The sequence below is a fragment of the Phalangium opilio genome, unplaced genomic scaffold (genome assembly GCF_054372755.1).
Source record: "Phalangium opilio isolate 3A_F unplaced genomic scaffold, DU_Popi_V2 ptg000106l_1, whole genome shotgun sequence".
Taxonomy (NCBI): Eukaryota; Metazoa; Arthropoda; class Arachnida; order Opiliones; family Phalangiidae; genus Phalangium; species Phalangium opilio.
The window spans coordinates 671,483-742,580 of record NW_028324208.1 but is presented as its reverse complement, the minus strand read 5'-3'; the positions used below and the strand labels follow the sequence as shown (position 1 = coordinate 742,580).

Below are 71,098 nucleotides of genomic sequence, written 5' to 3'. Positions count from 1 at the left end.
GCCTTGAAAGGAATGAAAGTGAGCGTTTTAATTAGTATCACGAAACATTTACTTTTAATATTATTAACCTACCTTTCGGAGATTCGAACCAACAACCTATCGCTTCGCAGTCCAACATCGTATCCACTACACCACCGAATCACTGACGGCTACAGTGTTTCAAGTTATATTCATGTATTTTTTAGGGGCATATTCGGACGATTGGGATTTCGGTCCATCGGGAATATAGCCATTGGGCTGGAAATCTAAAATCATTGCGGGATATTCGATCGAATGGGATTTCGGTCCATTGGGAATTCGGTTGAAAGGAACGATACCGATTGGCCTGTTTTAGAGCTTGCCTTTTTTTGGGAGTTGTATTACTTTTTTCAAAAATAGTTGAGAGGTTCTTTCTCTTCGGTCGGTTGGCCTGTTTTAGAGCTTGCCATTTTTGGGAGTTGTATCAGTTGATCCATAGTTGATGCTTTTTACTATAATCGGATCAGAGATTCGCTCACACGATGAAGACTTTGGGCTATCACAATTAACTTTGGTGACTTTATTTTCATATTTATTAGTAATTTTTTTAGTAGAAACTGCAGCATAGAGGCCATCTCTTAAAGTATGACCTTCTTTGCCGATTTTCCGAGCTTCTTTAGAGTAGCGATCCATATGACTAGATACATATTCCTGAATCCTAGCGTTAACAATTTATAATAGTTTAAAGAAAGATATAACAGTTTCATCATTCTGATCATGCTCAACTGGAAGGCACTGGGTAAAAAGGAACCATAATTTTGGAATTTTTTCATTAATATTTTTATGACATTCCTTAAGCATGCTCTTTCCAAACATCTGCCTCTAATGCTAAAGGAGGTTTTTTTATTGACCGTAGCATTTTTGAATTGTGTTTGCAGCTTTGAAATTTTGCAAGTGAACTAAAATTCGGGCTCTAATTTTGTGGTTAAAATTTCAAAGAGATCCGACTAATAGTTAATTCTAAAAGGGAAAAAGTTGTTAAGGGTGGTTTTAGAATCCATAAAATGAATCAGACATTTGGTGTAAATACTATATTCTTCCATAGAGGTAACGTGCGATTTTTTTGAAAAATTACCTTAATTGGGATAGTGTTTAAAGAAAACTGTTCATTCGTTACGTTTGTAAACCATCTTAAATGAAAGATAACAGTCCATAGATGTGCCTTCCCTTAGTTCCATTACGAAAAATTAAGTATAAGTATTGATTTTTATCATTAAAAACACTTACTATGACTTACGTTGTTTTGGGTTTTGGAGTTACGGCGTTTTGCCACTGTTAGAGACACGCATTTTAGCCCTAATTTTTTTTATATTGGACTTACGACGGTTTTGTCGTTATTCACGCCATAACTTCCCGTAAGAGGGACTTTAGCTAGATAAACTTGGCTATTGAGCTCTCTCGGTGAAAACCAAAATTTTGGAATTAGAATTAGGTCGTGGCCAATTAGGTATGATTTTTATTATTTTCATAACAAAAAACGTCTTTGAAATTTACTAAAATCAATTTTAAATTTAAAAGTCAACGGAATATTTTATTATTAAACAAATAAAACAATTTCGCTTAGCCTCGGTCAAGGTAGCGTTATGTAATGTTGATTTTCTACTTGTCTAATTTGTCTTCTCATCATTAACTTCGGTTATTTGGGATAAAAGAATACTGTCGGTAGGTTCAAATAAATTATAAAAAAATTAATTATTAATCAATTACTACATTGTTATCTGCGAGATAATAATAATCAAAAATGTCTTGATTAGAACGATTGTCTACCATTGGGTCGAATCCCATTGGATCGAATGTCTCGTTCGACCGAATCCCATTAGACCGAATACCGCAATTTGGGCGGTTTTCCAATCATGAATTTTCCTTTCAATCCTATTTTTCTATTGATTTTCCTATTAAACTTCTTGTTATTGCAGAAAATACTAAACCAAACGTAACCTAATATAACAGTAATGTTTTTGAAAAGGCATATTTTTGGAGAAGTCAATGAAACTAAATTTCAATATTTTGGAAAAGGCGTAACATTGTTAAATGATTTATAAATTATTACTAACCTAATTTAACCAAACCTAGCCTAACATAGAAGTAATGTTTTGGAAAAGGCATATTATTTGAGAAGTCAATGAAGCTAAACATCAATATTTTGGAAAGGCGTAACATTGTTAAATGATTTATAAAATATTACTAACCTAACCTAACCTAACCTAACCAAACCTAACCAAACCAAACCTAACCAAACCTAACCAAACCTAACCTAACCAAACCTAACCAAACCAAACCAAACCAAACCTAACCTAACCTAACCTAACCTAACCTAACCAAACCTAACCAAACCTAACCAAACAAAACCAAACCAAACCAAACCAAACCAAACCAAACCTAACCAAACCTAACCTAACCTAACCAAACCTAACCAAACCTAACCTAACCTAAACTAACCTAACCAAACCAGACCAAACCTAACCTAACCTAACCTAACCTAACCTAAACTAACCTAACCTAACCTAACCTGACCTAACCAAACCTAACCTAACCTAACCTAACCTAACCAAACCTAAACTAAACTAAACTAACCTAACCTAACCTGACCTAACCTAACCTAACCTAACCTAAAAATAAAATTGATTTTCTTATTAAACTTCTTGATACTGCAGCAAATAATATGTGTTCACCAATAACATTCTTCAATAAATTTCAGAAAATAACATCCATTTTTGGAAATTGTCTAACCCTAACCTAACCATACCTAACGTAATCTAACCTTACCATTAAGAGATCTCCCTCCCAAGTACTGACGGCGCTCGATGCTGCTTAACTTCTTCGATCATCCAAATCACTTTATCCATTGCACTACTGGAGCCCGGCAAGACAAGGAAAACGCTATGATTTTATATGTGTAAACCCATCCCATTCAGTCGAAAGCTCTTCCATTTAAATATTCCCATTCAGTAGAAAATCGCTCTTTGGGCTATAAATTGTTTTAAATTTGGCTACAATTTTAGAAATTTGAATTCGATCCAACGGGATTCTATCCAATAGGATATTACCGATTAGAACCAAGCTTAATGATCAAACCTCCGCTCATTAAACGTTAGTGATAACTTTAAAGGGAAATAATGACGAACAGAACTGTACAGATTCTTTCATTTAACAAATTTTTATATTTATATTATTAAATTCAAATTCTGTATTAAAGGTGAAAACGATTGGTGATTATTGGGTCTTTAACATGCATTCCCAATTTTTGACATATGAACGTAGCTTTTGTGGTTTTAGGTTGCGTTTTTTAAAGACGTTAGTAACACTATTTTGATTTATTAAATGATATTAATTTTGGTTAATGTTAAATATGTAACACACTGTTCAGTGTTGCAGTGGTTTTGCTACTAAGCCTATTGAAAGAAGTAAAAATTTCTGATATTATCGTTGGTAAATATCATTTTCCATCCTGGTTGCCATCCTCCTTGCTCATATCCTCTGTTTTTGAAGTCTGCTTTGTATTATGCTATGACTTTATGCTACCTTATTGGTCTCGTAATCATAGGTAACAGTAGCGCTAGTTAATTTAGGATACCGTTATCCAATTTACTCAAATCAGGGTAACTATAGTTATAGAGTATAACACTGTCACTTAAAGTTACAGTTTTTACAATGTAGTAGTGTTCTTTAGTACATATGTGCTTTTATCCGTTACCGCTATTTCGATCTCTTCATTGCACTAATTAAACAAGTTGGGAAAACCAAAATATTACCTCTCCGTGTCGAGAAGATTATATAAACTTAAGTATCCAATGAAAACGTCGATCTTTCTGCCCTCATCCTTTCCCGAGCTTTGCGCTTCCGCATGTCATCCTTACTCTCAACATTATCTTCCTCCATTTTACATACAAAAATCAAATACTCACAAAAAGAAGCGGAAAAAACCTGCTGGCTCTTTACAACCACTTAATTTGACTTAAAATCCAACTTCCAAACACAAATATTTACTGGTAGATAAATTGACAACCTACAAGCAAAGAAAAATTCTCAAGAATGGCTCCCGCAAATTTAAAAGGTTTATATTCAACTGATTAGATTTAAAATATATATTTTTGAAATTTTTGGACTGGCTGTTATCTACACCTAGATGGTTTTCAGTCAAACAAACAAGGAGCATAGACACAATAGTGGAAGCTTCAGTCTTATTTAAACATGTAAAACAATTATCATCTCAGCAAATAGCTTACACATGTCTTTTTACCAATGCCTAACCGTTTGGATTTTTCTAAAGCAATTCCAGCACCAAAAAATATTTTTTGATACAAAATAAATGTTTTATATTCTTATTAAGAATAAAACAAGAGGATAAAAAAGGTCTGTCCTCTCGTAATTTTTTAAGCTCTTATCATGATTACTCTATACAACAGTAACATCGAGTATAAACCCATTAGTGGAAGCAGTATTTTTCCCGAAACAATCTCGCTTATGTTTATCCTCTCTAGACTTCGCTAAAAACGTATTACTCCTACGTAAAATATTAAGAGACAGGCAAGGATTCATACCATTAAAGAAGAAGCGCAATATTATCCATATTTTCATTTCATATACAGAGAAAAGAAATTATTATGTTTCTGAGAGGAGCTTCCCATTTTGGTTGTTGTTTTGAAAAATATATCACAATGCACGGGCCTTGGTAGATATAGGAGGCGATGATAATCTCTCTCTTTGCACGAGAGGTTTATCTTTAATATTTAAATAAATATAATTATTTTTAATTATTTTAATCTTCAATAATTAACATAAAAAATATTTAAATCGTTTAAAATAAAGTTATACCTATTATCATCTCAAACTTTGCTAATATAGACGTTTAAAGTGAAGGGTACCCATCTTGCCCGCTTTCTTCAAATTTAGGGGTATATATACGATTCGTTTCCATTATAATAGTAAGGAACAAGCGCAATTGCGAAAACCTTTGGTGGCGATCCCACCTTAAGGAGGCTAGACGTTTCTCGAAACCCTAGCTGATCGCCGCGTATATCCTAAAACCAAACGATGATAATGGAGTAGAAGCCAATGATACATATTGGTGTCTATGTGGAATAGACGGAAGACCAGTGGATGGTGGTGATAGAAGCCAGTGTAAGTGCAGACTAGTGTCAATGTGGGATTGACAAAGAACAGGAAATGGTGGTGATTAGAAGACAGTATGTACAGACTGGTGTCCATGTGGAATGGACGAAGACCAAAAGATGGTGGTAATTAGAAGCCAGTAAGAACAGACCGGTGTCCGTGTGGGATGGACAACGACCAGAAGATGGTGGTGTGAGATTTCAAGTAGAGGAGCCATTTCCGTGACTGTGAAAGCAGTTCGGAAATGGCTGCTGTTAACGGTGATTTTCCAAGGAAAGTAATGACCTTATTTTACACTCCACATTCATTATAATTTTAACTCAAAGGCCTATAATTGACACACTTTTAACAAGTTATATTAGTATCAAGTTGTGGTTATATGAATGTAACGCTTGATGGATGAAGCTAAGTTTGGTACGATGCCACTTAACGCGAGCCAACCAACAAAAAATGGTTTCTAACTAAATAGACTATTGTGAGTAAATCAAAAATAGTAGATAATTTCCTAGAATGCTGCAAGTATTTCTCTATTAATTCAAAATAAAATTAATCAAAAATGTCTTGATTAGAATCAAGTCCTAAAAAGTATCGATAAGACTGAGGTTATCACTTGACTGAAGGATCAGATATTAATTTTTCTTTTTAATTGAAACTTAAAGGCATGCTTAAGAAAAAACAACGTTCCATTACCGTTTTCCGTTGAAATAACTTATTTTACAGGTAATCAATTTCCAAAATTTACTTATCTCGGGTTTTCGGGCACAATTCCATTCCCCAAAACATTTTATCATTACATTAATTATTTTGAGAGAGTACGTGTATGATATAGAGTTTTAAAAGGTTCCCTCATTTGTGCCCAGCATGCTTCGCAGTGGATACGTTTTAAAACAATGGCGGAAAATTAAGTAGGGACAGTTAGATTTTTACTCGTGGTTATGCAAAATGATGTAATGTCTAGTGTACTTCAGTCAACAGTCATACATACTGTTCATTCTCATAGCTCAGGACATGATTAATGCTGCTCACTATTTCTCTCTCTAGTTTCAAACAATGGTTAGAGACCATTCAGTGCCGCAGGTCGCACATGAATATATTTCAACTACAGTTTACATCAATTCTCCGTGGTCGTACTATTAGCGGGTTAAGCACTAATTTGTTTAGAACATGTCTCGAAAGTGTGCTTGTTGTAGGTTTTTAAAGCAGTGTTGCCAATGTGTGGGTAATTTCCCACATCGTGGGAGATTTAGGTTTGGTTTTAGGCTTTGTGGGGAAAAAGTAACATTTTTCCGAAATCAATCAAATGTCGGAATTTTCCTGTTCAAGGGTTAATAGTGCAAAATTTTCAAAAATGCACTAATTTTAACTGCACAGTTAAATTTAGTGCATTTTCGAAAATTTTATCCGGTTTAATAATTTCAAGCGACATTTTGAAATAAATTCGGTGATTTTAAGTTTAGCACTGAAAAAAAAAGAAAGCATATTTTGAGAATTTTAAAGCTTTATAGCATTTGTACATAGTGTCTACCATTGTTTGAAACTAGAGAGAGAAATAGTGAGCAGCATTAATCATGTCCTGAGCTATGAGAATGAACAGTATGACTGTTGACTGAAGTACACTAGACATTACATCATTTTGCATAACCACGAGTAAAAATCTAACTGTCCCTACTTAATTTTCCGCCATTGTTTTAAAACGTATCCACTGCGAAGCATGCCGGGCACAAATGAGGGAACCTTTTAAAACTCAATGTCATACACGTACTCTCTTAAAAGTAATTAATGTAATGATAAAATGTTTTGGGGGAATGGAATTGTGCCCGAAAACCCGAGATAAGTAAATTTTTGAAATTGATTACCTGTAAAATAAGTTATTTCAACGGAAAACGGTAATGGAAAGTTGTTTTTTCTTAAGCATGCCTTTAAGTTTCAATTAAAAAGAAAAATTAATATCTGATCCTTCAGACAAGTGATAACCTCAGTCTTATCGATACTTTTTAGGACTTGATTCTAATCAAGACATTTTTCATTAATATCTGCTCCTTCAGTCTTCATTTTAATTAAGATTGATAAGAAACTGTTTTACATTTTCAAAATCTACACTAAGCAGAAACATATAACAAGTTGGGAAAACCAAAATATTACCTCTCCGAGTCAAGAGGTGTACTACTACAAACTTATTTACCTAGATATGGAATTATTTCACTTTTTTGAGGTAAAACTTTACGAAATATTGAAGCAGTATTCCAAACATAGCGAATGTACAGTAAAGCAGACGACATTTTACATCCAATAAGGATAAATCTTGGACACAAGGAAATCAGTCAATGGGGAAAAGAACAGGAAATGAAGTCTACGCTTCAGCTGTTTACCCTATATTCTGAAACCTACATTCACAACTAGTTTGCAGTGTAAACACTATCGTCTCGTCTCACCTCAACAATATTCTTAGTTTGCCAACATGAATGTTAACGTTAAATAACACCAAAGCTAAATTGTAGCTAGACGCACTAATAGTCAATGCGCACCATAAAGAGAATAATAAGTCTGTCTGTAGCTTCTACCCGTTTACCATTAACTCCTTTACTAATCTAATTGCCAACATGATCTTTTCTTCCATTATAAAATCTTCACCTGATTATTTAAGAGTGTATTTAACTTTCGGCTCACTCTGAACCGTTGATGTCTCAGCATTTCAGACACGAAAATCAAAGCCAAAAGTTCAATTCACCTCAGGCCTCAATTATTTACTCTTTGTTTCACTAAACCTATTGCGGATAATACTTGTTATACCCGCCGGAGTCTAGGTCTTAGTTTTCTTCATGAAACCACTAAACCAACGATTATTCTATATACAGATGTAGTATAGCTTAAGCAATATATAAACAGCCATTTCAAATAACAATATTAAAAAAAAATCTTTGGAATATCAAAATGAAACAGAGCTTTAAAGCTACAAAATTACTAAATGCATCATAATTACGAAAAATACTTCCACATATTCACTTTATATTATGGTAAAAGGGAATATTAAGGTTCTGTATGATTTCTTAACACATCAACACAAGGCTAACTGCTAACGCGACGCACTAGTGTAACAACGGACGGACACACATAGACAAAAACATAGACTGCTTTTTAACAATTTCCGTATTAATTTTGAGTTGAGAAACAAGATTATCTTAAATATTAAAATAAATATAATTAATATTAAATATTTTCTACGTCAGTTGTTTGCTTTATTGAGCGTTACATCGTTTTGATAAAGAACAATTAAACATTCTTGAGAGATTTGACTAATATTGGCGTTTGAAATGAGGCATACGCCGGTTGCTTCGCCTTACCCAAATAGGTAGTATATAAGGGTGTCGAACTACACTTTAAAGCAAGAACAACCGCAATTGCGAAAACCTTTGGTGGACAACCCACCCTAGGGAGGCTAGACGTTTCTCGTAACCCTAGCTGATCGCCGCGAATGTCTTAAATCAAACGATGACGATGGAGTTAGAAGCCAATGAGACAGATTGGTGTCTATGTGGAATAGACGGAAGACCAGTAGATGGTGGTGTTTAGAACCCAGTATGTACAGACTGGTGTCCAAGTGGGATGGACAAGGACCAGAAGATGGTGGTGATTAGAAGCCAGTATGTACAGACTGGTGTCCAAGTGGAATGGACGAAGACCAGAAGATGGTGGTGATTAGAAGCCAGTGTATACAGACTGGTGTCCATGTGGGATGGACGAAGACCAAAAGATGTTGGTGATTAGAAGCCAGTAAGTACAGACTGGTGTCCAAGTGGAATGGACGAAGACCAGAAGTGGCTGGTGATTAGAAGCCAGTATGTTCAGACTAGTGTCCATGTGGGATGGACGAAGACAAAAAGATGGTGGTGATTAGAAGCCAGTAAGTACAAACTGGTGTCCGTGTGGGATGGACAAAGACCAGAAGATGCTGGTGTGAAAACTCAAGTAGAGGAGCCATTTCCGTGACTGTGAAAGCAGTTCGGAAATGGCGAACACGTTTGCTCCGATTTGGAAACTGCGAACGCGATCACGTGGGTGTAACAACAGACACACACACAGACAGACACACAGACAGACAGACAGACACACACGATCGTTACAGAACCTCTCCGTGACATACGTCACTCGGAGAGGTAAAAAGGGGACCGTAACTTTAGCTCAATCAGTCATTTATTTATAATCATACTCCAAAAAATAAAAACGTAACTCATTGAAAGTTTGTATTCTTATTGTAATTAACATAATACAATTTTTTACAACCCTTTATTGAAACGCGAGGCGCTCCTCTAAAAACTCCACAAATAGGACCAAATTGACAGTTTTACACAATTTTTTAAAACGCTGATTTATGTCTGTTTAACCTTTAGCTCAAACTTTTCATAAGCCCAATATGAAATTCGGATATCCTTAAAACTTCTCAAAGACGATCCGAGATTATCAATTTCAAACTTTTTTGTAGCATTAACTAACGTCTGTTTGATATTAAGCTTATAAACCTTAAACACAATTAATCAAAAATGTCTTGATTAGAATCAAGTCCGAAAAAGTATATCGTTTCAAAACTAATATGGTTTTGAACCGGTTTTAATAATTTAGTTATTAAAATTCGTGATTATCGATTAGTCAATATTGAAAATTAACCAATGGTGGAACTAATTGTTTTTAAACTCAATGAAACTGAAATATCAATGAATAATCTACTGAAAGAGGTATCAACCTATTATTTTTTTTCAAAAGAAGGTAAATAAGGATTAGATGGCTTGCTGCTTCAAACAAGATTTTTAACCATGAATAGAATATTTTGTTAATTTTAGTAAAATTTAGATATTCGGTAATCGAGTTGATATGAATAAAGCTGTTTTTGCTCATGTCTATTTTAAACTTTAATCACGGATTTCGCTTACCATTTCACAAGCATAATAAACACTACTGAAGGGCGCAAATCTATCTGTGATCGGTAATGGTGACCAATATAGCAATTTGCCCAATTAATCAGTTTGAACTTCATTTGCACATTTCTATTCGTTAATTTGAAATGTTGCGAGAAATTTGAATGGAATATAAGTAGATATCTCTTTCAGTAGATAATTTTTGATGTTGATATTTAAGATTCATTGAGTTAAAAAAATTGGTATTGGTATTTAAATTAAGCTTTAATATCAACATCGGTTAACTTACGATACAGGCTCATGATGTTAGTCCGTTTATAAGATTAAATCGTTACATCAAGTGTCACAAGACAGTATCTACCTCCAAAATCGAGTGTTAGTAACTTTAAAACCATCTCCTCGTCACAGGATATCCGAGGGTGAATTTACTATATCATTGATAGATAGACAAGATAATCTGACAAGGCGCAATAGCTCAGTCAAGTTTTGGCAAGGCCTAATACCGTTTTGCTTGACTGCATGGCGCGGTCAAATTCCTTTTAAAGCATAGATCATATAGTATCCACCCTTGATTTTCATTTCGCAACACACGTTGGATTCGTAAACCTCGACGCGCACCACGATTTTCTAGAAGCATTAAAATGCAAACACAACAACACACTGAGCGCATACATTTTTAGTAAATAACATTTATAAATTCTCACTACAGCTGTTTTCGGGGCTGAAGGCCTGAAGCTACCGAAAGACGGCGATAAATAAAAATTCTTCGGGGGGGGGGGGGTAGTTTCAAGGGAACGAAATTCAAATGCAAGGCGCGTCCCATCAACAAACAACATTGAATTCGTTTTATGCAATTATAATATTGAAATTTTATACAATTAAGTAATATTTAATAAAACAAAGCACTACTTTCAAAGTCTAAACTTTAAAAGTACGACGATACGAGAAGGCGAAGTATTAACGGGCAACGAGAGGTAAATATTTTTTTAAACGGCAAAAATTAACGGTAAGCCAAGGCTTAGCGCAATTTCACCGCCTTAAAAAAAGTGCCAAGTTTAGAAATAGATTGTGGGACAATAAAAAGGTGGAAAATTATGAAATTGGGCTTATATTAAAGCTTGAAACCTACTTTATATTATATTTAAAATCCATCCATGAGCAAATCCTCAAAATATATGAAAATGACAACGAAAAAGGACCCACTCTCAAATTTTTTCACCTTAAAAAAATGGCGGCCACAAACGGGGTGAAAAAGGGGAAAAGAGCTATTAAAGCAGTCTTATCTCACTATCGATAGGCCATTTCAACCAAAAGGCATTAAGAATAAACAATCGGATTATTATGAGGCAACTATACGTAAAAAAAGGCCAATATTGGTTGCGCTGATATTTGCTAATAAAACAGTGTATCCATGCCAAAATATCGCAGATGGGGTAGTTTTTGAAATTTAAAATTAAACATACTTAAAATTAATTTTTCTCAAAAACCTTAAAAATGGTCCTAGAAAAAGGTTTAAAGTTTAATTTAAGACCGTTCCCCAAACTAACCAACGTATAGTTTTCCTAAATCACGAATAACCGATTTGTTTTTTTCGAAAAATTTCCCATGTTATTTCTATGGGAAAAATTCCTGTTTTTCATCAAAAGGTGTGATTAATTTTATGGAAATGAAAACCACCCTTAGCAACTTTATTTTTCATAAAATAAACTAATTTATGAATCTCTTTGAAATTTTAACCACATATTAAGTGCCCGAATTGTAGTTCTGTGGAATTTTTTAGAATGAATTAATACAATACAAAAAAAACTACATCCAAACAAAAAACCCTCCTTATACATTAAAAGCAGTATGAAGTCTTATCTAAGAGAGCTACCGCTCTCTCAGAATAACTACTTCGATAAACCTTCTTTCTTTCACGTAAGTGATTTTAAAATTTAATCAAGTTCCGAAGTACAAAGTATTATCATTTAGCGCTTACATTGTATTTAGAAAGCGCACATTATCATGTATGACCTGGTAGGCTCAGTTTTCGATCAAGTTCGACTGGACCGTTTCACCCCGTCTCCGCCCTGTGGCATTCTCAAAACAATTGTCGTGTCCCAACCCCAAGTGACAGTCACGTCCACTTCCTGGTCCTTCTTAAATATGGACACCGATGTAAACGACACTTTTTGAGAAGTTAAGCTCGAGTCATTGAACTATATTCTGCGTTAAATTAGGTGGAGATTTTAACGGTGTCAACCTTGGTCCTTCTGTCGCTTTTGCTCGTCGTTCACTCCATCGTAACCAACAAGTACAAACTGCTGCCCACCATGAAGACTGTCAAAAAACTGGCTCTTGAATCTCTTGAAAATGTTTGGGACAACGCGTCGCTCTTGTGCGCCGAAGGTAAGAGATTAAGTGAAAAGAATTCACTCTTCCGAGAGCCAGTTTCATACTTGGAATGTGGTCCTCTTCATTACGAAAGATGGCCGGCTCTTTAATCAGGCATTCGAACTAACGTCGTAATTTCCTTCCGTAGCAATTCCCTTCGTTTTGCCCCAAATTACTTGTCGTCTGCTGGCTGCGTCGTGGATGATCTGCGCCACTTTCATTCTCTTTTTCTTGGGTTGTTTCATGCGGATGGAATTCACGACTGAAAGCTACAATCCCGTTGATTCTCTCTCGGACTTGATCAAATCGAGAATTCCACCTGTAATGCTAAGATATGCCACTGCTGTGTATCTGGAAAATTTGGTACATATCTAGCCTTCTTGGAGACAAGTTCTCTATTCTTCTGACGTCACTGTCTTGTATCTATAGTCAAAACACGACCCAGTTGTTAAGGAATGGTTCGACGCTCTCAATCCAAAGGAAATGTTTTACGACTCGCCACCGGATTTAAATTCAATTCATGCCTTATTTCCCGTTATTTCTGGAAAGAAAGCCATGATCGTGCAGGACACTCAGCTGCCCGGTATGATCAGCTCTTCGAAATCGAACGAATTCTTGCTGGACAATGGAGGACTTCATTTTCCGCGAGACGGTATTTCTCTCAACTACTTATACCTCGTTTTCAACACCTCTTGGATGAGAGAAAGTCCGCAAATCGAAAAAACGTCCAACTGAGGTCAGTCTAAATTTTATCAAAGCAATGTTTAACAGTCTTGACAATTGAACGTCGTATCGCAGCGTGGCACCCATTTTCGAAATGCAAATTTTCAAATATCACGACTTACAATTGCATTATAAAATTGAACGGATTACATGGAAGAGACCGTTGAAAGACGCGGTGGCCTTGGATTTGAGTAGCGTCAGTGTTCCTTTCTACTTTCTTCTCATGCTGTTGTCAACGACCGTAGTCGTTCTCATAACCGAAATAATCTTCAACTTATTCGATTAAACGACGAATATTAGATACTTCGCTAGACAAAATTGGAAACTCTCTAAAATACAAAATACTTCGAAATCACTCCATTGTATCTCGCACTTAAATTGTACTCTTTAACTTATATAGAGCCTATTACGCACTTAAGATCATATCAATTAAAACTGGCAAATGAGGTGTCGAGTCACGCGATGTTTACTCGTAACACTTTGACGTCATATTTATGACAATTCCGACTCGTTTACACTGAAAAAGTGAAGTTGTAACTTCAAAAAAAGCACAAAAAAAATTAAAATCTCTAACAAATTATACGTAGAAACAAATAAAACTTTGCTATTCAAAGCCGGAATGAAACTTATAATCGATATTAAGACGACTGAATGAAGGGAGCCAAGGAAGTTATGGGTATTAAATTTGCTCTCATAAGTAGAAAAACTATAAACAAATTCGTATATCACAAACAGAGAAACCATGACACGGGGGCGAGGCCTCCATTGGGGTATCCCGTCTCCCTCTCGCCAAGAAGCAACGCCAGACTGCCGGAGTTCACCCGAGTTCACTACACGCGGAGGGAGGCTAACCAACTCGCACTACCAATTTTGGAGGATAAATAGCCATATGGTGGCCTCGCCCCTGTGTCTTAGTTTCTCTGTTTGTAATAAACGAATATGTCTATTAGCAATAAATAAACGCGACCCGTAATAATTTTCAACTAACTCCATTACGAGGAAACAACGCAACTAATTTGATATAAAAAGTCGACCTAAGGTTTAATAGTTTGTAACACAACATTATTTATTGACTTTTTACCGGGTATTTAAAAGCTAAAATATGTTTTTTTTCATTATTCATGATTAAGTTGAGAGAGTCTGAGTGCTTACGTCAGAGTTTTTGCTGTAATTATTACTCGAGAAAAATGGAAAATCTATCACTACCCACCTCTGTAGAGAGTTTGAAGCCTTTAGTAGTAGCCCTCTAGTGACAAGAATTAGTATTACTATATTCATAATAAGATGACCCCAGCTAATTTAGAATTTCGGGGTTTTTTTCATTGTTTATAAAATAGCATTCCTATTATGAATAAAAAACAATCTAGTAATAAACTACAGTAACTTACTCATTAGGTTCATTTTAAAGTTAACCTACAGAACTTTATCTTAATTAAGTTACAGAATAATATTTATTAAACTAGGGTTGGTACTGGTAAATGTGAACGATTCTATTTTTTTTTAAAATTTTGCAGCTAATTTTTGGGCGGCTTAAATTCCTTTTAAAAGGGCTCTATTTGTAGATTGAATATCGAGAATTACGATAAAAATGGTCCAATTATTGAAGGAGTTCGTGGATGAAAGATACGAACCTATATACACACCAACTCGGACTAATCAACTTAAGTTGATGCCAATTTAAGGTGTTGCTTAATACAATACCATCGGGGAATAAGCTTTAGCAAGAGTTACAATAATACCACGATAACAAACCTTTAATCGTTAGATAGATCACGTTTTTCGCTAGAAAATTGATATTAATATCTGTGGTTTCGATTCGAAATTCGATTTTATAAATAGAGTTGGAAAAAACCAAGTAAAAATTGCAAATGTTTCAAGGTTAATTAGAATACTTTTAAGCTATTTTACTATAAAATAAAAAGTAAAAGTGGTGTAAGGAATCTACGTTCGGATAATATTAACTTTAAAATACATCATTGACCCAAAAAAGACCCAAATTTCGCGCCATTAGTAAATTTATCAATTTAGCGGTAAGAGGGCGGTAGCTACCACTACTTATTGGGCGGGAAGGCGAGAAAACGAGACAGCTGTTATGCGAGGTATCGAAATAAATAGGACTTCTCAACAAATTTTTGAACATTTTGACTCGGCTATTGTTTTTTTTCCCTGTCCTTTTTCTCAGATTTTCCCTGACCTTTAAGGCCGAAAGTGTGAATGTTTACAGCACGTTTTAAGTGCTTATAATTAAATAAACTCTCTACATAAAGTTTTCCCATGTATTTGTTGCACCAAAACAAATAAAAAACATTTTAACTATAAATAACAGTCTAAGAGAGCATTTACTTTACAAAAACAATTCTAGACATTTTCATGGATTAATCTAGAGTTTCCTGTGTTGAGTGAGCATGAGGAGAAACTTTCATTACTCCTTCAATAAAGACTTATTCCCAGAAGTTTTACCCACTAAAATCAAATTCCCTGACTTTGCTGAAATTTTTAAAATTCCCTGACTTTTCGGCCCATTTTTAAATTCCCTGACTTTTTCAGATTTTCCAGGATTTCCAGGTACTGTGGCAACCCTGTCCTTTCCTAGGGCCTTTTTTATTCCTCCGATATGATTATCATTGTTGTTCACATTTGGGTCCAGTGTTCAGTCACTACCTCCTTCAGTATTTAGGGTCAGGGTGTTTACATTTACCAGCGATTGTTCACATTTGGGGTCCTCTGAGGGGATTGGGAAATAGGATATTGTGCAAAATTTAAGAGAGTTAAAAAGCTGAAAACATAGTGAATTGTGTAAAAAGAATCATATTTTATATCCTGAAAGTTTCTGGTGTCTAACGTTAGGTCCACGGAAGTTATTCAAAGATTTGCAAAAAGTGTTCACAATTACCAGTAACAACCCTATAGTAACTTCCTCAATCGCTTAGTTTTAAACTTAACTAAACTACATCATTATTTGTAAAGTTAGCATAAACAATAGTATAATATTATTTAAATTAAAGTATAATATTAATTAATCTACAGAAAATTCTTCAATTAACTCACTTGAAACATCATTATTTATAATTATCATTAATCTCACTCGTGAATATATGTATATTTATTTTAATCTTAGTTAAATTACAGGGGGTAGTAAATTTTCCGTATAAATGCAAAACTTTTTAGCCCATCAATAGATGGCGCTAAAAAGTAAAAATCGTCCCCTCCCGGGTAAACACTTACGTCAGTGAGCTCGTATAAGCGATAAGAGGGCACAGAAAAGTGCGCGCACAGCGCAAACTTAGAGGAAAACGTTCAAAGCGTGAACACCCCCTTCACCTCTTTGACTTCACTAACGTACTTAGCTCACAAAGGGCCTGGCAACACTGCTCCGAATGAAAGCTGATATAGGAATGAACTATTTCTAGCCTCTTTAGTGACACTATTTTTGTACAAAACATATTTAGTATCCTTATTTCTTTACATGCACGGTATCATTTCACGAAGTATATTCAAAAATATATATACACTAGCTTAAGAGTTTGTCTGAAAATGAACGATATCATAGTAATCATCAGTCTTCGTCTGAATTCATTCAAAAAGCTGTACCACAACCCTGCTTGATTTCATCTGGTTCATCAACAACGGGATTGATTAATTCTGGTTCATTTTCCCTAAGCCTCATTTCTCCTGAACAGAGACCTGCACGGGCCGAGTTTTTCAGGCCCGACCCAAGCCCGGCCCGGTTTTAGCATTTTAAATAAGCCCGAAACCCGGCCCGAGTCCGAGTACATTGTTGGTTTTTCGGCCCGGTCCGGCCCGGCCCGTTACATGCATTAACCAAGCCCGGCCCGGCCCGGCCCGACACATTGCATGAATTGAACAGGCCCGACCCGGCCCGGCCCGTTACACGTAGTGCAGTTGTAATTTTTATATTTTTTTACATAAAATCAATGACTTGAATTCATATTTCGTGTATTTTTCATTTCTTTTGATAATTGTTCGTTACATTTGTCCTTAGAAGCTTATACTCATTTAATTATCTTTCATTTGAACTTTGGATTAAATGATAATCAAGTTCGGCCCGGCCCGTTAATTTTCAAAATTTTAAAAGCCCGACCCGGCCTGGCCCGTTAATTTTCAAAATTTTAAAAGCCCGACCCGGCCCGGCCCGATACAATTTTCAAAAGTGGAAAGCCCGGCTCGGCCCGACCCGATCGGGCCGGGCCTCGGGCCGGACCGGGCTTAAGTCCGGCCCGTACAGGACTCTGCTCCTGAATTATCACCACCTAGCTTTTTTTTTTAAGAGGATCCGGAACAAACGTGGTAGGAAGTTTCATTCTAAATGAAACATACTTAAAGGAGGAGTGAAACATCAAATCAGTTAATATAGAGGAAAAATTTAAAAATATGTTATTGTTTTAAGGTCCATTGGAATGCAAAGGAAAACTGTTAAAGAATATGCATCGAGATCTACTTTTATGCAAGAATACGTCCTTCCTGTTTCCAAATCATATTTCTGACCCTAATATATAACGAACTCTCCGCCAAAATCCAAAATCAAAAATCAAGTTTGTAAAGAAGTTACTTCAATAATTTTCAATGATCAGATGTCAAAATACGGCATATAAGCTATAATTAAATTTAAGTTTCTTTATAAATACTATACCGATTTGAGAATCATTGTATAGATATCCACCTTCTCAAGTGTGGACATCAAAATTACTAGTTAGGAATTATCCTCATTTCGATGATGAGCCAGGATGTGGATATGCAAGTTGCTTAATTTTTTTATTGTTATTAAATGTAATGATTATTATTCATTAGCTACTATTTTATTATATACTATTTGTCGAATTTGAGAAACGTTTAAATTAATTCGTTTCATGATTCAGGAAAAATGGAGCAAAAGGTTAATCCAAAAATTCAAGAATTTCAGAAGAAACATAAATACAAAGATGGTTGAAAAGAAACGACAAATTTATGCCAAAAGAAAGGCATCGCTTAAAAAGTGTGACGCAACACAAGTCACAAGAGATGAACCGGGATGAAATTCCACACTTAGAAGTGGACGAGCCGCTAACAGAGCACTATTCAGATGAAATGGATTCTTTTGAAAGGGCTCGTTCTGAAAAAAACGATTCCACGCCCAAAACGAATCATGAGGGAGACTCCTTGAAAGAAATGGATTCTCCTAAAATTTTGAAATCAAAAACAAATGAATCCACTCCAAAACGATGGAAAAAAAAGATCAGATTTGAAGTATATTTTTCATTTAATTAGCAATCTAAATATACCCCTATATTAACATTTTTTACAATTATGTCATTTAGATAGAAGGAAGCATGGAGGACGAAATTAGTATTAGAAACCATATTAAGTTCATGGAAGCTGAACTTAAAAAGAAAACAGAAGATATAGCCGCGGTGGACTCCCGAATGGAAAGAACATTTTCGGCCAGGGCATTAGCTATTCGTGAAGGAACAAGCGTATTGGAGATCATGGAAGACTATCCCGCTTATAAGGACTATAGACAAGTAATTTTATTTTCAAATTCGTATTAGACCTAACCATTACAGCAGTTCTAAGGGAAAAGAGAAGAAGTGATTGTGGTCGGTGGTTTAAATCCACTCTGAATTGTTAACGGTTTAGCTGGGCATTATTAGTAAACTACTATCTTATTAAAAGCAACTAAAAAACCGTTAAAATGACACGAAATTCAGCCAGAATAACTTGTCAGACAGGAAGTTAATGAGTTAGATTGAATATGTCTGTAATTAGATTCAATTTAGTCCTAAATTATGACATTACTACCACCATAAATTCACTTATGCTATCACTATCTCTCTAAGGAAATGAATTTGAAATTATGTTATTCACACGCATTTTCCTCAATGTTTTCAACTTCGGGTTATTTTATACAAATGGTTTTCTTATTACAGCTAAACTTGGAGTTTCAAAGAATTACGGATGTAAATGCGGATGAGAAAATCAATAAATCACTGAAAACGCATAGCACGAGGGGCTGCTATCTCTCGCTAGAAGGTGTACACCTGATTTCAGATTAGAGAATAGTAAGCCTCGATTCCCGCGGGCAGCGCAGGGGGGGATGAATTTTTCCCCCCATCCTCGACACCCGCGCAGGGTGGGTCAAATTTTTTTGGCCCCCCGGTACTTTTTGCCCCCCTTCAATTCCGCCCCCGGAGGGGGTGGTACTTTTTGTTCCCCCTCACTGACTTTCACCGTCTCTTTATTTCGCTGACTTTCACCATCTCTTTATTTCGTCGTCTCTTTACCCCCGCTCCATTCCCGTCTCTCTCTTTACCCCAGCTCCTTTCCCGCCACTGTATTTTTTTACGCCGCCCCTCTCTCTTACTTTCTCTTTCGCCCCGAGCTCCATACCGGCGAAAGCGCTATCAATGCGGGGGATCTTTTACCATCTCTCTCTCTCTAGCGCGCAATCTGGCCTCTCCCGCGTATTACTGAATTCCTCCTCTCTAGCTAGGTTCCCGTGTACGAGCCTGCGCGCGATCTCTCGCCTTTGGTCAACTCCGGACTGAAATGTACTTTCCCTCTCTCTAGTAAATCTCTCCCTCTGATACATGTACAGGGGGTTTCGATCTCTAGTAAATCTCTCTCTCGTTTTTTTAAAGCGGGGCTATATTGCGTTACTCTTTGTATGTATCAAGCAAGAAGCATTGAATAATTTTACCATGTTTTTATTTATATATTTACACAAAGTATTTGTTCGAGTAAAGTATTAATATATATTTACAAATATTAAAGGCCGGTCTGTAAATGCACATCATTGGCTACAGCTCTGAGGAAACGTTTTTGCCTATGCCGGTCTAGGACTCCCTCATATCGGGTACCCGCTCTCCCCCTGAAATAGTCGGTGATAGCGGTATTGAGACTAAAAATAGAAAGAAAAGATATTAGGGATCCATCTTTAAAAAAATAATGCTAATTAACTTACGAGCCCGAGCGAGACGTGTTAACGTAAACCGGCATAGGGTTTCCGGGAGTGGGTGTTATGTCAACGAATGGTATGAGTCGAGAACTCAACTCCCGGAAGACAACATCATCCTCGCGGAGATCAAAACCATGTCCGAGATTCTCCGCGCGAATCCTCACTAAGTCATTATGGACATCAGCAAGGATCCTATAAAAATGTTTGAATATAGCCATTAAAGTTTTAAAAAATATAGAGACTTTACCTGAAGAGACTGCAATCATTTGGCAGATGTTCATTTACTCTCGGCGGGTTTTCCTGGGGTTGATGTGGGGGTGGATGACGCTGTTGCCGCTCGTGAAAATTTTGTCTCGGGTCCTCCTCGTCGTCCGTGTACAAAAGAACATCGTCAATATGACTGTACGCCCTATTAAGTTCAAAAGTTAGTCTCTCCGTGGTTTCAGAAAAAAAACAGTATGCTCACATGATAATGGTGGATGATGTTCTGTCCGAAGCTAAAGAGAGAATGATTTTAGTATTGGGAAACTTTCCGTATTTATAGTATAGAGAGGGAACCGTTTAAACCTAGACTCTCTTTACCCCCCCCCTTACAATATACAAAAACTGTTTCTTACCTTTGGGGGCTAGGGGCGGGAAATTTAATAGCCCTCCGAGGCGCGGATATGTAGGTTAACGGAAAAGCCCTAGGTATACCATCTGTTGGGCCAGTACCCCGTAGGCGACTTTGTCGAGGAACAGTTTCATTCTCGGTATGTCGAGCATGATTGCCATCCTAATGGACGTTTCATCAATCACGCTAGCGCCATCATCCGACCCTTCGGCCTCTCTGTATATCCTGGCTCTCCTTTTAAAAAATTTCACGATGGCCGTATTGAGACTGTAAAGAAAAAAGATATTAGAGATGGTCTTAAAAATGAAAAACTAAATAACTTACGAGCCAGAATAACAATTTGCTATGTTTAAGGGCTGTTCCTCTCCAATAGGTTCTACTGGGAATACCATAAACTCCAGCAGTGCCTGACCTAGGGCCTCGTTAACATAATTAGTTTCAATACTAATCTCTTCGTCGGTGGTCGTAGTATCTTCAGCGGTTGAAGAGTGGATCTGGGCTAAGATCCTGATCAAATTTTACGGGAGAAATATAGCTACTAAAAATAGGAGAAAACATGGAATGTTTACCGCTGGATATTACAATCCAAAGAGGCTACAACTTCATCATCCTCCTCAGGAAGGGCTTCCCCATCCTCTAGTTCCGCTAAGGGAAATGGTTCTTCTTCTAGAGGTTCAACTGGTGAGGGCGGATTGAGAAAGTCGAACACCTCATCACCAGGAAGTATAGGATTGGGCACCCTAAAAACCAAAAAAACTTAGTCTATGATTTCAGGAGAAAAAACATTATACTCACATGTCGAAAGTTTGGTATCGTCAGGTTTAAAGTTATTCGTCAATGTTTAGGTTGAGAGTGATTTTTGTATTGGGTAAATTTTCGTATTTATAGTATAGAGAATCCGGGTTGTAATGACGCTAAATCACGGACCCTCTAGATTATTATGTCCTTAACAATATACAAAACCTAAGATTACACGTAATAGAGCTCACCCAGGATGTAAAGTTTTTATATAATCATGTCTAGACTTGCTAGAAAAATTAGGCCTCTATGGTTCTTAACTAAAAAACGATTTTATTGTTCAGCATATATCACAGTTAAATTTATCCCAACCTACAAAAATAAACGTGCCCAGACTTGGCGCCCCTTGCTAGAAAAAAATGGGCCTCTACGCTTTAAATTAAAAAATGAATTTATTGTTCAACATATTACCGTTAAGTTTCGCACGAAACTGGCCTAGGATGTTTTCCCTAACCTACATCGTGTCTAGACTCGAATGTCTATTCAACAATACCATGAAAGAGGTCATATGGTAACTATAACTAAAATGCTTTAAGTGTGCCAAGGTTACATCATTTCGGTTTAATTAGAAATGGGGCCCAATCGTCTCTGTTCCTTAGCAACAAACCCCAACTAACGGATCCTTGCAAAACGTGTTCAAACACGTTCGCTCTCTTTGCTAGAAAAAAATAGGCCTCTTCGCTTTTAACTAAAAATGATTTTATTGTCCATCATATTACAGTTATGGTCACACGAAACTGACCTTTCCCAGCCTACATCGTGCCTAGACTTACCTCTCTCTCTCTCTCTCTTGGCTAGAAAAAATAGGCCTCTGGTTTAGCGTATACCGTTATAATCAAATATCCTGATAAAAGGACAAAAATTACGTTTTAAAAATATTTATTTCATTAAAAATTTACACCAGGCCAAAAAGACTAACGACATTTAAACGCTTCTTTAAATAAGAAGTTTGAGACAATAATATATTGAATATATTATACGATTGAAAATCAAAACTTATTGCGCGTTCCTTTAGTTTACCTTCGAAATCCATTAATATTTTATACGGCGAAACGTACAAGCTAAAATATGATAGTACACGGTCAAAATTAATATGATCTTCGATTTCGTCAAAAGAAAAGAACTCTCCATAATCTATTTCTAGTATTTTATATATGGTAATAAGCTCAGTGCAAATCAAATCGCATAGCAATAAATAAAACTGTTCATTCGCAACAAGTTTTTTCATGTGGTCATTGATATATGGCATTAGACGATTTAACTCGCTAGCTTCTGAGGCGTTCAACGTGAATTCATGAGTCTTTCCGCCCGTGATGTTGGTTTCCAGCTTTAGACTGTTGAAGGTGGCGTGAGCGGACGTCGAAGATACTGGAGTATCGGCTAAAATAGCGTCGTATGACGTGTGCTCTTCGCAGCTAGTCCAACCGCTAAGCGGACCAATTTTGGATGCAAAAGCTTGCCAAGTGTCAACATCAAAGCGAAACGTAGAAAAATCTGGTTCTTTCATGCATATTCTAATCTCTATATTGAGATCAGGTGTGAATCCGAAAGATAGAAATACTTGTCCTAAATGAAATCTCGAGTTGATTTTACGAGGTTTCGATGGGAGTTTCCGTTTACGAAAATTATCAACTTCCATTCTTATCTAAAGAAAGCATCCGGTGTTATTACCAAACGAACGCCCAAAAACTGTTACGTAAATTTAACTTACATTTTAAGCGACTTTCTCACTCGAAGGTCTAGCTCAAAGTGAATTTCTACCCTTGGTTTACAAGCCTTCATTCTTTAAGGAGGGGGAGGGGGTGGTTAGTTCCAGTTAAAATCTGGCCTCTTTCAGTAGACTAGAAGGTGAACGTGCCTGGGCAAAGACGGACGAAGAGGAGTTTAGTTTTTGGTGTGATGGGTGAGATGGGTGGGGGGCTGGTTCTAGTTTAGTTCCAGTTAAAGTTTAGTTTTTGGGGTGGGGGTGGAATGGGTATGGGGGGGGTTTGTTATAGTTTGGTTCCAGTTTGAGTAAAATCGGGCCTCTTTCAACGTGTCTGGGCAAAGACGGGTGAAGATGAGTTTTTTGTTCTACTTAGAGTATGGCCTCTATCGGAGGGAGGGCGGGGAGTGTATCTAAAACCTTACGTTCTCGCCGGAACTTTTTCTTTCCGTTACGTACAGCATGGGGGGAGGGTAAAGAGAGGGCTAAGGCCTATATAAGACAATATGTCGAGCATGCAAAACTCATTCTCTACTTCAGAGTTATAAAGTCAAGACGGAAAGCATTTATTACTAGTCTCGCTTTTAAGATAAGGTTTTAGAAAGCTTGCCCGGACGCGTCTCTTCTACGATTTGAAAGGTAACGTATTTTTTTTCTTTTTTCTTTTTCACGGGGACAGCATTTAACGTAAGTTTTTTTTTACTATAAAAACGCGTCAAGATGGACCAAGAATCTATTTTATTCGAGGTCGAGGAGCTGGCTGTCTTACGACCATGGCCCCTTAAGAAGATTTACGCTTTTTTCTTTAATTTATGTACATTACTCAAACTTAACCCAGCTAAACTTAACCTAGCTGCAGTCGGGGAAATTTTACCGGCCTTTTTGTCTAATAGAGGATACGCTATTCTCGAAACATTTACCGGCATATTTAAATATATGTTAAGCGTACCGCGCGAGCCTGAACAATGCCGCGACATTAAAGAGTTGGAAACATTCTACAATAATTTGCCTTTAGCGTGTAGTGAGCTATATATGGCTCGTTTCGAACAAAGGGCATTTGAAATAGGTCAACGCGATATAGACGATATACGGGCTGAAAATCTACTCATTGACGGGCATGATGAAAGTATGATTAAGGCTTTAAACAATTTTGAAGATTCGCTTGTTCGGGATTTTGAATCTTCCAGAAATGATCGTATAGTTTCAGACTTTTTCAATTTTGAAGATTCACTAGTGCGGGAATTTGAATCTTCACAGAATGACCGTCTAGTTGCCGACTTTTTAAACGCTAATCCCGAGCTGGGTTTCGCCTCTCAAAACGATTTCGCCTCTATAGATTTTTCAGGTCTTAGTAATTTCCCTGATCAATCAGGTGGCGGGGCGAGGGAAGCAGTTATGACTCCAATAGATTCTCTACCCCACTGTGAAATTTCGGGTCAAAGGGTACAAATGTACCCTAGATTTAACCTAACTGGTCTCGAAATCACTGTAAGAATAACTAATAATTTGGTTGAGGGCTTAGCCAATATTGTCCAGGCCGTTCTTAATAGGCTAGCTCCATCTGATATGATACAGATAACGGCCGAGAGTTTAAGCTTGCCAAACCGGGGCGAGATATCACTCTCGTTTCGTAGAGCCGATCAATTGGACTCTAAATCTGTTTTAGATGAGATAGAGTCAGTTTTATACGACGATGAGTTTGAAAGATTCTTTTTGGGACCCATCGTCTTAAAATTTCACGTGGTGAGAATCCCGGTTGAAGGTTTTGGCCGAGCTGCTCCCAAAGGAGTGCGGTCCTTTCTCTTTTCTCGCGACTCCCGAGGAATTATCAGGATAGTGAACAATGATAATCTGTGTTTGCCACGCGCGCTTTCCGTGGCAATTGCGCATTCGGAACATAAGAGAAATCCGACTAATATCGCGCTTAAAAACAAATTTAAATCGATTTCGTACACGCGAACGGATCGAGGCGATACGGCTTCTCAACGAGATGCCGCTATAGAGCTTTGCCGTAAAGCAAAAGTTAATTCAAAAGACTGCGGCAAAGTAGAATCTATACAAAAATATAAAGCCGAATTAGCGCAATATAGTATATTAATATATATTTTTAAAAATAATTTGCCCGAGTTGATTTTGGGGGAAATCAACATTGACGACAATAGACCTCGTTTGATATTAATTAATCAAAACGGGCATTACAACGTCGTCACGTCCTTAAGACCTTTATTCGGGATGGACCATTACTGTGAAAATTGTCTGGTAGGATTTAGAAACAAGAGAGATCATAGTTGCAATCTTTATTGTTACAATTGCTTACGAGATCAAACTTGTACGGGTGCTGACCGAGCGTGTGATAAATGTCTCAAGGTTTTCAAAGGAGATGAATGCTTTAATTATCATAAACAAGATGGTGTAGACGGGAAGAGTATCTGCGCGCAACTATTTCATTGCAAACAATGTTTCACGCAAATAAATTTATTTAAGCGTAAAAATCAACTCCATACGTGCGGTGAAATTTATTGTTCTATCTGCAGTAGATACACGCCCAGTCCGCACTATTGTTACGTTCAGGTAATTAAAGAAGAACCTCCTAAAGTTCGCCAAGCTAAGAAACAGAAAGTTGCCCCTGATATGCTTTACATTTTCTATGACTTTGAAGCGATTCAGATATTAGAATCCGACGAAAAAAAGGGGCGTTAGTCCACCAGGCCATTCTCTGCGTGTCAGAGATGGTCTGCGAAAGTTGTATTGACGTGCCCGAGGCAGCTTTCGTCTGCGCGAAATGTGGGTCACTCGGACCAAGACAGAGAGTTTTTGAAGGGGCAAAGCCGGTGTCGAATTTTTTAGCTTTTCTAAGAACATTAGCCTCTGTCAAGAAGGTGATTCTATTGGCCCATAATGCTAGCGGCTACGATAATCAGTTTCTATTACGAGAGATTATGGCTCTAGGCGAAGAATTTAAACCTAACTGTATAATTAACGGCACTAAAATTATAAATTTAACTGTCTTTAATTTAAATTTCCATGACTCTTTCAATTTTATCTCCGTACCACTCTCTAAATTCGCCGACACTTTCGGGTTACAAGACGCTACAAAGGGTTATTTCCCTCATTTTTTATTTAACGTTGTGAAGGATCACGTCTTCGATCTTAATAATCAATTAGCATCAAATTATGTCTTAGAAGACCAAATGCCACCACCCGAGGCTTACGGGTCGGAAAATTTAACCTCCAAAAATCTCAAAGAGTTTATGGCGTGGTACGATAAGCAAATTGAGGAGAAAAAAGGCTTTAATTTTCTGGAGGAATTAAAGTTTTATTGCGTCAAGGATGTTGTGATATTAAAGTTAGGTTGTCTAGCTTTTAGAAAAATTTTCTTGGATATTGCCCAGGTGGAGCCTTTCCAGGTCGCGTGTACTATAGCCGGTTTGTGTAGCTGGGTATACAGGAGCCACTTTATGGATAAAGATTCTATAGGCATTATTCCGCATAACCTCTATAGGATGACTGATAATCAGTCACTAGTGGCTATAGAATGGTTATCCTGGTATGCTCACGAAAACGGCGTAAATGTACAGTCTGCGTTTAATGGCGTTGAAGCCAAAGTTTTGAAAATGAAAGTGGACGGCTTGTATGAAAAAGATGTTCTAGAGTTTAACGGGTGTTATTTCCATGGTTGCCCCAAATGCTACAAAGTCAACCGCAACCAATCTTTACAAGGTGATCCAGGTCAAACCTTGAACACCTTGTACGTCAGAACTTTAAAAAAGAAGGAACGAATCGAGAAAGCTGGCTTTAAAGTAATAACGAAGTGGGAATGTGATTGGGCTAAAGATAAAACCGATAATCCGGCTATCGGTGTTTTTCTGGAGGCAGAAAACATTAAAGATAAAGTCCGCGAGCCTTTAAATCCTCGCGATGCCTTTTTTGGTGGAAGAACATCGGTACTTAAACTATACCATAAAGTATCCGGCAGCGAAAAAAGGCATTACGTTGACGTAACTAGTCTCTATCCTTTCGTCAACAAGAGAAAGAAGCTGCCAGTCGGGCACCCAGAAATTTTACTGGATAATATTCCCGACATTTTCACATTCGATGGATTTCTGAAATGCGAAGTTTTACCGCCAATTAGCCTCTTTCACCCCGTTTTGCCAACAAGGTTAAACAATAAATTAGTGTTCACTCTTTGCCGGGAGTGCGCCTTGAAACGTTTCCAAGGAGACTGCCACCATTCCGACGAAGAGCGAAAACTAGTCGGCACTTGGGTGATTGACGAACTTCGTGCCGCTGTAAATCGGGGTTATGTTATCTTAAAAAAGATAGAGGCCTGGAAATACAAGGTGAGACAATATAACCCCGAAACTGGCGAAGTCGGCTTGTTTCAAAAATACGTTGATTCGTTCCTTCTTCATAAGCAGACGGCTAGTGGGTACCCATCCGATTGCGTTACCCCCGAGGAACGTGACAATTATATTAAAAATTTTAAAATTAGAGAGGGGGTACTTTTAAACCCATTAAAGATTAAAAGAAACGAAGGGTTGCGTAGCGTAGCAAAACTTGCCCTGAATAGTCTTTGGGGTAAATTCGGGGAAAGAGTCAATCCAACCAAAACGGAAATTATCAAAGAACCCCGTAGACTTTACGAACTCTTAAGTAACCCGGATGTTGAAGTAAAAAGCGTTTTAACCATCAATCAAGAAACGCTGCTGGTCAAATGGGTTCCTACGACTGAGGCCGACGTTGTTTTGAAGCATACCAACGTCTCCATAGCTTGCTATACAACGGCTATGGCCCGACTTTGTTTATTAGAATATCTCGAAATGGTTGGGGATAAATGCTATTATAACGATACCGACTCGCTTGTGTACATGTCCCCCCTGGGAATACCGCTAATAGAAACTGGTAACTTTCTGGGTGAAATGACCAACGAATTGGAAGGTTATGGTAAAAACGCCTACATTGATACCTTTGTCAGTGGCGGATGCAAAAACTACAGTTATTGGGTAACAGATCCCGACTCTGGCAAAAGGTTCAATACAACCAAAGTCAAAGGGTTTCGTCTTAATGTCTCTAACGAGAAACTAGTCAATCACGAAACTTTAAAAGGACTACTAGGCGTCGATTTAGATAAACCCCTTTTACCCATAACTGTTCCAATTCCGAGACATATTACTAGGCTTCCCAATCACACGCTTGTCTCTATAGATACCCACAAAGTTTATAGAGCCACGGTCGATAAAATCCGCATACTAGACAATTTCAAAACAGTCCCCTATGGTTACCAACGTCCAACTTAATTTATTGACTAATTTAAAACTAATTTATTGATTTATTTATTTATTTACCAATTTAAAAGTTTTTTAAAACTAATTTATTTAAAAGTTTATTTACCAATTTAAAAGTTTATTGCCTAATTTATTGACTAATTTAAAAGTTTATTTACAAATTGCCTAATTTATTAATTGACTAATTTAAAACAAATTTATTGATTTAAAACTAATTTATTTATTTAAAACTAATTTATTTATTTAAAACTAATTTATTTATTTAAAACTAATTTATTTATTTAAAACTAATTTATTGACTAATTTATTTATTTATTTAAAAGTGTATATTGTATATTTAAAAGTTTTTAAAATAATAAAAAATTTTAAACTGATTTTGTTCTTTTTTCGCTTTCCTGTCATACGCGTTTATACGCGGCGCGTTCTTTCCCGCGATGCACGGCGCGTTTTCCCGCACGACGCGTTATTTCCCGCGAGAAGAAGATGCGCGCGACCCCCCTATATTAACGCTAGACTACTTAAAGTTTAATTTATTTAAGCTCGAGAACTCGGAGAACAATGATTCCTTTTTATCATCCGTGTACCATAACGGTAAATGGACCGAGTGGGGCTGGAAAGACGTTTCTTTGCGAAAGAATCATTAAAAATCATCGGGAAATGTTTGAACCCAATATCGTTGAAATTATTTTCTATTATTCAGAATATCAACCATTTTACGACAGGTTGAAAGGTTTGGTTGTCTTTAAGGAAGGTTTGCCGGATATGAACGAGTACGACGGCTCTCGAAATTGTCTTCTAGTAATAGACGATTTAATGGATCAGAACAAATCAGGTTTGATCGGTTCAATTTTTACCAAGTTTAGTCATCATCGTAATTTAAGCGTGCTATATTTAACTCAAAATCTTTATCATAAATCCAGCGACGCTAGGGACATCAGTTTAAACACAAATTATTTGATACTGTTCAAGCAGGTTAGAGATAAATTACAAATAAATTATCTAGCTAGACAAATGTACCCGCGTAACCCGAAATTTTTAATGGAAAGTTACTTGGACGCTACAGAACAACCTCATTCTTATTTGCTACTGGACTTTAAACAAAACTGTCCCGAAGATTATAGGGTTAGAACAAAAATATTTCCCGATGAGACAATGGTAGTGTACGTGCCCAAAAAGAGATAAATAAGACACGTATCATACAAAAGCATTCATTTGAATTATGAAACGCCGAGCGATTACATCACAGCGAGACGTTCTCGCACTCTTGAGTAAACTTAAAAAAGGACCTAGACACGCTTTTATAAGATCCGCGGATAAAGGTTTAATAGACGCTGTATCAGAATTAGTTTTAAATACGCTACACGGAAACGTGAAATTGAATTTGGCCCAAAGAAGTAGGCTATACAGGTATAAGAATAATCTGCGTAAAATAGCTAGTAAAAGAATAGCTTGGAAAAAGAAAAGGGCTATTTTATCGAACCAAAAAGGCGAAGGTCTTTTTTCTTTGCTCGTACCCCTTCTTTCATCGGTTATCGGAGTCTTTAGTTCGTAATGTACCATAAAATGACGTTGGTACCCTTGAATGAACGGAAAATACCGTCTCAACCCGATATTCAACCCGTTGATACTCTAAAGACAGATGTTATGCAAGAATTGAATAGGGAGATGCAAACGGTTTTAAACAACAATTCGTTAGACGATCGCTCCAAATGGATTATGTACCAACAGCTAGTCCAAAGGTACAATAACGTTTCTCGAGAAATCGTGCCGGATCCTACCGAAAAATGGATTGACATGTTCCCCCTTAAATATAAGAGGAGAGCAAAGAAGGTTTTTACCTCTCCGTGTGACGTAGTCCAGGAGAGGTTCTGTAACGGCCGTGTCTGTGTGTGTGTGTGTGTGTGTGTCTGTCTGTCTGTCTGTCTGTCTGTCTGTCCGTTGTCACACCCACGTGACCGCGTTCGCAGTTTGCGTATCGGAGCAAACGTGTTCGCCATTTCCGAACTGCTTTCACAGACACGGAAATGGCTCCTCTACTTGAGTTCTCACAACACCATCTTCTCGTCTTTGTCCATCCCACACGGACACCAGTCTGTACTTACTGGCTTCTAATCACCACCATCTTTTGGTCTTCGTCCATTCCACTTGGACACCAGTCTGTACATACTGGCTTCTAATGACCACCATCTTCTGGTCTTTATCCATCCCACTTGGACACCAGTCTGTACGTACTGGCTTCTAATCACCACCATCTTCTGGTCTTTGTCCATCCCACTTGGACACCAGTCTGTACATACTGACTTCTAAACACCACCAACCTTCTTCCGTCTATTCCACATAGACACCAATCTGTCTCATTGGCTTCTCTTCCATTATCATCGTTTGGTTTTAGGATATACGCGGCGATCAGCTAGGGTTACGAGAAACGTCTAGCCTCCCTAAGGTGGGATCGCCACCAAAGGTTTTCGCATTTGCGCTTTTTCCTTACTATTATAATGGAAACGCATCGTATCAGAAATTTATCACTATAGGAAGTGAAGGACTATGCGCTTGGCATAGTACCTCTCACGTAGAAAGCTCCCCCATTCTAGGTGACTTCTCTCCACCTAGTGGCGGCTAAACGCGAAAGAGGGAACAAATTTTAGTGTCGCTACCTGACGATCAGAACTAAAACTATTCGAGGGCGTGACCTATTTCGTCCCGTCGTCTGCTTCTTCAATCACACGAACTTCGCGAAGGCCTAGAAAGCATGTTGTTGTTGATATTTGTTATTTGGTAATGAGTTCCTAGCCCAAGTTTTGAAGAAATTTCATTCGAAATGGATATAAATGTGAAAGATCTTATTGAGCACATTAAAGAAGAATCAAAAAAAGAGCTTCATATAGCTTTAAGTGACAAGCGAATGTCAATTCATAACAAAATTATTGAGTCTCAGAGTTTTGAGTATTTTCTTCGAAATATTTATACTTATGCCAATGATAAAGCAGAAGTACTTCAGTTCCTAAAAATAGCAAATACATTAAGGGAAGAATTTAATTTTGAATTTGATGAAATGAACAGTAAAGATGTGCAAGAGTTATTCAACTTTTACTTGTGTAGTGTATACAGGTATTTATTGTTTTAAGATCTTTTCTTTATTGTAGTGCATGGAAAGGTATCAAATCTTATTAAATTATCCTATTAGATTTTCCCGTTGTGATAAAAATATTGTTGAAAACTGTGATAATGAAACCGTCGATTTGGAGAGCTGTGATGATGATAAATATACCAAAGAAGAGACAAAAGTTTTTGAAAAGAATGAAGAAATTAAAGTTAGACCTTCAAACTTCTTGCAAGAAAGTTTATGTGGAATTTTGAGACTTGGCGGAGGAACTTTGGGGGAGATGTGGAGGGTGTCTAAACGATTAAGGAGTTCAGATCACTACAATATGAAAACTAAAATTCTATATCAGAATGTCTATAGACTGTGTTTCAAAATTTCACTAGACGATGAAGAGAAAGAACAGCAACTACCAATCGAATTGAAACAACAAGATAGAGGTGGAATGTTTTTTCCCAAAGAGAGTTTGAGAGATTTTGTAAAGGAAGTAAATAACACAGTTCGTTTATTTGCAAACTCTGACGCTTTAAGTGAACACGGGAAAGACATGATCAAGGTAGATTAACTAAATACTTAGGCTATTGATTACAAGCAGCTAGTTAATTTTATTTTTATTTTTATAAAAGGTGTGTGTATCTGAAGTTAAAGAAAACCAAAAAATTGAAAGATTATTCTGGGAAGGAGTAGAGTGCATTCCTGACTTGTTGACGCAATTTGACCGAGAGAGTTTAACCTTCTTTTATAAGATCTGGCTGAGAAAATTGACGCATGCAAGAATTCAGGAATTCATCAGTGTTTGCAGTGGAAGTATTAGCAAAGGGGGCCACAATCTCCGAGACAATTTATATAGTCAACTGAAGAAGCTTTATGCCAAAACTAAAACTGTCAAAAAAGACTCTAAAGAAACCAAAGGGGCAAAAAAAGAGGAAAAAGTTAAAATTGGTAAAGGGAAAAGAAAATCACCCGAAAAATTAGATAATCAAGAATGTACCACGAAAACCCCAAAGTTAAATCAAAGGAAAGCTCCAAAAATTAATAAAACAGAAGTTTCAAAGAAGGCTGAAAAGAAAACCCCGAAAGTTGCTGTAGATAAGAAGGCTGGAAAGAAAAACCCAAAGGTTGCGGTAAATAAGAAGACTGAAAAGAAAACCCCAAAGGTAGCTGTGAATAAGAAGGCTGAAAACCAAACTGGCAACCCATCAATATCGAAAACTAAACCAAAATGTAACAAAAGTCAACCTAGTCATTTATATGAGGTACAAGAACGCGTTTTGCTTAAAACTTCTGGTTTAACTTGTGATCAAAATAGTCCAAAGAAAATATCTGTGATACATTTAAAATCGAAAAAATTGTTTTAAAAATATTTAATTATTTAATTGATTACAAAAATTAAGAAATGACAGTTCTTATTAAAGTTTTACTCAAATGTGGCAATGGGCAATGATTATTTTTAAATCAATTATCCTAATTGTATTTAATGTGAAAATGTTAATGCAGTTTTATAGTTTAATGTCTTCCAGGCCCAGGTTGTCATCCCGATACTCGGTATTGGAAAAATTCCCACTGTGAATGTTTTTTACTATTCTTACTGCTTTTTGCGTAGAGCTGTAATTTATACCCGTGAGCTTGCTACCACTAGCATATTTAAGTTGCGAAAAGAGCGACTCGACGGCACTTCCATTTATTCGCGATGGTGATATAAAATTGTCTGGATATCTGTTAAGAAAGTCTTCTGAAAACTTAAGGAAGCCAAAGACTGTAATTCGCAGTAAGTCCCAGGTTTGCCAAGCAAGAAAGGCATCTTGTTTAGGAGTTTGTAAATTTATTTCTGGGTCTTTTTTTAAAATTTCAGTGAGCCAATCAGCAAAGTATGTATAGCCTTCTTTAATTGACATCAATTCTTTATCAGCCATTGAGAAAATTCGGTCTTTAGATAAAAACCCATTCTCAAATAACTGGCTGCAGGCTCTTAAGTAGAGGTAGCATTCGTATGAACTCTCGCGATCAGGTAGAAATTCGTTGGGGTTATGGGAATGCGCGTATAGTTCTGATAGAACCTGTGGCTGCTGCATTATTTTGGCTGGTTTGACGTTCAATTTCGTCCAGGCATCTCTTATTATGTAACTTGTATGCATTTTTGGGACATACCGCAAAAGACCGTTTTTTTGTCGAGCTACTTCCCTTTCATACATATCTTTCAAATTCTGCCAACCAAATTTGACTCCGTTCCTTTGGAAGTTTTTAGTTCTTAAACAGTGAGAAGAGTGCAGAAAATTAATGAGACTTTTTAATTCATGAGAAGGACAGATCATCCAATATAGTTTTCGCCCTGGCCAGAAAGGGTTATCAAAACTAGGATTAACTTCGTAATTATTTTCAGCGTCTTCGATCGTGTAAGAAAAAGCCTTTTTTGCGCCATCCATGGTCTTTTTAATAACAGCCAGGTTGGAGCTCGCACCATCGCACATTAGAATTGACGTTCCAAAATTGTAAGCGTTTAAAGAACGTAAAGTTTCAAGAATACAGGGTAGCAGTTTATCGTGCTTAACAGGAGAACCAAAGGTGAAATATGGACCAATTAAATCAAAGTTAGATGTTAGATCACGCCAGAGAAACTGAAGAACGTATTGGGTTGGTTTTGGTTCAGACATATCCTTGGAAATATCATTTAAAAGGGGAAATTCTTTTTCTTCCATAGCAAAGCCGATAAATTGATGATTTTTGGAATTCCAAATTAATTTTTCAATAACCTTCACTTCATCGAAGATTAGCACTCCATCGGCTTTTGGAATTGGTAAACCCTTAACTTCTTTCAAGCGCTTAAAATCTTCGTACTTCTGTTGTTGTTCGCAGAGGTATTTATGATTAACGCCAGGCGTGTTATCATAAACTTGAGACCTTTTTTTCAAAGTGCTAGCGCTCGGTAATTTGAAAATTTTGAAAGTCTTCAATGCCTTGTAGGCTGCTGGGCTTCTAGAAAATACCGCTAGAGCTATTCTAATAGCTATTGGACTCCAACGATTTCCATTGTGGCTTTCTTCGCAGTTCCTTTGATCCTTAAAGAAAGCTTTTTTGTCATCATTTTGTTTCTTTTCACTATCTCGTTGCCATGCCAATTTTAATAATTCAGAATTTTCTCCCGATTCGATAGCCTTTTGGACATCATTTTTAAAATCCGAATTTAAAACGTTAAGAATGGAGTCAATTTCATCAGATTGTTCAGAGTTTAGCAACATATCTTTATGTTCAAGCTGAGCCTCAAGCTTTGCAACCCTCTTATTCAAAAATCTTCGGCTTTTTTTAATACTCTCTAATCTTGATTTAAGGCTTTTTGGAGTTAATTTACTTATAGGGTATTTGCTTTCAACTTTGGTTCTCTTGGTTTTTCTAATTGGATCCTCTTCTAGTTTACGTTTTTTCTTGTTGGACAGAACTTTGGAACTCTTAAAACAGTGTGTGCACTGCCCAACTTTAGATTTATTGTTAGAAGTGTAAAAAACTTCGCACTGGGTTGACTGGACTCTAGGAAATGGTTCCAAAAATATTTTATAGTTTGGTCCAGAAGCTATATCAGCATTACACTTTATGCCAGGGCAAAATTTAAGTTTGTAGCCTTTCACAAGGTTTAGTGCAGCCTCCACATCAACCGTGTTAATAGTTTCATTTTCAATATTTAAGAACTGCTTCGTTTCAACAGGTCGAAAAGGGATGATTATGGTGCATTTCCCTGTTTCAGTAATAATCAACTGAATCGGATCTATATCTTCTGGCAGAAGTCCCACATTTAGCCCATTTGATATTGAAATGGTTCTTTCTCGGCGAGTATTAAGGAAACACTAAAAATATTAAGTAAATTTATATTATAAATGTAATAAATTGAATTAAACAGGGAATTTATGATTAAATCCAAATAGATTTACCTTCAGGTTCAGATCAAGGGTGTGACATTGGTCCACAATATCTTGCAGAAAAGTTGCTCTGATACCCATATTGGCAAATATACCCTTTTCTATCGAATTTGTTACCAAGTCGTTGGTCTGAGTTGAATTATTTATGCTCAGATTTGGGGTTTGTGAGGTGAAATCTGAATTTCGTAACTAGACATAAACATGTGTTTATTTTAAAACTAGATTTTTACCTTACCACTTGATGATGGTCTACACAGAACGGAAGCATCTTTAGATTTGTTTTTAATAATAAGGCCAGGTTTAATTTTTTCAGCCATAGTCTGGGTGTTTTTGTTAGCTCGTTTAGCTATGGGGTTTCTTTCTCTTATTGTTTGAGAACCTCTATCTCTGATAATTTTAGCATTTGTATTGCACTGTATGCCTACCGAGACTTTATTTAAAATTGATACTCCGAGTCCTTCCATGATTAAGTTGATTAACCAATTTTAAACAAGGCTGAATAATGTAATTAGAACCGACGAGTCCACGACTAACCCTAGGTTAAAGAAGAGGCTAGAGTAGCAGACGATTTTTTAGTCACGTGTTCATCCTTATGGCTATTGGCTGACATATTTAAAAACGCTCCAATCAGCCACCAAGGAGAACCTCCCACTTTTTGAAGCTTTTAAGAGCGAAGAAAGCGGGAAAAATAAACTCGGAAAGGGGAATGGAAGTTTTAATCCCCCTTTACGTAAAATCTTTCCAGCAGAGATGGTCCCTATTCTAAGCGATAGAGTCCCTCACTTCGTGTAGTTATAAATTTCTGATCGTATATATACCCCAAAATTTGAAGAAAGCGGGAAGAGGGGTACCCTTCACTTTTAACGTCAATATTAGCAAAGTTTGAGATGATAATAGGTATAACTTTATTTTAAACGATCTAACTATTATTAGTGTTAATTATTGAAGATTAAAATAATTAAAAATAATTATATTTATTTAAATATGAAAGATAAACCTCTCGTGCAAAGAGAGAGACTATCATCGCCTCCTATATCTACCAAGGCCGTGCATGCGATATATTTCCTTCATTGCCTCCTATCAAGGCCCGTGCATTGTGATATATTTCATTCATTGCGTCCTATATCTATCAAGGCGCGTGCATTGTGATATATTTCATTCATTGCCTCCTATATCTATCAAGGCCCGTGCATTGCGATATATTTTTCAAAACAACAACAAAAATAGGAAGCTCCTCTCAGAAACATAATAATTTCTTTTCTCTGTATATGAAATGAAAATATGGATAATATTGCGCTCCTTCTTTAATGGTATGAATCCTTGCCTGTCTATTAATATTTTACGTAGGAGTAATACGTTTTTAGCGAAGTCTAGAGAGGATAAACATAAGCGAGATTGTTTCGGAAAAAAATACTGCTTCCACTAAAGGTTTATACTCCTTGTTACTGTTGTATAGAGTAATTGTGATAAAAGCTTAAAAAAGTACGAGAGAACTGACCTTTTTTATGCTCTTGTTTTATTCTTAATAAGAATATTAAACATTTATTTTGTATCAAAAAATATTTTTTGTTGCTAAGATTGCTTTAAAAAATCCACACGGTTAGGCATTGGTAAAAAAGACAAATGATATTTTTCAAATCTAATGAGATAACGCCCACCTAGTTGAAAATTGCCCTTTTTAATCCGCGGGAGCCATTCTTAATCAGAATTTCGATGCTAGTAGGTTGTCAATTAAACTACCGGTATATTATTGTTGTTGGAAATTGGATATTAAGTCAAATTAAGTGGTTGTAAAGAGCCAGCAGGTTTTTGCCGCTTCTTTTTGTGAGTATATGATTTTTGTTTGTAAAATGGAGGAAGATAATGATGAGAGTAAGGATGAAATGCGGAAGCGCAAAGTGCGGGAAAGGATGAGGGCAAAAAGGTCGACGTTTTCATTGGATACTTAAGTTTATATAATCTTCTCGACACGGAGAGGTAATATTTTGGTTTTCCCAACTTGTCATCTTACTCGCTTTATATTAACTTTGATATGCGTGTAGTGTTTCGATTCAGATGCAATCTTCATTACTCGTTCTATTTAAACTCTCGCTTGTGTCATTCCAAATAAAGAAGTTTATCTTAAATAATTAAATAAATATTAACTGATATTAATTATTTTAATCGTTACTATTTTACGTTAATTATAGTTAAGTCGGTTCAATTCCTAAAATAATTTTAAACATAGCTATCTTTAACGTTATACTTCTAGGGAACGCCTATATCAGAACTTTTGTAAATTTATGGTATATAAGGCGATTGATTCACACAAAGGGATAATAAAATGCGCAATTGCCCTGCCATTTGGAGGCTAGACGCTTACGGTAATCCTAGCCGCTCGCCACGTACATATATCTTAAGTCAAACGACGATGATGGAGTAGAAGCCAATGTTACAGATTGGTGCCTATGTGGTATAGACGAAAGATCAGTAGATGGTGGTGTTAGAAGCCAATAAGAACAGATTGGTGTGTATGTGGTGTACACGAAAAACTATTGCATGGTGTTGTTGTTAGAAGCCAATAAATACCGGTTGGCATCGAGTGAAAGAATTGGCGGTTAGCCAGCAGATGAAGGTGTAACGGCTAGTTAATGATTGGCGTTAAATAAGATAGATAAAGCAACGAAGTAAAATTTTCCGAATTTGTGTGTACTGCGATCGCTGTCCGGAAATTGCGAACATGTTTGCTCCGATTTGCCAGCTGCGAACGCGGTGACAGACACACACACAAACAGACTGACGGACAGACACACACACAGACAGACTGGCAGACAGACACACACAGATACGTCCAGTGTAAAACCTCTCCCTGACGTCATCGTCACTCGGAGAGGTAAAAATTGCGTGTGAAAGGAACATTGCCAGAATCGAAGCTCTTTAAATATTCATAGCGTGGAACTCAAAAAACATTTTAATAATAAGTGTGTAATGATTCAATCGATTCGGTTTACTCCAGTAATTAAAAACGAACTGTTTGAGATAATAGATATTTCTGGAAGAAATTCTGTTTCATAAAATAGAAGGAGGCAGTCATGAACCAGAGCTTATGCACTATAAATTATTCGATAGGAAATGTAAGTATTGCTTGTTTTTTTTAAAAATTGGGTATTTTTACGAACAATTTTCCATTTTCTTCCGCTGACAATTTTTTTACTTTAATCTGGTTTTTATTCCCAAATTATTTTGTATTTTGTGAACTCCATCACGCTAGCTACTTAATTTAGGGTTAGGCCTTTTAAAATCACAGTAAAAGCGAATTCCGAAGAACGGCGTTGTTTGGGAAGAATTTTTAAGTAATAGACAATTTCGTTTTATTACAAAACAGAGAAACCAATATATAGCGGCGAGGCCGCCATTGGGGTGTCTTCCTTCTCGCGAAGAAGCTCCGCCAGAGGCAGTGCGAGTTGGTTAACCTTCAGCCTGCAGTTAACTCGGGCTCCGTCAGGCGTTGCTTTTGGCGAGAGGGCCCCTGTGTGTTGGTTTCTCTGTTTATAATAAACGAATTTGTCTATAGTTTTAGTTTGGGCTTCAGTAGGAGTTGAAATTGAATCGATACCGAATTAGATTACAATAATTAAATTATTATTCTATGGTGTTAAGTCTAAAAACATTTGATATAAAAAAAAATTGAACGCAGGTTTGGGTGCGTTCTGAATAAATTTGCTTACCTCGGTGGTACTTACGCAGTGTTTTGGTCAAGTGGGAACTTAGCTAAACGGATATATGGGCTTCCAAGGTGGTCACCCGTTTCCGCACAGTTTTATTTTTCACATCTTAAAAACCTATAGCCCGTTTTCGCGCAATTTTTCATAACCCATTTCCGCACAGTTTACAAAACATTTTAAAAATCTTAAACTTATGCTTGCTGGCCCATTGGACGGAAAATAGCCAAATTATGAGGTTTTATGATTATAAAATTTTCAATGCTATTTATCGATAGATTTATTTTTAATGCAGAATTAAAAAATGCACCCCTATACTTCTATTTTTAAACGAAAACACACTTGGTTTAATGCTTACGTCTATCAATACACTTTTCTATATCGATAGTGATATTGCAATGGTCAAATCACAAGTGTAATAGCATGCCTACATTGTAGCATATCCTAACCTGACCTAATCTAAGCAAAACCTGACCGAACTTTATCTGACCTAACTTAACCCAGCCAAACCTAACTTAACCCTAACCGACCCTCATCCTAAACTATATCGATAGTGATATTGCAATGGTCAAATAACGAGTTTAATAGCATGCCTACATTGTAGCATAAGCGAACCTAACCAAAACCTAATCGAATCAAACCTAACCTAGACCTAACAGAACCTAATCTCAACCGAACCGAACCGAACCAAAACTAACACTAAAGGAACCAAACCTAACCTAATCAACAAGAAAATCGGAACCACCGAAATGAACTATGCGTGACGCGAAGCCAGAATATTTTTTAAGCAATTTAGTTCGCTGTGGTTTTACGCTTGGGGGCGCTTATATTACCGTAAAATAAACAAAGTTTAACCCTGTGACCCTGTCGACTGTTTAAGTATTTGGGCCATGGTCGCGGATTCTAAGTATACGTTTTTATTACTCTTACTGAATTATTTTAATTGAAATAATTTATTTTGTTGTCATCAATACCATCTAGACGAAAGATTCAATAAAAAGTGAATAGCCCCAAAAACATTTACGTTAATTTTAGGATGAAACTTTTCTGTATCAAAAGAATTTTATGAGTGACCCCTAAAATATCAACGATAATTTAAGGAAGACCCCTGTCACAACGTTAATATAAGCGCCATCTCGTACACATATATGGTGAAAATTTTTCCTTTACAAACTGAATATTTCCTCATATAAATTTTGACATGCATGGGCCTAGTTCATTTCGGAGGCTCCGGTTTTATTTGCGAACTTTGCGGAAATGGGTTATGGTAAAAAATGGTGAACTGAAATTTCAATGTAAAAACTTTGCGCAAATGGACCATAACACTCGTGCGGGATATGTAGGGTTAAATGTATAAATGTGAAACAAAATAGGGGCTAAAAAGCGAGTATGAGGAATTGGGCTATGATTCTCGAAAATTGTGTGGAAATGGGGATCCTCGGGCTTCCAAACTTGGTACCTAAAACAAGCATGCAGTCACACTTGTGGGTTAAGTCAAATCGGCCTGTTATTGCACCCTCTAAACTTAGTAACTACACGTTGTAGACATGTCCCGCTAAGTTTCTCTCAAAGAACATGCCATTTAATTTACAAAAGACTTGTTAGAAACCCTTGTAAGCCAAGATTACATTAGGAATAATGCCTCATATTTTCTTCAAGAATTATCTGGAAAATGGAGTTTATGAGAAATTTAAAACCGGACATATTTTTAAAGACGACATCTCTCTTTCTGTGGCTCAATATGTTCTCTTTAATTTAAAAAACGTCAGGTAATGTATAATATATCTTGCTCCTCAATCTCGCAACGTTTGTTTGTTTGATGAATTTAATGGCAAACTTAATTGGGTAAACTTCGGGAAGTTTGAACATTAGTTGTGGACTTCCATAAATAAAACTTTATATACTAGCTGTTACCCGTGGCGTCGCCAGGGGTAGGCGACGCAGGCTATAGCCTACTTTTCGTTTCACTTTGGGGGCGGGCCCATAAATACCGTTAAGGGTCCAGTACGTAAGGCCATGAAAGGGCCTCTTAATGTAAAATACTTAGGGTCCTTACGCTAGACCACTTGGCTTGTGAATGGAAATTATGACGTCATATTTAACATTAATTTTGATACGAAGCCAAATGGCCGATTGGCTCTATTTCGTTATAAAAGAAAAAAAAAGCCCAACATTCCAAAGTCAACCGTGGGAACAACCACTGCAATAATTTATCAAAATGTTAGAAATAGAATTATCGATATGACACAGAAATTTCCAATTTCGATGGTATTGGACAGAGCTACGATTAAATCAGCAACAATTAAGTTATTCGACTGAAAAAATATTTAAATTTATCAGTATAAAACAACCTCGATAAATATTATAGTTGAAATGAAAAACTAGGGAACACATTCGAAAATAGCTAAACAATGTCGACTTAGATGGACAATCTTTTTAAATACCCTTCTATTTATGAATAGGAACTTGTGGAACGTTTGATTAGGTATACTTAATTCAATGTGATTACTGTATATAAATTTTCTAGCTGTTATCCGCGGCGTCGCTCGCGTGTAATAAGAACTTCCATCAAAATGGTATAAAGAATGGGTAGATTTTACTGATGACAAATAGTTATTACATAACCAAACGGAGTAAAAAATGGTTTTAAACGAGTCTTATCATACGTCTCAAATATCTGATCTGAATCAATACTGAAACAAATCCCTTTATTGTATCTAAAGCTAAGCACTATTTTCTAAAGCTTATTAATTTATGACTCGAAGGAGTCTAATATAATTCCTTGTCGTGTTGTAACACGTTCTGAGAAAAATTGCCACTATTGTGACGTCAAAATAAGCGACATCACGAATTTTGGTTGGTTATCTAAATAATTTACCGACGGCCTCTGCGTCAAAGAGAAGACCAACAGGTAAATATATAAAGTAGGAGGAGCTAACTGAAAAATATAACAAATCGTCACGAGTGACGTTTCTAGTCTTGAGAAATGAGGCTCGCGATCAGAATCGTAAGAGCACGGCTAAAGAATGCGCGCGAGGAAATTTGTTTTCATGCTAAATAAGATAGCTTGAAAAACGTGATGAGGATTTGTTATTTTTGAAGAAGTTCAGCAAGACCAAATACTTTATATATCCACCTTTTATGTCCAACCTAATCTGCAGTTTCAGTTGCGTTTTGCAGAAACGTTTTACAGCATAGGTAAGTAGTGTTTCCAAGAAGCGATATCTAGTTTATTACGGAGAAAGTATAAATTCGCCTCATTTCCAGCTTTATCTCAAGTCCAAACGTAGGTCGGGAGAATAGCCCGTCCACACCAACCGTTTTCGCGTCTTGCGCCACGTTCGCCGCATTCGCATTGTTCGTTTTCATCCGTCGCGTTTCGTTCACACCAGAAAAAACGTCTACTAAGCGAGGCTTGCGAAGAGAGCAAAATTCTTTGGTGTGCCAAAGATTTTTGCAAGTTTTGCCTTGTTTGCAAAGGATCAACCAATAACGTACGCTTATATTTTGACGTCATAAATGATTTCGTCATCGAGGTCGTTACTTTCCTGTAGGAATTAAACATGGCACTTGTGTGTTCCAAACAGAAGAATATTTTAAGTTTCAATAATAATGTAATAGCTTCTCTTCTGATATTAAATCACCGTAATCGAATAAAAAAACTGACAAAAAAGGGCTTAATTCTACATAATTTAATAAAAGATACCACCTTACTTGTTTGGTGAAGCCTTTCGGAGATTCGAGCCCATCCGGCATCATTTTTTCTGTTGTTCCGGTAACCTTAACAAGTTTTGTTCCAAAGTTCTGGACATTCCCTTACTTCATTTATCAAAGCCCCGTCATTCATATCGTTTACATTATTTGTATCCCTCATATTCCAAATGTTTCACAAATAAATTAAACTAATCTATTTAGGCCTTGGCATCAACACGGTCAATCTCTCGTCTGTTGAAACGTAAAAAAAGGAAGAATCACGTGGTACTTTGATATCACGCCTTGATTGGCTGAACAATACGAACGCGTGGTTCGCGCCTCTTCGCATACTAGTGCAAGCACTCTCGGCAAAAGGTAAAACAGGCGGTTTTTGCATGTGTGGCCGAGACGCGTAGGCGCTTGCGAGCATTGCAAACCTTGCGAAGCGAACAGCGCTAACGCGAATTTTTGGTGTGGACGGGTTACAACCAGCATCTCATTGGTTCTTGAAAAAACACGTCAGCGCGACGCGAATGACGAGGCGATATAGCCCGGCCTTCTTTTACGCCCCCCCCCTTGTATTTTAAAAGAGGGACTGGGAATATGGCGCTAATACTTAGGCAACTTAAACTTTCTCCCTAATAAACTAGATATCATCTTAAACTTTCTCCCTAATAAACTAGATATCATCTTAAACTTTCTCCCTAATAAACTAGATATCATCTTAAACTTTCTCCCTAATAAACTAGATATCATCTTAAACTTTCTCCCTAATAAACTAGATATCATTTCTTGGTGTTTCGGTGATGTTGAAACTTATTATAGCTTTAAAGGGTTAGCTTAGTGATCTTTGCAGTAATATTGGGCGTTCCTGGCAGTGTGTCACTAATAATTGAGGATCGCCCGTAGCTCGGCAATTCAGATAGTACTTTCCAAGTTTGTTAGTTCTTTGCAACATTTCATGGCTTTATTTTACAACTTTGGCATTGCAATAAACGTTACAGATTGAACTTTATTAAACCTCGAGAGGTTACTTCTCGATTTACAACGAAAGCTGTCAGGGGCACAGAAGAAATAATCCTTTTTTTCTTAGCTCATCAAGATAAAGTAAGACAGTTGTACCTAGTTTTAGGTTCCTCTTGGCCACTGGTTAAATCAGAAAACATATTAGGTGTGAACATGTTTTTTTTTTGAATTGGTCATTTTTGGTGACTTTGGATTCGATCTTCAAGCACATGATATTATTTTCACAGTTAGTGAATCATCACAATAAAGAAAAGGGCGTTGGTGACTTTTGCCTAAGCTTGATAAAGCTAGTGCATTAAGTCTGATTGGTTCCTGCTTTTGGCAAGGTAAAATTCGTGTCCAGAAGATTAACCAGAATGCTAGGGGTGATGAAGGAGCCGCCTGTTGCTTTAAGTTGAATATGTCGTACAACGTTTTCTGATTTAACACCGGGGCCAAAAAAAATCTAAGACACTCTACCTAAAAACAGGAGTCCGTGTCAATAGTTCGTTAGCAATAGTTCGCGCGTCATTTGTTCGCAAGCAATAGTTCGCAAACAAATAGTTCGACAATACAAACAGTACGCACACAAATAGTTCGACAACACAAACAGTACGCACACAAATAGATCGAGTAAATAAACAGTTCGCTAGAAAATAAGTTCGCCAATGTTTTAGATCGTTTATTAAAAAATGTTAAAAAGCAAAATTATGAGCTAGGCCGCAAAGATAAAACATTAAAATATAATATGTCTACAATATAAAAAACGTTAACATGTTAAAACATAACCAAATATAAACATAATTATTTAATTCCATTTCATTGTCAGAACGTTTGACATGCAGTACGTATCGAGTGACCGCGGAAACAAACTGTTAAAGATCGAGGGACATGTCTTTATGAAGGAAAAATTATGTTCAGACGGAAAGATCATCTGGAAGTGTACTTATTACAAAACTACCAAATGTAAAGCTAGAGCTCACACTTTTGACGGTAGTGTTACTAAATATAACGATAACCACAATCACGCGGCCGACTGTGCAAAACTGAAGTAACGGGAAGCGGTTCAAGTAATGAAAAGTAATGCTCTAACAGTTAGAGATACAACTCATAGAATAGTTGCTGATACTGTCGCTGGAATGTCACAAGCTGTAAGTGGACAACTTCCTTCAATTCAATGCCTAAAACGAACAGTTCAGCGTGTCCGACAAGCTAATTACGCTCCTCTGCACACTCCAACTTCCCTTGAAGATCTCATTATTCCCGATGAATACCAGAAAACATTTGGAGGTAAACCATTTCTTATGTTTGATAGCGGCTTGGAAACGAGTAATTCCCGCATAATTATATTTTGCACCGAACCAAATTTAAAACTATTGGGGCAGTCTGAAAATTGGTACGCAGATGGCACTTTTAAAACAGTTCCTCCGTTATTCACTCAACTATATACCATACATGCCGCTATTTTTAATATTGTGACGCCATTAGTTTACGCTCTTTTACCTGATAAGAAGGAAACTACATATAAAAGACTTCTAGAATATCTTAAAAACCTGGATTCCAATTTGAATCCGAGAAGTATTATGACAGATTTTGAACTTAGTGCCATTAACTTATTTCGAATCGCGTTTCCTGAAGCAGTAATGAAGGGGTGCTTCTTCCATCTTTCTCAATGCGTATACCGAAAGGTTCAGAGTTGCGGACTACAAAAGAAATACGAAACGGACGCTGACTTTGCACTCGCTATAATGATGATACCAGCATTGGCTTTTATACCAGTAATTAAATTGCTTGAATCTTTTGAAACATTAGCATCTGACAGTAATTCCATGCCTGAAGAAGCTCAGCCTATACTGGACTATTTTGAAGACGTTTGGATAGGGCGTCCAAATAGAAGAACTCGACGGCCTCCATTATTTTCCCATGACCTATGGAATTGCTACGATCACGTTGTCAATGGAACGCCCAAAACCAACAATTCAGCAAAGGGATGGAATCGTGGGTTCTTGACATTAGTCGGTGGACATCACCCTTCAATTTGGAAGTTCATAGACGCTTTAAAGCACGAACAGAGTGTAAATGAAATCAAAATTGAGCAATATTTATCCGGTCAGAAACATCATTTGAGTAAAAAGAAATACAGGGATCTTAACGAAAGAATTGCGAGGGTTGTCATCGACTTTGAAAATCGTGACACAATTGATTATCTTCGCGGCCTAGCTCATAATTTTGCTTTTTAACATTTTTTAATAAACGATCTAAAACATTGGCGAACTTATTTTCTAGCGAACTGTTTATTTACTCGAACTGTTTGTGTGCGTACTGTTTGTGTTGTCGAACTATTTGTGTGCGTACTGTTTGTGTTGTCGAACTATTTGTGTGCGTACTGTTTGTATTATCGAACTATTTGTTCGCGAACTATTGCTTGCGAACAAATGACGCGCGAACTATTGCTGGCGCACTATTGACGGGTTACCAAAAACAGTACCCACTAACCTTAAATATTTATTTAAATTTTAGGTACTGGACGTTATCTTGTTCCTATTTACTCCAGTAGTGAACTCATTTTTTAACCATGTTACTAACAGCATTATATTGGACAGATACTTTATTTATACCTGTGTTGAAAAGGAAAGAGCTAAAACCAGTTCTTACTCAATAAATGGATTTTCAAATGAAATTTGGGAAGTTTTCATAACTTTCATCATATTTCTATCACTAGTTTTGAAGCTTTCGCAAATTGTCGTACCGAAAGACTGCAATGGCCGATTTCGTTCTTTGCCCAATTCTCTGTGGTTCTTTTTGGCAGGAATTCTTCATAACTGTTACGTATATGCTCATCAACGTAGAACCAGGGATAGATGTAATTTTAGAAGCAGGAATGGAGAACAGGGTAATTTGGGCGCGCGTCAAAGTCCCAGATCCCCTTCCACGGGACCGAGGGGTATGAAAGAAGAGGCCTATCATAGTGACAGAGTTAAAGGGAATTACGTATTTTTCGCCCCCCCCGTCAGTAACGTCCTCAAAACGTAGTTTAAGTGGGCCAATAAGATAATATAAATTTTTTTTACGCGTTGAAGGGAGGGGCTCTAGCCTGGGTTATGAGTCGGATTGAAATAAATACTATCCGTTCTCTATTCGTGCTTCTAATTTTTTTTCCGATTTCTTTCTATTAGCATAAGTTTATAAGATATGTTTCATAATTATTACACTTCATATACTTCGAAATGCTAGAGACTTATAGCTCGAGTATGTTCGAGAACGACAAGCGAGAATTAAGTCCTACACTCGGTTAATTTTGCATGACGTTCATCTTCCTATTTAGTCTGTACTAAGCCTTTGACAGCGCCTCACCAGACGTCGCTTTACGAGAATCTATGTCCTACGTCGCTTCACGACAAGCTCCAGTTTGTAACCAGTGACAAACTTATGGAACATATCTTATGAACTAATGCTATTAGCAAAAAGCGAATTTTTAACAAAATGACATGAAATGTCACCGGATATTTACTAGCGCACTACCAACGAGATAAACAAGGCCCATGCAGGCGCCAATTTTTTATTTTTTTGCAGACCTTTTAAATCGCCATGATTCTCCGCTAGAGGCGCGTTTAAGTCTAAAATAATTACGTAAACCTCAAATGGATCTAAGTTTCGAGCCTCGAGCGAGGGAGCGCGCGGCGGGATTTTATGTGCATTAAGCCTAATCAGTAAGTGTATTAAGAGACTAAGAAGCGCAGTCTATCAAGCACACAAGTCAAATATATATGGGTGAGGGTCCCCCCTTCGAAGTGAGCGAGCCTTGTACATCTCGTTGGTAGTGACTAGCAACACGATTTCTGAACACTCGTGACTTTTTGGTCTTTTTCGGTTGTGTTATTTTAACGATGGTGCTGAATATCAGCTCGTGGGAGGAGAAAAATCTCGACAATTTAATTTAAAAACTCCTGTAACACTTAAATCTAAATAGCACAGGTTGGTTCGTTTGTTAACTTAACTATAAATATTTCGGTCTAATGACTTTTTGAACGACTTAAATGAACCAATGATCCTTAAAAAACTGAAGATTGACTCTTAACCGATAAAGCCAAAGGATACGTAAAAAAGTCTGTTTTAATCTTATACGTCTTAGCTAGGAGTTTCATGGGTATCGTCCCTTTCAACCGAATTCCCAATGGACCGAAATCCCATTCGACCGAATATCCCGCAATGATTTTAGATTTCCAGCCCAATGGCTATATTCCCGATGGACCGAAATCCCAATCGTCCGAATATGCCCCTAAAAAATACATGAATATAACTTGAAACACTGTAGCCGTCAGCGATTCGGTGGTGTAGTGGATACGATGTTGGACTGCGAAGCGATAGGTTGTTGGTTCGAATCTCCGAAAGGTATGTTAATAATATAAAAAGTAAATGTTTCGTGATACTAATTAAAACGCTCACTTTCATTCCTTTCAAGGCAAGAGATATATAGAATTAATAAACAAATTGTGCTTAAAATGAAGTAGTCTTAATGGTAGTTCCAACAATGTCTTTAAGTTTTAAATTAAAATTTTAATATTTTGGTTTCGGGTGGGTTAGGTTAGGTTAGGTTAGGTTAGGTTTGGTTTGGTTTGGTTTGGTTTGGTTTGGTTCCAATAATTCGTTGACACCTTTTCCAAAATATGCTCCTTTTAATTAGCTACCACCTTTTCTGAAATATTCTCCCTTTAAATAGCTACCACCTTTTCCAAAACATTCTCCTATTAATTAGCTGCCACCTTTTCCAAAAGATGTTCTTATTAATAGCTGCCACCTTTTCCAAAATATTCTCCTATTGATTAGCTGCAACCTTTTCCAAAACATTCTCCTACTTAGTAGCTGCCATATTTTAAAAAATATTCTTCTTTTAATTAGCTACCACCTTTTCCAAAATATTCTCCTTTTAATTAGCTAGCACCTTTTCCAAAACCTTCTCCTACTAATTAGCTGCCACCTTTTCCAAAATATTCTCCTATTAATTAGCTGCAACCTTTTCCAAAACATTCTCCTACTAATTAGCTGCCACATTTTCCAAAATTTTCTCCTTTTAATTAGCTACCACCTTTTCTAAAATATTCTCCTATTAATTAGCTGCCACCTTTTCCAAAAGATTTTCCTATTAATTAGCTGCCACCTTTTCCAAAATATTCTCCTTTCAATTAGCTACCACCTTTTCTAAAATATTCTCCTATTAATTAGCTGCCACCTTTTCCAAAATATTCTCCTTTTAATTAGCTACCACCTTTTCTAAAATATTCTCCTATTAATTAGCTGCCACCTTTTCCAAAAGATTTTCCTATTAATTAGCTGCCACCTTTTCCAAAATATTCTCCAATTAGTTATCTGACATCTTTTCCAAAAACATTTCTATTATTGCTAATAAATTGTTAGTGGTAAGAGGCGGGGTTTTAATAAACATATTAATAATCTTTTTACCTCCAAACAAGGTTGGGTTGGGTTAGGTTAGGTTAGGTTAGGTTACGTTTGGTTAGGTTAGGTTAGGCTAGAGTAGGTGAGGTTCGCCGTAATTAAAACGTAGTTAAAATAAGTGCAGTAATACATTTTCAACTCACATTTATTTTAAAAATAATAAGTTGTGAAATTAAAAATACATTTAATGCAAAACTACACAGTTCAATAGAAATTCGGTCCAATGGGACAATAATAAAATGTCACCTTTTGGCTACGTTCGTTCGAATGGGACACCACAAAAAAGCCTTTCTGTCGAATGGGAATTCGGTTCAATGGGACCAAAGCGTTTCATGCGCATGCCTTTATGTATTACAAGCTATAGGAGGATATAGGAGTGAGGGATTCTTCGACTGCCTATTCTTAGAGCTCAGGCAGTGAGCACAAAAATAGATTTGTGCTCCCTGGCTCAGGTTTCGGTCTCTCCGATGGGAGATTCATGCACGCGCACCTAGTTACCTTGGTTACGCGTATCACGTGACCACGCAAATCCCAATTCAATAAATAGCAGGTTTTTCATACTATTTTAGGCCTTTGAAGCAACGCCGCATATATTACGTGTTCACTGCACGAGCAGTGATATTTTTTAATTTCATCGGGCGTTAACTCGACTACCCCTAAGGCTTTAATCCATCTTAAACACTTACCTAGTAGAGGTTTAGGCGAGGGGTCGGTCATTCATAAAATCCCGTACGCTACCCGCGAAATTCAACTTAAGAAATCCGAAATCAATGCTGATTTCCAAAATCCCATAAAAAGTCAAAAAATCAATAACGAAGTCACAAAATCAGTAAAGAAATCATAAAATCAGTAAAAAAATCATGAAATCAACAAAGAAATCGTGAAATAAGTAAAGAAATCGTGAAATCCATTACAAAATCCAAAATCAAAAGAAATCACAATATCCAACCGAGTCACGGGAAAAATCTCAAAATCCGAGGAAATCACGCGAAAAACCTCAAAATCCAACGAAATCAAGGGAATATCGCAAAATCCGTCGAAATCACGGAAAAAATCTCAAAATTCGATGAAATCCACTGGAGTAGTAGGGACTATACAGATACGCATGGATCCAAGATGGCCGCCACCCCAAGATGGCCGCCACTACCCAACTCAAACCAAACTTCCCAGACAAGTCCGGACTGGCCCGAGCTCGGGCGTGTTATTTTTCAACCCTAGATCGATGAACTGCCAACCCTAGATTGTGTTATTTTATGGAGAAATCTTACCTGATATTCCCTACCTTCCACCGTGCTATGGGTATTCCTGCCTTCCACCATGCTATGCCCCCGAACAAGTCTAAACCAACCCAGACTTGTGTTATTTTGCCAGATTTCTGTTTGAATTTCCCACCATAGAACCTTTAAATATGTCTGAGAAACAAAGACAAATATACAAATAAAGATTTTATTGTTCTTATCTCTAGTGTAAAAAAGCATCTTGTTCAAAGTGACATTTTGATTTTCAAAACTTGATATTTTAGTCGAAATCTTAACTGAAAGCCGCTCTTTAAATCGTAATTAGCGCCACTAGCTTTCTTCATGCATTCTGATGGCTGACGTCAAGTGGCTTAAGATAAACGATGCCGGATGAATTTTGATGAAAGACAGGCAGGGTAATCGAGGATTGTTAGAGAAAGATATTTTAAGTAAAGTCCTCCATTGGTTCTCGAAGATCATGGACCGAGGCTTGGTTGTTTTTTCGTTACTTCTTGTGTCCAAAATGTATCCAGCGGAAGAAGTAGCAGGATTTAACTTAAACTCGATTTTCCTTCATTGCGGTAGTCAGTTGTATGTACACATATGACACCGCAATGAAGGTTGATTCTTGGCTATCAATTGGATCAGGGCTACTTTCTTTTTCCATACTATAATCGGTAATGTTTTATTTAATTATGAAAAACTAAATTTTTGTTATAAATGATTCCGAAAATCTTACTTGATAGCCAACTTAGAACCCGACAAGTCGGGTTCTAATGAGTCGAATTTGGTCTCTTCCCAGACTATTCCTGAGAAGAGCCAGATGGAACAATCGAATTTGGTCTCTTCTCACACAGCAAAAGCTGTGTGAGTCCACGATCGGCGGGTAAAGACATCTTCGTACTGGTACTGAGTAGTTTTATGGATAAGCGTCTAGTTAAACAACTGATAACTCTCTCTTTAAAACACGGTTCTTATATACTAAAAGATCGAGGTCAAATTTAATATTAGAAGAGTTCTCTAGGCAATGCTTTCGATAAATTTATTTGTTACCGACCCCCAATCTTTAATCTATTTTATTGGATGCGGTTTAATTAACTATTCACGACTTTCACGTAGATGCTGCAAGAATGACGACTTAAAACCTTCCTTGTTTTAAGGAAAATATTTTATTGGATGCGGTTTAATTAATTATTGACGTAGATAGTTCAAGGATGACGACTTAAAACCTTCCTTGTTTTGAGGAAAATATTTTATTGGATGCGGTTTAATTAAGTATTCACGACTTTCACGTAGATGGTTTAAGGATGATGACTTAAAACCTTCCTTGTTTTGAGGATAATATTTTATTGGAAACGGGTTAATTAACTATTGATGTAGATGTTTCAAGGATAGCGACTTTAAAGGCTTAACAATTTTGTTGTTTTGATGAAAATAAACTGAGTGTTTTTCAAGATTGCCAATGGCTCAATGGTTTAAGGCAGGGTGTACTATTGTGATACCCAAAAAGGTGGCGAGTTCAAATCCCGGCCAGTCCACCGAGCCATTGGCAATCTTTTTTATGTATAAAATAACGTTAGCCTAAGAGATCAGTGTTAGTTGGTGAACAAGCGTCAGTCATGAATGACGCCTTTTTTTTAACTCTAGCGTCTAATACGTGTCTAGATATATATCCAAACAATACTCAGTCAAGTTTTAAAAATTATTTGCATCAGCCCCTTAACTTGACTAGTGATTATGAAGTTGGGTTGGCGGAAATCATATTTCCAAATCATTGGGTGAATATAAGCGAAGAGTTTAACAAGTTTGAAATTCAGGTCGTAAATGATCCAAATAGTGACAAATATGCGGCTATTCGAGAGCCTGTTGAATATCAAAAAATAGAGATACCAGTCAATCGTTATACCAAGACCAAAGAGTACGAACTGCCTCAAAATTTTGTTGAGCTTTTAAATGATGATGTAAACAGTCATCCGTATTTAAAAGGCAAATTATCTTTTAAATTAGTGAATAAATATAAAGACGGGGCCCTAGGAAAACAGTTAGATACAAACTTTCCCGTTTACCTGCAAGTTTTAGGAGAGGAAAACATACGGTTCAAAATACCAGCTGATTCCCCCTTGGCCACGCTATATGAATTTAAGGAGAATAATTACGAAGATGTTCCCTATATATCCAAATATCCTGTATCAAAGCATGCTAAAAATATAGGTTTAAATTACACTAACAATTACGTGGAAATCGAAATTGATAATGTTGGAGATAGTTTAAAAAAAAAAATTGATTACAAGTACATTCCTAAGGCAGGCATTAAACGTAAAACAAGCCACGAAGTTCCGCCGATAAGAAAAAAACCTCAACCGGAATATAGGCCTGTACCGCCATCTATACCTATTTTACCGCGAACTACGCCTTTTCTTCCGATACCTATTGCTACGACTGAACCCGTAGTACTTGTACAACCACAGCCAGCTAAAATAACCCCTCCACCCAAAATAACTTTTCCAAAACAAACAACTCCAAAACAAAACCCCCCTAAACCTGACTTACCGAAACCCTACTATCCAAAGCCCAAACCACCTAAGCCTGAGTTACCAAAGCCAAAGCCAAAGCCAAAACCTCAGCCACCCAAGCCTGAACTACCGAAGCTTCCAGCTCCGGATCCCCCCAAAATACCAGCTCCGGATCCCCCCAAAATACCAGCTCCGGACCCCCCTAAAATACCATTTCCGGATCCCCCCAAAATACCAGCTCCGGACCCCCCTAAAATACCAGCTCCGGATCCCCCCAAAATACCAGCTCCGGACCCCCCTAAAATACCAGCTCCGGACCCCCCTAAAATTCCAGCACCCGAGGTTCCGAAACCCTCTACCTTTGAACCACTGACGCCGACCCCCTCGCCAACAGAGGTTGAGGAAATATATATATTTCCAGACCCCTCAAAACCCGACTTACCGAAACCCGACTCACCGAAACCCGACTTACCGAACCCCGACTTACCGAACCCCGACCTACCGAACCCCGACCTATCGAAACCCGACCTATCGAAGCCTGATCTCTCAAAATCTCCAGACTCTACAACATCCTCTACTTTTGAGCTACCCGTATTACCGACCCCCTCCCCACCATCGGTTGATGAAAAACCCTTGTTTCCGCAGCCGGTTGATCCGCCGAAAAAAAAGCCTGAACCAATTATTCCCGAAGAGCCTAAGCCTATTAACCCTGAAGATTATGACAATTACACAGTATTGTTCTTACCTCAAACTTTTAAAGCCAGTAAAACGCCAGAGAAAAACGCCGAAGGGCTTTATCGAGCCGTAGCCAACACTTTAGAAAAATTAGTATTTAAAAAAATTCAATTCACATACCACACAGTAGATAATTGGGGGTATGCTATCGTGTATAATTTCAAAACACCAGAATGGGTGGAAATTAAATTTTCTCCCCAAGTAGCTAAATTGCTTGGCGCTGACCCCGATAGATATTACTCCGGAAAACACCAACTAGGACCCTTGAGCATGACGTTAGAAGAATATACTATAGACAAAGACAATGCATACATAGAATATCGAGTCAATAGAACCATAAAGCGCTATACCCCTTGGGAAGAACCGTGGCTTTATTTCTTTTTTAAAGTGTCAGGCGAGTTTAGATCGACAGATGATTATAAGATTTATGAAGAAATTGCCGAAAACCTCCAAATAACTGCGCGCAATTTTGACCCTTTAAGATTACATCAGGCCGAATTTAGCGTTATTAAGCAAGGAGCGGAACGTTATTTTAGAGTCCATTGTCCGGCAAAAATTGAAATGCTCTTCCCAAAGGAATTGCGTGATATATTAAATTTAGAAGCTGAATACGTTGGTGGGACGTTTCTATCCACTAAACCTTTAGAGCGTAATTTTACGCATTTCAAAACAACTGATGACACATTTGTAAATTATCGCGTTCATGACTCACTAATGCATCTATTTACTAAGACTAGTGTCGCAAAAATCAAAATACCCGCGGGCGATTATATTTGCGATTTTACGGCAAGCGGGGCCGTAATTCCCTTCTCTTTACATTTAAAAATCATAAACCAGTTATTGGGGGTTCAAGAATATATGCCTCGCCAGTATTTTAAAATGTACATTCTCAAAAATGCTCTGGAAGATAGATTTTATGTTCGTATCGAAATAGAGCCAGGTGTTCGCGTCTCGGTAGCTGGACCAATGGCCAAGTTATTTAACATTCCCGAAGAGGGAGAATTTTTTCAACACAGTCATTGAAGTGGGGTGGCGTAGCGGTTAGCGCTTTCGCCTCGCAGCAAGAGGATCCCGGGTTCGATCCCGGACTGTGGCACCGGGAGAAAATCTGGGAACAAATCCTTCTGCGTAGAGTTTGCAAGTTCTCTCCCCGCTTGTTAAAAGGAGTTTTCCTCCGCGGTCTAACCCGGTTTCTCCTTTCCATCAAAACTTGCAGAGGTTAACGGTAATAGTTAGTATAGGGCGCTGTAGGTTAGCTGTGGCATAGGGGCTAGCCACCACCCCTCTATGCATTGTAAAGGGACCCACCCGTAAACAAGCCACAGGCTTAGTGTGGATATCCCTTCATAGACAAAAGCTTATATTATTATTATTATTATTTATTCGCGAGTGGCTCTGGTAAATCCTCGATTAAGAATAATGACCCTGACAGCGGATAATAATTTTTGGACTAGCGAATACGATGTGGATAGATTTCCAGAAGACCCAAATATGGCTGACCAGCCGTATGTACCCGGGTCTCAAGCCAGACGAGTTGATAATTTCGCGTGCGAGATTCCTCCCGGGGTATATTATCATATTAACGATGTTTTAAGTGCTATGAGCGAAGCCATGTCGCCGACGCATAGAAAAAGTCTAAAATTTTGGCAGAATGTAGACGGAACCGTCACGGTTTCAAAACTGAACGATACGGTCTCAATTTTGTTTCCCAAAACAACACCCGGACGAGGACTGGGACGATTGCTAGGTTTTAGTAGTAATCAATTGGATCGGTATATCAACAGCGAGACGTCAGAGTATCCCGCGGATATCATGAGAGGCGTCGATGCCATGTTTGTTTATACCAATATTATCCGTCAACAAGTGGTGGGTGGTGGTCAAGCCCCTCTGCTACGTTTCATAAAAATGCCAGCTTTTTCGCTACTAGACGAAGAGAACCAGGAAATATTTAATAATATCGACTTTTATCCAATTTCAACTAGCGATATAAAAGAAATTGAAATTGAATTGAAATCCGATTACGGGGAAAATATCCCGTTTAATTTAGGCAAAGTATATATTAAACTGTTTTTTAGGCGTCGACGTCAATAGAACTTGAGCAATGGTGCCTAATAGATACACTCTGTATTTCCAAAGAGGATCCTCCCTTCCGGCTTTACACGCAAACGTTTTCCAATCGGGGGGTCGTTTTAGTGTCGGCGGTATTTTCAATTCTTTATTGCGCAAAATTACACCCTTTATTAGGCCGGCCATTAATACTTTAGCGTCCGAAGCTGTTGGGTTAACGAGTAGAGTAATTAGCGATGCACAAAACCCCGGAATATCACCTCAAGAATCGATTAAACGAAATGTCAAACAATCTATAAATTCCCTACTACATAAAGGCGTGGACCGGTTCGTCAACACTCAGAGCGGGACGGGCCGAAAACGAAAGAGGACTGCTAAAACAAGCCGGAGCAAACGTGTTAAGCGACGCACTAAACGCGATTTTCTAGACTAAACATGTCGACCTACGAAAGTGTTCTATCCGATTTTGAAGTATTTGAAAAGCCAGTGGTGAATAATAATATTGTGGGGACTAAAACGACTGCTCATTATCCAATTGCCCCACTAACTAATGCTAAATATGTAGAATTTATCATTCCTCCCTCAAACAATTATCATGATTTGACTAAAACTCTTTTGAGAATAAAATTTCGCGTTTTACACGAGGACGGCACGGCCGTTCCAGATGCGGAAAAGAAAGTCTCGGTAACAAATTTAATAATTGCCTCGCTATTTTGTCAAGTAGAATTATTTCTTAATGGCGTTGCCATCCAGCAACCTAATAATATGTACCCATATATGGCCTATTTTAAAATACTTTTAAATTATGGACAAACGGCGGCCAATTCCTGGTTAACTTCTATGTTATATTATTTGGATACCATTATCGATCCGGCGACGGCTTTAGAAGACGCCAATATTAACAAAGAAGATAATGGTATTGGTCGTCGCGCTAAACGCGTGGCAAAATCAAAGACGTGCGATGTAATTGGCGAATTATTTCTGGATATGTTCAAAACGCCCAAATTCTTACTAGATAATATCGAGGTGCGAATTAGACTTCATCGAAGCTCCACGGATTTTGCTATTATTCACAATGAAACGGGCAAAAAGTATAAGATTGATTTAACGGAATGCACCTTGTTTACGCGCGAAATTGAGGTTAATCCAGAGCTGCAGCTAGCTCACGCTCAGATGTTAAACTCGGGAATAAACGCTCGCTACGAAGTAAACTCTATTGTTATGAAAAATTTCTTAATAACCACCGGAACGCAAGATTTTATTAGGGACAGCCTGTTTACGGGGCAATTACCCTCGCGAACTGTCGTGGCTTTCGTTACTAATAAAAAATTTGTAGGGGAAGCAACTTCCAACCCCCTGGATCTCCAACATTTCAAACTCGATTTCATGCAATTCTCTTTAAATTCTCAAAATTATCCTGATATTCCCTTTACGCCTAATTTTGACGACGATCAATACGTTAGATGTTACAATTCTTTATTCGAGGGGCTCGAGATATTAGGTCTTGACCGGGGAAATATAATTTCTTACGATTTATATAAGAAGGGCTTTTTTGTCGTTGTTTTTGATTTGAGTAGAGAACACCTCGCTTCGTTAGGTTTAAATTCCATGCCCCAGACTGGTAACTTGCGGTTATCGTTAAGATTTAGCTCTCCGCTAACCGAAAACGTCACGTGTATTGTCATGGCCGAATTTCCAAACAACCAATTAATAATATCTAAAAACAGAGAAATTATTTATAATCACCCCAACGTATAAAAGACTAAAACTTTATAAATACAATATCAGTCGCGAGCCAATATGCACCCAGTACACACCGTCACGCCAAAGCTCGACATTTGCGTCATTGAGTCAATTGAACCTAAAATATTAATTCAAAGATCGGATACGCGTAAAAAAACTATATTAAAACCTAACGCCTGGTACGCTTTGTTTCGGTTTCAAAATGAACTCACGTCCTTTTTTGACGGAAAAATACCTCGCTATCATATTTGGTTGCCCGTCAAAGAGCGCCTCAAGCTGGAATGCTTCGTCAACTCGAAAGATGAACGTATAATCGATCTTCGATACTATGAACGAGGCAGCGGCAGTCGTTATTTCCTGAACTTTAGCACCAGCGAAGGATTCAGCCTGAACAAAACAGGATGGCAGACATTGATTGATTTAAAGCCGCTGATTGACGAGGATCTCAAAGCTAAAGGGATAGCTGTCTGTCGCATGCGCGAATTAATTTTAAACGAGCTCACTACCACTTTGTTTGACGTCACTTCCACTTGCGCCAACGTCGAGTGTCGAAAACAAATATGCCACTCTCAAAGCTGCTCGGAATTTGACACAAATTTCAGCGATCGAGTCGAACGTAATTTGCACGAAGCGCTTCCTCAATTGGATCGTGAGAAAATTTTGCATCAATTTGAGACTGAACACGGATGGATCGAGGATCAAGAGGATATTTACGCTTATTTTGTCAACAGTTTTGCCGATTTAAAGAATGCCTTGATTTATGGCTATTAAAATAAATGTACTGATATAGCGTATTTGTTTAACTGATATTGTTTTTATAAAATACCTTTGTGTGTATTAAATAAAGTTGATTATTGGGAAACCATTTAGTCGTTATTTATACTTGTTAAGACATGGACGCTAAAATTAGAAAAATTTATTACGACGTGGCTAATCCGGCCGCCTATGGGTCGCTAGCGAGGTTACAAAAGGCCTTACCGCACGTGCCAAAAGCAAAATTAGTCGCCTTTCTCGAGAAACAACCGGCCTACACGAAACACCGATTTCGACGTTTCCGATTCAAAACCAACCAGGTGTACGCTTCGAGCATGGACGATGTTTTTCAAGCTGATTTGTTGGATCTACCGAAATTGAAACGTTTTAATAAAAATGTTCGCTATGTTTTGTGCGTCATTGACGTCGTAAGCCGCTACGGATGGACAATACCTCTTAGAAACAAAACATCTGGCGAGGTTATCGAAGCTTTTAAAAAAATATTTCGAGAGAGGATCCCTTTAAAAATATACACTGACTTTGGTGGGGAATTTAGTTCGCGCAACTTTGCTTCCTTCTTGAAACGGCACAATGTGCAGATACATTTTGCCCGGAGTCAGCATAAGGCCAGTCTAGCGGAACGCTTTATTAGAACAATTAAGGAACAAATTGCCCGGGTTATTACAGCCACAGGGAATAAAAATTACGTTAAATATTTACCTTTAATTACTCAAGCCTATAATGAACGGGTTCATTCAACTACTGGAATTGCACCGGCTCATGTTAATATAGATAACGAGTCAATCATTTGGAATAAACTGTACGGGAAATCAAACGGCATTAATCGATACGCACCGAGGCTTAAAGTTGGCGATCACGTGCGTCTCTCTATAGCTAGTCGGGTATTTAGAAAAATTAGCTCGGGTGGCACATTTACTGACGAAATATTTCGCGTTGTTGACGTCATACCCAGGTCACCACCCGTCTATCGCGTAGCGGATTTAAAGGGGGAGCAAATTTTGGGTGTTTTCTACGGCGCCGAACTACAAAAAGTCTCGTTACCCGAGACTAAATTATGAACACTTCGCAAATAAACGCTCTTTTAACTTGCGACAAAAGAACGCGACCCTACTATTTAGGATGCTTCCCAGTAGATAAACTCCCAGAACGTCCTAAAAGGCCCAAATTTTGCTTTATATTCAATAACGAAGCTGCTGGAGAGGCTGGAGAACATTGGATAGGAGTCTTTGTTAATAACAATACCGTAGAAATGTTTTGCACGTACGGAAATTCGCCGCGATACTATAAAGTTAATTTAAAACGATACGGGAAACGAGTTGTTTACAATAAACAACAAATTCAGCATCCATTCTTTCAACTGTGCGGTCTGCATTGTAGTCTGTACCTAGCGCTCCGTTGCGAGGGCGTGGCTAGACAGACGATATTAGACGCTATTTACGCTGATAACCTTAAACTTAACGACTATGTCGCCTTATTATATTTATCTTTACATTTAAAAAAACATGTACACAGATATTGTTCACAATAAAACAATTTTTTATTTGTCTTAATATTACATTTTATTAATCAATATCACGCCATTTATGGTGTTTAGCTCTTCGTTCGTTAGATGGCACTACTGGACCGAGATTTTGAAGTTCGTCTTTCTTTTTCCGAGGCTTTTTCTGTTTTTTCTTGTTCTTCTGTTTAGCGGAGGCCGTCTCAAACAGGTTTTCCAAGTCCGTTAAATTGTCCCCGTTTGCCTCCGCTAAATTCTCTTGTTCATCGACAATTTCTTCTTGAAAAGCGTCCGGATTTGCATAACCGACAGCCCCTTCTTCTAGCTCTCTTTTTGGCGTAAAAAATGTGTTTTGCAAACGATTTGCAAGAACTTCGGCCTGCCGTTTCACCATATCTCCAACATAGGTCGGCCCATATTGCTGGTAAAAATCTTCTCGTGTTGGTGTCCCCGCAGCCGTTTCGCTTTTAAAAACCTTTTGCCGAGGCTCGGTTCGTTTAGGCGTAGTAAAAGAACTGCCCGACGCGCTTGTTGTCGGTGATGACGTGGCATAGTTCGGCCATGACAATTGTTTTTTTCGCGGGGGCATTTTAGGGGTGACCGGTAATGGCGGCGTGGGGACATTGGACATTGCTTGTGTTACGACCTCAAATTTAGGTAAAGGAATTTGTTTCTCGATACTTAAATATTTCTTAAAAGCGTCTAAATATTTATATAATTTATCGTAAGCATTCAATGGCGATTTTAAAATATCATCAATCTCTCGGTCCAAGACCGAGTGTTCTTGGGCAGCTGTTGAAGTTACTGCGCTAGCGGGCACAAGCACCATTTGTTTCATAGTTTAGCAGCTATGGCTTGGACAATTGAAGGCAAAATTGCTGCAAGCAACGTCGTAAGAAAGCCACCTGATTGCTGCAACAACAGCTTTTTTTTGCTTTTCTGCGACAAGGTACTTGATCCGAGTTGTCTAATAATTTTCTTGTACTTTGCTAGCTTTTTCTTACGGTCTTTACTCAAATAAATGCCCCCGCCCTTTAAATTCTTACAAATTGTCTGAATGCTTTTTAATTGGGGCGTGCTACTATTGTTTAAGAGGGTTCGCCGTTGTTTACAGCTAGTTTGACGCAAACTTTGTAAATAAGGGACAAATTTGGCAAACTTTGTCGAGGGACGGGCTACGACGAGTCGGGAGCGTTTTCCTGATCGATGTTTAACGCGTGGGGCCATTATTCAAATGACAATTAAATTTAATCGACATAGACATACATAGGTGATTCGTGAGGTAGAACACGCGACCTTAATCGTAAATTTTCCGGAGTTTCTTGTTTTAAATCAATTAACAAATAACTATAGGGTTCTTTAGTGGCTAGCCTGTACGCATCCGTAATTCGTCTCGGGTTATCTGGACTTATTTGTTGCGCTAAATATCTAATAGAGGCAACATCTCGAGGATTTTTCATTATTATAAAATAGGAAGAGTTTTGAGAAATTATCCGCGATTGGCTACCCTTGGGAAACAGTTGTTGAGTAATAATAATGACCGTATACCCTAAATGATGCGACGTCACGCACACTAAATCGGCAATATGTGCTTGTTTAAATAATTGGCTAGCTAAGTCGTCTAGTATCAAGTAGGAATCGCGATTCATTTCCCAAAAGTCTGGATCAGCCGTTGGCAATCCTTGAATAAATTGAATTCCCGGAATCAATTGTTTCAATTTTTCGTAGTTTGGCTGCCAGGCCGCGTAGCAATAAATAACCTTTTTATGCGGTGGGTCAAACATAAGCTGATGATTTTGCAATAAGTTACTTAAAAGAAAGCTTTTTCCCGCTTGCGTTGGCCCCACGATTAGAAACTGAGCGGGTGTTTGGAACTTTAAAAAATGTGAGACTGACTCGGCTGGATTCATCTTGATTAATAAACATTTTTATTTTAATTAACAGTTTATATATATATATATATATAATCAAAAATACAATTAACCCAAAGACCCTTAATAAACACAAATTAGAAAATATTTCAACAATATAAACGAAGCCCTTTTAACCCAAAAAAAAATTCCCCTATGAAGTAATTGTTTTTTTAAAAAGTTTCTCTTCTAATTCCAGACAACGCTGGCGGAAGCGTTGGGCGTTGAGGAGGTTAAAGTTGACGCGCGACTCGGAGGGTGGTAAGATGTAAACACGCACTACTGTAGCGAACACGACGGATGGATGCGCACGCGCACTTTTTCGGTTCCCGACCGCTCTTCGTTGGTGGTGGTTGGGCATGTCTGAACCAGATGGTCGCAAACATCCGTGCCATCGTTGGTTGGGAAGTCGGGAAACCCTTGCCGCAGTGGTTTGTTGTTGCACGGCTTTTTGGAAACCATCGCGCACGATGGACTGTGCTTACGATGTTCCCTGGATGGACTGTCCGTGCAACGCCACTGGTACAGGGCAATGCCGCAAAAGGCGCAGCGCGTCGTCTGTGTTTCTACATCTGCAAGATAGAAACCGTCTTTGGCCAGGGCTTCGATGGGAACGCAAGATTCCCACAAGCCCTCGAAAGTATGTCTTCGCCTAGCCTCGTAATTCATGCGAAAGAGATGTTGAAGCGGATGCTGAATCTTTAAAACCGTACGGTCGACTGGTTGTCAAATCGGCGTTCAACAATCTCTTATTCGAGGTTTGGCGAAATCTTTTGGTGATTTTAACGGCCTCTAGCTGCAGCTTGTATTTGTCCCGTTTAAAATTAAAAGGGACATTGACTGTAACTTCCTTTTCCGGATTTATCGCCACACTTTCAAAGGTTTCAAAGTCAAGTTTTTCCAGATTTTCTCGATTTAACGTCAACCCTTTAATTTTCTTAACTTCTTTTCCTTTGCTAGTGCGAAACGAGTAACTTTTGGCACCGGTACTACAAAAGGAAGTTATATAATCACCGCCGAGTTCGTCCGCCCAGCAACCGATATGATTGCCTGTGGGAATGTTAAATTTTCCCGGTAGATGGCGGTAGATTATCGAGTCGGTGTCACAATACAAGGCTGCGCGGTCTAATTGAAGCAGCATCTTGTTCAATTCGAGTCGCCCGTAGCACGAGACAAAACTGCCCACGATGGCCGAACCCAGTTTGTAATCCGAAACGTAATCGCTTTTGGCCTTATACGATAAGAGAGCGATTGACTCCGTAATTGGCCGCAAATCGACTAGTTCCAGAGTGTAATCGCTCGCGTATCGTATCAATTCGTAATAGTTGTTAATAAAGATGCTGCGAATTTTACCGGTATTTAAAGCCATGCGACCCCATAAAGAATTTAAATTAATTTTAGCGATATTACGCAGGGAAGGATTTGATTGAATATCCGCCACTGTTAGAGAAAGCTTTTCATTCCGGTTCATATCCGCGATATACGCTTCTTTTTGCAAAGGCGTTTGCGCATGAGCGGGAAATCCGGAATTCTTCACTTTCAAGGCGATAAAATCAGTCATGTACTGCGAGAAGAAGTATTCCTTTTTGGGATAGTGATAAACTTCGAATATATCGAGGAGTTTATAGCCATGTTCCAAAGCGGCATAGACTTCGACCGTTGGCCAGACTGATTCGAAAGCCCGCTCATTGACAGTATGATCGCAGATTTCCGCTCGCAGTTCTAAACACGTGCGACAGAGGGCGTAGGCTAATTTACCACCGCTGCGGAAAGGAATTAAGGGGATGTGAAGATCTTGAGGGGCCAGCAGGCGACAACTCATAACACCAAAATACCACCCTGGCGATTTGTCAAAATCTCTGTTCTAGATAATGGGATGGCCGCTAGGATACGGAAAATCACGACAGACTTTCGGATACAAAGAAATAATATCCTTGTAGAAAATTTTCTCCTCGCCTTGCACGTGGCAGTTGAGAACAAAATTTTCCGTTCGTCCCCCATAGAGAGCGCTACGAGCTGATATTTGAGGTCGAAAAGTTAAACTTTTGCAGAAAGCCTTAGCTTCGGCGTTTTCTTTTAAAAGCTTAACAAATTGACACTCAAAAATCGATGTGTACTCGTAGCCGGGCATATTCTCTTTAATAAAAAGCTCTCTATCTAGAGTCCGCTCGTACAGAAATCTGTTGCTAGCCTTGAGTTGGGTATTGTAGACATTTAGTTTTTGACATGGACAACCGTGAAAGTAGCAACCGTGGAAATCGTAGATTTTGGGCGGAGTTTCGCTATAACCATCGACTAAATAGCGACCCACGCGATATTCTCCCCCGTAGCTTAAAGCAGTGCGCAATTTTATATCTTCCGTTTTCTCCACCCAAGCGAGATATTTTAAGCTAATTTGACTGTGATTAAATTTTGCGTTATACCCATTAGAAGGAACGATACCCATGCTGTAAGGTTTATAGTAATTGTTAAGATAAATAGTTGTTAGAGCACCCGCCAAAGTGATATTTTTTAAGCAGAAAGGGTCTAATTTTGTTAGATCAACGTAGATTTTTCTAAAAGCTTCGACGCCTTGTCTCAGGACTCGGACATCTTGAATGCAATATTTAATAAGCTCCTCTTTGATGTTGTAAATAGATCCTTCCATTGACGCGTACCAAGTTTGAAAATCTCGATAATCATTGGCCTTCATTTGAGCTACGTTAAAGTACGAAGCTTCAGGGATGACACCAATGTAATTAAGATTTTCTTCGGTATGAAAATCAAATGGAAAGAATCCTTTCGCCACATCGCCGAGGCTAAACATGCTGGTGAAATTACGCAAAGGCTGACTAATATAGTTATAGCTATCGAGAAATCTAATTTGCGGTCCCTCGAGATGAATCATAAGAATTTTACTGCCATCAAAAATAACGGAAGGGGTGACGTGTCTATGAACTAAAGCGTTAAGAATTAAGAAGTTATCAAAAGCTTTCGCGTAATGAGCTACGACTTGAGTGTTAGTAAAGCGTGGTCGGTACGTTTTACGTTTTTGTCCAGTCAAAACTACCTGCTCTACGCTAAATAAATAATTTAAAAATTGCTCGACGCAATTGGCGCCGTAAAAAATTTTGGTTTCAAAGCCAGCTTCAGTCTCTACGTCGCAAACTAGTAAAATGGGGACATGGATATTATTTCTAAGAATAGTCTCAATGTCGTAATAAATAAACCGCGAGGCTTTCATTTTGGTTTCCAAAGGCATAACAAAATGCTCGCCTGGCGGATGAACTACTTTACACTGAGAGCATTCGGGATTGCAGTCGTGATTGTCCCCCATCAGCCGCTCACACTCTAAACATCGCTTCTGACTATCGCAGGTGCCATTAAGAACATGAGTGTCGAAGCAGGGGCCGGGGAAGAAATAGCGGTGGCATTTGTCACAGCGTTTTAAAACATCCTCGCTGGTCGAATGAAAAGCTTCTCCTTGGCAGCGGAAACAGATATAGGGTTTCGTATCCTCGGGGCATTTATGCTCTTTTAACAATTCGTATTTATAAAACGATTTTAAGCATAAATCGCAAGAGATACAACCCCCCATCATGCCGTGCCAAGTTTTTGCAGGGTGGATATGGTCGCCAATTTTTAAGAGATAGATAAATTTAGGAGCTTGGGGTCCTTTGAAAAATATGGTAAAATTATTCGCAGCATCAACTATTACGATCCGATAATGGGGAGCTAAATAATTTTGAAATTTTTGAATATCCTCTAGAGTAACGAAACCTTCGGGGACGCCGGCTTTTCGGTGCAAGATTTTCGCAATGTTACCTTGAAGGTCACTATTGCGTCTCAGTTTGTCAAAATTGTTCCGATTAAAGGGAGGACCTTGCTTATTTTGTTGATAAAAATTGCGATCGGCCATCTCTTTACCCAGAACTAAACTTCGAGCAAAACAGAGATTATCATTGTTCTCCATAAAAATAAACTGGTTATTTTGTTTAACAAAATAATCCAAATTAACCAAAGTTCTATTTTTAATGGATTTATAATAAGTCCCTATATTCGCATCGAGGTTTAAAAAAATTATGTCACACTGAAAATCTTCACCATTAAAGACAAAGTCTCGACTAGATTGCGTTACTCTATAGATGGTGCGCATAATTCGTTTACTGGTGAATTTATCAATTTTTATAAATTTAATATTAACGGGGGTCGTCAATCCGGGGGAGCTTAAAACAAATCGAACCCGATTATACCCGGGATTCTCGGTTACTAATTTCCGTATAACTTCGTCGAGAATTTTTCGAAAAATTCGAAAAAAATCTCGCGTTGGGATGTCATCCAAATTTTTGAAAGCTATACGCAAATCGATTTGTTTACAGTGCCATTTGCGACTCGTTTTGTCTAGCTGCCGCTCAATTGTGTAGTACCGGTTTACCTGCGCGTGTTCTTCTCTCTCACTACCCTCCGAGTCGCTGTCGCTGCTACTGCTGTCGCTCATTTTTTAAATTTCTATCAGAAATAAAACAATTAGAAAAGACTTGGCTTGCAGATTTATTGTTAAATAGATACGTACTTTACTGGGGGGCTGCTGTTTAGCTTCCTCGTCCTGTTTGACGGTCTCCACCAGCTTCTTGAAGGCGTTAAGGAATTTAACGCCTTCTTTGTTGTTTTTTTTTAAAACTATTTTCAGTCTTTTGTGGTTACACTCCCAGACCTTATCAGGCTGGGAGTTTCTAATATCGAAAAATTTATAGACTGCCGCGTCTATAAAGTAATCCCCCTGGCGTGGGGGGACTTTAGTTTCGTAGTACTGCCCTTCCTTTCTAACGCGAAAGGAGCCCTCAATACCACTGGACCCGACAATATTTTTCTGCAGGACGTCCTGCACAAAGCTTTCGTCGTCCGAGTCCAGCAGTATTTCGAGGGGTTCTGGCTTCAGGAACTGGGTGATGGTTCTTTTTCCACTGCTGGTAGAAGGGGCTGGAAAATTTTCTTGCGACGACGGCGGTGAATTAAGGAGCGATTGTGATAGAGACTGCGATTCTTGATACTTGTTCATGGTGGCAAGTTAGATTGTGAAAATACAATGCCGATGCTCCAGCTTTTATACCAAAATCTCAGGGCCATTTTTTTAGAATACAGGCCCAGATATGGTTTTTTTTTTTTATAAAACCACCTTATTTTACTTTTATTAAGTGTATCAACAAGCGATTTGTTAATTTAACCTTAAATGCATTTTTTATTGACGAGTTGATACTGGAGATTATGAAGGATATTAGCGTAGATACGCATATAAAAAACACCTCTATAGTTTAATATTAATATACGTTTATTCATATTTAAATCATGTTAAAAATAATTTTACTTCCTTCCAAAATAATTACTTTTAACCTTCATCAAAAAATTTTGCCTATAAGGAAATCTTATACATATTATTCAAAATATATTATTCAAATCACGCCCAGACAGGCTCAAACAAACTTTGCAGACCCATAAAAAAAACCTGCCCCCCTCGGCCTTCTGTCAAGGTAACTCCTTCTTAACCTTCGCGCATAAATTTTTAATATCACACGATCTTATTTTAATTATTTAAATCGTGACTAGACAAGTTTTGCATATAGAAAAATAAACCTAGACCTTGGAGAGATTTCTCATTCTATGAATATATACCTAATTAACTTTTTCCTTATTATCGAAAAAAATAGTTTCTTAACAATCTTGAAAGCTAGACACTATTAGAATTAACCTCCATAATTTACTATATAAGCCCCGTGTTTCAAGGTGAAAGTTATCAGTTGTTTAACTTCTGTTACTTAAAAAACAATCCCAACCAAGATGTCTTTCTCTACCGCTCCTCGATTACCCGCCCTGTCGTTTGTCAAAATTCATCCGGCAGCGCTTACTCCTCGTCGTGCCACTCCCCACTCGGCCGGACTGGACTTGTATTGTCCAGTAGATACCGTGATTGAACCGCATGGTGTCAAAATCTTGTCGACCGGGTTAGCCGTTATGCTACCGGCGAACAGCTACGGTCGCATTGTTGGCCGTAGTAGCTTAACGGTCCAAGGGCTGTTTGTCGCCGAAGGGACTATAGGTATGTTTATTACCTATTTTATAATGCCCAACAGTATAATATTTCTAAAGAATAACAATAGACGCCGACTATCGGGGCCCCCTGAAAGTGGTCATAGCCAACGTAGGGGAAACCCCCTACACTGTCCGGCGTGGCGATAGAGTTGCCCAATTAATAGTTACACCGGTGCTATTGTTAAGGCCGTTGGAAGCAGCGGTAAATAACTTTAGTTTTAATTTAGGATTCAGCGTGTAACACGTTTTATATATTGTTTCTAGAATCTAACCCCAACGCTTCGTGGGAGTGGGGGGTTTGGCTCGACTGGTGTCTAGTCATTTTTTAATGGGGGTGGGTTCTTTTGTAAATATCTTTGTTATTATTATACATGTCTTTTTGCTAGTTATTGTATATACTTTATGTTATTAAAAATTTTTATTTGTAAATCTGTATTTTCTTTTCAGACTTATAATTATAGGCTTATTGTACTAGCTATTTAAATATCATTTACTATTGGAACCCTCCCAATATGCTGTGCCGCATTTTCTTTTTTGTTTACGGGTTCATAGTTAACGTTTCATTAACTCTTTACGAAATCGAGCCCATTACTAGCAGGCCAGCGATGAATATAGTTTAAGTTTTGGTTTGAGTTAAGAAGATGACGTCATGGGGTTTGAAAATAGCCTGTAAGAGCTCGGGCCAGTCCGGACTTGTCTCAAAACCTTGGTTTGAAACCAATCTAGGGTTGGAAGTTTGGTTGGAGTTGGGTGGATGGCGGCCATCTTGGGGTGGCGGCCATCTTGGATCCATGCGTATCTGTATAGTCCCTACTACTCACTGGATTTTATCAAATTCTGAAATCAAGCAAAATCCTACGAAATCAAACGAAATCCTGTGAAATCAAATTGGTTTTCGAAATCCCGCACACTTTTCCAAAACGTCCGACCCGTCGGGTTTAGGTGTAGGGAAAGAGTAAAAAACCGTTTCCTTTCAGTTTTCTCTAAGAACCATAATTTACTATTAATAAAAAATAAAATAATGATAAATGTTCCGTTAAAGCACTAAAAAATTGCAGCGCGACGCATTAAGCCTTTACCAAAAATTAAAACAACTAGTGGGCGCGGCTAAGAATCTCCCAGAACGAATGAAAACGCGGGAAAGCACGGACGATAATCTGTAAGCGCGCGTCAATGGGAAAATGGGAAGTTGAAGACTTTCACCCCTATATCCTCCAAGTTACAAGTTTATAAGTGTTGTATTTGCAAATAATTAACAAAAAATTTAACATTTGGCAGCGCCTCCAGTCAAGATTAAAACCATAACGTTTCGAATTCTTCTTGGGACCTGGTTCTTGACATCGTCTATCCTCGTCGTGGCTTACTCTGGAAACCTGAAATCTGAGTATCTGTTGGGGAATGAAAAACGCATCGATACCATTAAAGATTTGCTTAACAGTAACATCACACCAATAGCTAGATGGATATCTCCGATAATGCAGGATATAATGGTAAGATCTACTACCAGGTGTTAAGTTCAAACTCCTAGGATTATTCGCAAATACTTTATTTCAAACTATTCGGATGACTTCTTTGGAATATTTCAAACCATTTTACATAACTTCTTTGGAATATTTCAAACTATTTGGATAACTTCTTTGGAATATTTCAAACTATTCGGATAACTTCTTTGGAATATTTCAAACTATTCGGATAACTTCTTTGGAATATTTCAAACTATTTCTAAAATTTTCTCTACTTAACAGATGTCCATTATTATCATTTTACCCGATAAGAATACGTTGTAACTTTTAATTCCCGACAGCCATTTTTCCGCTAAGCCTAATTAACCAACAAGCAAAATTTTTTTTTACCCAAGCCAATACGATATCAAAAAATCACTAACCCCTACACCGATAGTAAGAATTAAAAATCTCGGATGAAATGCCGCATGCATACGTGCATAATTTAGAAAACCAAAATTAGAAGTTTTAAAGCACTTTGATAGCCCGTGTCTCATTGTGGTGTCATATTGGTAATTAAATTTTTAGAATGTCAAGGATAATGACGATACGGAAATTCGAAGTCTAAATTATCGAATGACTGGCGGAGCGAGAGATACTCCAATCCACAAATTCGATGAATACAACGACAATTTGGTTACTCTGTTACTACATGGTAAAGCCGCTGCAATGGAAACTCCGAGGCATTTAATGGCTGCGTTAGATCTACTTAAACCTCGACTCTCGGAAAATGGAAAGGAATTGCACCAAGGAAAAGAGTCTTTAACGTGGCGCCCAACTACTTTATATTTCAACAAAAACTTGTCTTTTGATATACTTCAGAATGCCGATATGTTGTAAGTAATATAAAGTGTTGGCGAAAATCTTTCACCGTGGAAGCGGGTAATTACTAGTACCGTGAGTTCATAAGATATGTTCCGTAAGTTTGTCACTGGTTACTGAGAGCTTGTCATGAAGTGGCGAAGGTGAAACGTTATAGATTCTCGTAAAGCGATGCCAAGTGAGGCACTTTCAAAGGCTTAGCATAGACTATATTGGAAGATGAGCGGCAAATCCGCGTGTACTCAATTTTCGCTTCTCGTTCTCGAGCTGTAAGTCTCTACCACTTCGAAGTATAGGAAGTGTTATCTCTTATGAACACAGTCATTATAGGTTATTATCCTATTTAGTTTTATAACATATATTGAGTTTTAAACTTTAATTTACAACTTATGAAATTTTCCTTATATTTGAATGATCCTGGTTGCTTCGATCAGTTCAGAATTTGATAACAAAATTATAATTTTGAAGCAGTTTCTAACTTTAGACTGTTTCGAAGTTTGTAAATTTATAACGATATGCTGGAAAACACTCTTTCTATCGATGCAGAGCTAGCAGGGCATGAAATGAGATGCGTAATTATTTGAACAAAGCCTTTTGCAACAGCACGCATTTGAGCTCATTTTCAGCAATAACCCTTGTTCCATAAGTACGAAACTACCTAAGTACGAAACTACCTATACTTCGTAATGCTTGAGACCTACAGAGAGCTTGTTCGAGCACGACGGACTTCCATCTTCTTATTTAGTCTGCATTACTTGGCCTTTGACAGTGCCTCACGCCCTCACCAGGCGTCGCTTTATGAGAATCTATGATCTACGTCACTTCATGCCAAGCTCTCAATACCTGTGGCAAACTTATGGAATATATCTTATTAGCTTAT

At 37.8% G+C, this 71,098-nt stretch overlaps 7 protein-coding genes and 2 long non-coding RNA genes across 11 annotated transcripts; 4 read left to right on the top strand and 5 right to left on the bottom strand.

The window, feature by feature from the left end:
• Positions 1–19,773: 19,773 nt before the first annotated feature.
• LOC149623856 (uncharacterized) lies at positions 19,774–20,579 on the bottom strand. Its single transcript, XM_089852223.1, has 3 exons — positions 20,555–20,579; positions 20,336–20,497; positions 19,774–20,280 (listed from the first exon to the last, which is right to left on the bottom strand). Coding segments are annotated over exons 1-3 (354 nt in total). The 5' UTR covers positions 20,557–20,579; the 3' UTR covers positions 19,774–20,090.
• Positions 20,580–25,933: 5,354 nt separating this feature from the next.
• On the top strand, positions 25,934–28,501 carry LOC149623855 (uncharacterized). The gene is made up of 2 exons (XM_089852206.1): positions 25,934–26,174; positions 26,292–28,501. The coding sequence occupies exons 1-2, from the start codon at positions 25,934–25,936 to the stop codon at positions 28,499–28,501; spliced, it is 2,451 nt and encodes an 816-aa protein (XP_089708332.1).
• Positions 28,502–31,017: 2,516 nt separating this feature from the next.
• LOC149623854 (uncharacterized) lies at positions 31,018–32,947 on the top strand. Its single transcript, XM_089852204.1, has 3 exons — positions 31,018–31,597; positions 31,674–32,145; positions 32,216–32,947. The coding sequence occupies exons 1-3, from the start codon at positions 31,308–31,310 to the stop codon at positions 32,945–32,947; spliced, it is 1,494 nt and encodes a 497-aa protein (XP_089708330.1). The 5' UTR covers positions 31,018–31,307.
• Positions 32,948–34,593: 1,646 nt separating this feature from the next.
• Positions 34,594–36,269, bottom strand: LOC149623853 (uncharacterized). Its single transcript, XM_089852203.1, has 4 exons — positions 35,733–36,269; positions 35,510–35,673; positions 34,633–35,425; positions 34,594–34,601 (listed from the first exon to the last, which is right to left on the bottom strand). Exons 1-4 carry the CDS (start codon positions 35,959–35,961, stop codon positions 34,594–34,596), a joined length of 1,194 nt encoding a protein of 397 aa, XP_089708329.1. The 5' UTR covers positions 35,962–36,269.
• A 9,135-nt stretch (positions 36,270–45,404) lies between these two features.
• Positions 45,405–46,198, top strand: LOC149623852 (uncharacterized). The gene has a single exon (XM_089852213.1). It carries the CDS (start codon positions 45,480–45,482, stop codon positions 46,134–46,136), a length of 657 nt encoding a protein of 218 aa, XP_089708339.1. The 5' UTR covers positions 45,405–45,479; the 3' UTR covers positions 46,137–46,198.
• Positions 46,199–50,583: 4,385 nt separating this feature from the next.
• LOC149623851 (uncharacterized) lies at positions 50,584–52,856 on the bottom strand. Its single transcript, XR_016374623.1, has 3 exons — positions 51,328–52,856; positions 50,844–51,256; positions 50,584–50,762 (listed from the first exon to the last, which is right to left on the bottom strand). It is a non-coding gene; the product is annotated as an uncharacterized LOC149623851 (long non-coding RNA).
• Positions 52,857–59,007: 6,151 nt separating this feature from the next.
• On the bottom strand, positions 59,008–60,756 carry LOC149623850 (uncharacterized). The gene is made up of 2 exons (XM_089852215.1): positions 59,120–60,756; positions 59,008–59,042 (listed from the first exon to the last, which is right to left on the bottom strand). Exon 1 carries the CDS (start codon positions 60,754–60,756, stop codon positions 59,983–59,985), a length of 774 nt encoding a protein of 257 aa, XP_089708341.1. The 3' UTR covers positions 59,008–59,042; positions 59,120–59,982.
• A 12-nt stretch (positions 60,757–60,768) lies between these two features.
• On the top strand, positions 60,769–62,147 carry LOC149623849 (uncharacterized). Its single transcript, XR_016374645.1, has 2 exons — positions 60,769–60,867; positions 62,028–62,147. It is a non-coding gene; the product is annotated as an uncharacterized LOC149623849 (long non-coding RNA).
• A 124-nt stretch (positions 62,148–62,271) lies between these two features.
• Positions 62,272–67,397, bottom strand: LOC149623848 (uncharacterized). Of its 3 annotated transcripts, XR_016374644.1 has the most exons (3): positions 66,381–67,397; positions 66,243–66,316; positions 62,272–62,400 (listed from the first exon to the last, which is right to left on the bottom strand). XR_016374644.1 is itself a non-coding variant. In XM_089852216.1 (2 exons), exons 1-2 carry the CDS (start codon positions 66,864–66,866, stop codon positions 66,302–66,304), a joined length of 501 nt encoding a protein of 166 aa, XP_089708342.1. In that variant the 5' UTR covers positions 66,867–67,397; the 3' UTR covers positions 65,924–66,301. The 3 variants fall into 3 exon arrangements, 1 of the variants encoding a protein (XP_089708342.1); XR_016374643.1 differs by having other exon boundaries at positions 66,243–67,397; XM_089852216.1 differs by lacking the exon at positions 62,272–62,400 and having other exon boundaries at positions 65,924–66,316.
• Between the last annotated feature and the right edge of the window lie 3,701 nt (positions 67,398–71,098).

Excerpts from the sequence above, each read along its gene's own strand:
- LOC149623856 (XM_089852223.1), bottom strand. Across the intron at positions 20,281-20,335 it reads AATGATTGCAGTCTCTTCAG|GATCCTTGCTGATGTCCATA; the intron begins GTAAAGTCTCTA and ends ACATTTTTATAG.
- LOC149623855 (XM_089852206.1), top strand. The coding sequence starts at position 25,934 with ATGGTCTGCGAAAGTTGTATTGACGTGCCCGAGGCAGCTTTCGTCTGC. Across the intron at positions 26,175-26,291 it reads CGAAGAATTTAAACCTAACT|ACGCTACAAAGGGTTATTTC; the intron begins GTATAATTAACG and ends TCGGGTTACAAG.
- LOC149623854 (XM_089852204.1), top strand. The coding sequence starts at position 31,308 with ATGGATATAAATGTGAAAGATCTTATTGAGCACATTAAAGAAGAATCA. Across the intron at positions 31,598-31,673 it reads TACTTGTGTAGTGTATACAG|ATTTTCCCGTTGTGATAAAA; the intron begins GTATTTATTGTT and ends TTATCCTATTAG. Across the intron at positions 32,146-32,215 it reads ACGGGAAAGACATGATCAAG|GTGTGTGTATCTGAAGTTAA; the intron begins GTAGATTAACTA and ends TTTTTATAAAAG.
- LOC149623853 (XM_089852203.1), bottom strand. The coding sequence starts at position 35,961 with ATGGAAGGACTCGGAGTATCAATTTTAAATAAAGTCTCGGTAGGCATA. Across the intron at positions 35,674-35,732 it reads GTGTAGACCATCATCAAGTG|ATTTCACCTCACAAACCCCA; the intron begins GTAAGGTAAAAA and ends TACGAAATTCAG. Across the intron at positions 35,426-35,509 it reads CCCTTGATCTGAACCTGAAG|TGTTTCCTTAATACTCGCCG; the intron begins GTAAATCTATTT and ends TAATATTTTTAG.
- LOC149623852 (XM_089852213.1), top strand. The coding sequence starts at position 45,480 with ATGACAGATTTTGAACTTAGTGCCATTAACTTATTTCGAATCGCGTTT.
- LOC149623850 (XM_089852215.1), bottom strand. The coding sequence starts at position 60,756 with ATGAAACAAATGGTGCTTGTGCCCGCTAGCGCAGTAACTTCAACAGCT.
- LOC149623848 (XM_089852216.1), bottom strand. The coding sequence starts at position 66,866 with ATGAACAAGTATCAAGAATCGCAGTCTCTATCACAATCGCTCCTTAAT.